Raw genomic sequence first — 70,649 nt, 5'->3', positions numbered from 1 at the left:
CATTTTACCTGACTTCTTTCACTCTCTCAAATCTTAAAAACTTGTCTTGCCTAGAGGGAGAAGGGTGAGGAATACCCTTTCTGGGAAGATTTACATTTCTAGCAGCCTGGGCTGTGCTAACTTGCTGAACCAGTAATTATGAGCTTATGAAAGCCAGGATGTGTACCTGACTAGTAACTGCTGCTGGCCTACTGTGTTCAGAGGAAGCAATCAACTTGCACAACAGGTATTTAGGTCCACCCTGAGACTACAGCACCTGTCACCACCTCCACACCAATCACAGAGTCCACTTGTAGGAAATTGAAGGGCTGTCCCCTTTCCTTGGGGATACTTACCTCTATAGGCTGGGTAAGTCTCTCTCTGCCAGAGCTTAGACAAACGTGATGTTTCCATCTGATAAAGATAAGCCCATGAAAGAGCAAACTCTGGGCCACAGTCCCCTTGGGAAAAGAAAAGGAAGAAGGGGAGGCACTAGTATATACGTAGGCAGCGGAGGAAGACGTCACTTTTAGAATAGTGAGACATTGTGAAAGATAGAGTTACAGCATCCTGAGGTATCGAGTGCATGTACATAGTCCTATCTGATGGGAAGAGCCCTCAGGCAGGGCTCATTCAGTCTCAGAAGGTTTCATTCAATATTATGCTTCATTGCTTTTTTTTTTAATGTTTGTTTATTTTTGAGAGAGAAAGAGAGAAAGCTGGGGAATGAAGTGGACACCTCCATCCGAAGCAGGCTCTGCACTGACGGCAGCAAGCCCCATGTGGGGCTCAAACTCATGAACCGAACCATGAGAGCCAAACCTGAGAGCTGAACCTGAGCCAAATTTGGACGCTCAACGGAGCCACCCATGTGGCCTGCTTTTCTTTTAAGTTTTTATTTTTAAGTAATCTCTACACCGGACGTGGGCTTGAACGTACAACCCTGAGATCAAGAGTCACGCACATTAAGACTGAGCCAGCCAGGGACCCCGATGCTTCCTATGCTTCCTTGCTTCTAAAGGGTAAATTTGGGCAACTCATTTACTCTATGTTGGTGGGGTGACCTAACTGATTAATTTACAACACCCAAGTCTCAGTGGCTCACCACAATAGAACTTGACATTCTCACTCACATGACAGGTCAGTACTGACGTTCGGTCGATGGCCTTCAGTTGATGGAGTGATTCAGGTACCCAGCACTGTCCATCTTGTGGCTCTGCTAATGGCTACAGGCTTTGAAATCATCTACGGGATCCCCTATATTCAGTCAGCAGACAGAGGAAGAGACAGGGAGCATGCAGAATTGTGTGGAAGGTTTACGGGCCAGGTCTGGAAATGGCATTCATCAATTTTGTCCATATTCCACGGTCCAGAATTCCATCACATGACCACATCTGACTGCAGGGGAGGCTGGGAAATGTAGTCAAGCTACGCATGCAAGAAGTAAAAGAAAATGGTCTGGTAAACAACCAGTCTCTGATGTATCTTCTCTGAAGTTTTGTTTCCAAACTTATTGGTAAGGGCAAGGGGCTTCTACATTATCATCTCCACAAGTTAGCATGAGTATAAAACAGATTATGAGAAAGCTTTACAAATGCAGAATGAATGAATATATATACATTGTAATTTTTTTCAGATTAATAGAAAAAACTTCATAAATATTGGCTCTATAACTCTATTGGACACATTAACAGTGCTCTGCTGTTGGAACAGATATCTTTAGGTTATATGACAAATATCTGAATGACTACGAAATTGATTTCAATGTGTGATGAAAACAAACTCTTCAATAAATCCAATCCTTAAAAAAAAATTATGGAATGTGCCCTTCCTGTCCCCTTTCCCTTTGATCCGGATGGAGGATTTAGCCAGCATGGCTAGTGTGGTCAGCAGAGTAGGGGCCAAGATTGGACTGAGCCAACTGGCATGTTTGGTGAATCTGGGCTAGAGAAGATGGCCTGTGTGGTTAGGAAATTGATTGCAAGTAGAGGAATTAAGAAAATAGATAATATATTGAAGATAATGGGCACCATATTTCTCAGGGTTAGTGAAAGGAGTTATGTTTATGGGAAAGGAATAAACCCCATGGTATTAGATCCGAATTGGGGTACCTTGTTTGAACTTGTGTTTTTAATATAAATAGATGTAGGTGTGTGTGTGTGTGTGTGTGTGTGTGTGTGTGTGTACACATATATATTTCTAGCTCTGTCTGCTATGAGGTCCTAGAAGCAAGGATAACCCAATAGCTACAAGCACACCAAGTACCAGATCTTGGCTTCTAAATATCATTTTCCACTAAAAAGAACCAGGACTGATCAGCCTGAGAGTACTAGATGAACCTGGAGCATCTTGTTATGCTATAAAGTAAGGAAGTGCTCAAAGAGTAATGGGAGCATGTCAGATCACACAGAATCCAGGGGGCCTGGGTGGCTTAGTCAGTTGAGCGTTGGACTCTTGCTTTTGGCTCAGGTCATTATCCATGGTTTGTGGGGTTGAGCCCTGCATCAGACTCTGCACTGACAATATACAGTCTGCTTGGGATTCTCTCTCTCCCTCTCTCTCTGCCCCTCCCCTGCTTGTGCTCTTTCTCTCTCTCTCTCAAAATAAACATTAAATTTAAAAAAAAAAATATACAGAATCTGTGGGCACCTGGGTAGCTCTGTAGGTTAAGTGTCTTACTCTTGATTTTGGCTCAAGTCATGATCCCAGGGTCTTGGGATTGAGCCCCATGTTGGGCTCTACACTGACAGCATGGAGCCTGCTTGGAATTCTCTCCCTTTCCCTGTCCCCTGCCTCAAAAAATAAGTAAACTTTAAAAAAATCCATCATGAATTCTCATTTTGGGTTACCTACATGGCTCAATTGGTTAAGCAACCTACTCTTGATTTTGGTTCAAGTCATGATCTCAGGGTTCGTGAGCCCTGTGTCAGGCTCTGTGCTGACAGGATGCTTAGGATTCTCTCTCTGCCCCCACCCCTGCACTTGTGCTCTCCCTTTCCCTCTTCCTCTCTCTCTCTCAAAATAAGTAAGTAAACGTTAGAAAATATACTGGGGCACCTGGGTGGCTCAGTCAGTTAATCTTCCAACTTCAGCTCATGTCATATCTCATGATCCGTGAGTTTGAGCCCCACATTGGCCTCTCTGCTGTCAGCACAGAGCTTTCTTCAGATCTTCTGTCTCCCTCTTTGCACCTCCCCTGTGCTCTTGCTCTCTCTCAAAAATAAATAAACATTCAAATACACATGCACACACACACACAGAATCCAGCTTGAAGGGGTACTACAGGCTAAATCTGGGACAATTAAGCTATCAAAATAAGTTTATTATTAGGTTGTAACTCACTGAATAGGAGCAGATGAGTTAGTATAGATACAAATAAATGGGAAGAAGGCAAGGCACTATCTTACATTAGAACGCCAACTGATAATGTTTTATTTCTTGCCAACTGATAAATTTGAACGGGGTCTTTGGATTAGATGGTAGTTTTGTATTGATCTTAGCTTCCTGGTTATAATGTACTGTAGTCAAGTGGGAGAATATCTTCGTTTTTAGGTAATACGCACGGAAGTGTTAAGAACTCATGGGGCACCATGCCTGCAACTCACTCTCAAGTGGGTCAGAAACTACACACATGCGTATGTGAAAGAGGGAGAGGGGAGAGGGGAAAGTGCAAAGGACGTACTCACGATGCAGCAAGTGTGGTAAGATTGAAACAGAAATCAGGGGACTCGGCGAAAGGTGTAGGGGAGTTTTTAGTACCGTTCTTGCAACTTTTCTGTAAGTTTGAAATTATTAAAAAAAGAAGTTAAAAGGCTCATAGACTATAGTTGTGTGTGGTATGCAGCAGGAGTATAATACACAGAACACGTGTGCCTGTGGTCTGAGGTGGGAGAGATACTTGGTGAGGGTTGGAAGCTCATGGGAGGTAAGAAGCAGGAAAGAGTCCCGGGAAGCAGACAGGAGTGGGAACAAATGACCCAGATTGTCACCTAGTAGTTGGGTGATCTGGGAAAAGGCCCTTCACCTTCCGAGCCTCAGAAAATACCATGTCCCACAATACCATGTGGCTTAAATAATAGTATATGTGACTGTCCTTTGAAATTCATAAAAGATGATCCCAAATATAATCATTAGTGATGTCTTCTTTCTCTCAGAAAACTACAGCTAATGAATGCAAAACTGTCCCTCTCTGACATCTCCTTCAGTTCTTCATCTGGTTACTAACAAAACGTTGTTATTCTCAAAAACATTACTTCTTTAGTAGTCTGAGGACTGAAGAGGCCTGGCACCTTGGAAGGGGTTCAGCTGCCGGCAAAGCCACCAGGGATTGCCATGATGCACGTGTCTGTGTCCGTGTGTGTCCACACACATCCCGGCAGCCTGGATTTGCGGCGCCTTCTCTGCAAGCAGAGAGACCCTGTGGGGACTGATGAATGCTGTTATAGATTCACAAACATCTGCTAGTGGGCCTGGGAAGTCCCTTCTAGAAGGAAAGCTCCTTCGCTTCTGTCACTCCTGACAAGAATGCATGTGCACGCGGTGTTACGATACAAACCATTCTCTGGCAGCTTAGGATTCCGAGTCCTGATGCAGCACGTTGCAGATGAGCTGACAGACAGCCGCGTGGGGTAATAAAAATCATCGCTCCTGTTTGTACACTTCCCACAGCCTCTGGCTGATATTCCCTCGCGTGGGCCTTAGAGTCACAGCAACTTGTGCAGCAAATTCCTCCCTGCATCTTCTCACAGGTCAGGAAAGGCCGATGGTCCGAGAGGCCAGGACTGGCCCCAGTCCACAGAGCTATTAAATGGCACCGATGGGACATCAAGCCAGGACTGTTTCCCATGACACTCTGACTGGAGATGGTCTGTCTCTGGCGCCTCTCTCACTCCCTTTTCATGACCCCTTTTCTGCCTCGAGGTGCTGCTTCCTGCTTGTCTGCTTCTCAGAGCTCTCTACAATGGTCCACAGCAAAGCACCCTATGCTAGATTCCTTTCTGTCTGGCCACTCCCTTCCCCCCACCACGGCCTCACTAGAACCACAAGGACTCAGTGTCTTTGCACCTGCTGCTTAAGGATGTCACTTCCTGTCTAGAGCCAAGAGAGAAGAGAATAAGGATGAGGCTGTCCTGCCAGTAGTTTTGGGCCTGCAGGACCTCCTCTAGTGCCCTCTCTGATTCCCAGGCCAGGTGCTGTGTCATCTTCCAGTCCATGTAGACATTTCCCTCCTCACAACACCAGCAGAAGGAGCAATACTTGATTTCTTCTAATTCATTCCAACCCTGTGAGTCACACTGCAGGAAGTTCAAGGAAGGCCATGTTATCACTAGGCTCCCTCTGCCCTAACACCTTTTGCACCCTGACAGACAGACAGATTAACATCAGACACAGCAGAGCCCCCAGCTGGTCTTGGCTTGATCCCTTGAATAGCAGCAGCTGCTGACCTGATGGAGGCTCATGGGAGAACGGGCTACTTCCGGGGGCAGTAATGTGACCAAGGAGCACTTTGATGGGCCCCAGGTCCCCTCTGTGTCCCGAGAGCCCTGAGAAAGAGGGTGCACTCTGGGTTTGTTAGAGATTGATTTGTTGGCTTTGTTTGGACATGCTGGATGGGTCAAGAGTGACCCACTAGATCTTCATCAATGGCTTTTGGGACTTAGAGCCAAACCCCTGCGGTGAAATGGACCCAACACATGGTTGGGAACACACTGAGAGTTGGCAAACCTGTCTTGCATCCTTGCGCAAATCACTTCTCCTCACGGGACACCGCTTCCTCATCTGTAACATAAGGAGTACATTTCAAAGGCCCTTTCTGCCCTTTCTGTACTTCTAGTTACTATTAGTCTGCTGGTTCTTCGGGGCTGGAGGGGAGCCAGCAGGGACCCAGGTCTGGAAATCCGACCTTCTGACTCTCACGCTCTATACTCACTGCCGATGCTGGAAACCAAGGCTGCGGTGGGAGGTTTGGGGAGCAGAGGGCACTGCCTGGTCTATGTTCAGCAGGGCAGGGAGACTGCCCAAGGATTCAGCATGTGGACCCACAGGACTTCCACCCATTGGTGCTGTTCCCCACGTGGGGCTGGGAGCAGGGTAGAGGCAGGGTGGAGGGGAGTCCGGCAGTCTTCACAGCTCTCCTGGTGAGTGAAGGCTCCACCAGTGGCCTGAGGACAGGTGCCTGAGAGACCTCGGGGTATGTTAGAACTGAGCGTAGAACAAACAAGAGAGGAACAGAGAGAAGAGGGCTGCTGGAGGGCAGTCAGCCTGGCGTAGAGCTTAAGGCATACTAGAGCTTCCTTCCCCGCTCTGCAGAATGGCTCAGGATGTTTTGGAGGTTTCTTCCAGCCTTGACACGTTATGACTCTGTGAATAAAAGGCTGCTCCCCTTCCCCCTGAACTCTCCTCTGACAGTGGGCCTCCTGGGGTCAGGCCCTGTGGGTAGTTTTCCTCCTGCTTGGGTGCCCCCCAGCGGACCTGCCCCCCAGGGCCAGGAAGAGAGAGAGAGTGGGAGAGAGAGAGAGCTATCACCTCTTTCCTCCCTCCTTCCACCATCGGAGCCCCCGAGGAGTAGAGCATCTCCTATCTCCCCACTCCAGAGGAAACCAAACCCTGTGGAACCCAGGGGCACAGAGTGGTGGGCCCAGGGCCAGCAGAGACAGCTGCCCGAGGTGTCATCTTGCTGGGGGTTGGGGGGTGGGGAGGAGCTGGACTTCGAAGGCCTCCTCTGAGACCAGCAGGGCAACCTGACCCTCTTTCCTGCCCTGCTAATGCCCCAAGAGAGAAGACTCGGAGAGTACCCGTGGGCCAAGGCAGGATCAGCCCGGCTCGGCACTCCTGGTCCCTCCCTCTGGGCTGGAAGGAGTTCAGCTTTTGTTTGAGAACTCCAAGGAGCTCAGCTCCTGGCAGCCCAGCCCCGGCGAGTGCCAGAGGAGGCAGCCACTGGGCTGCTTCCCCCACAGACAGACCGGGTATTGATCCTACTTGCGCACCCCCTCCCTCTCTTCACTTCATGGTGCAGCTAATGGTCTGGAAAAAACTGGCCAGCTGTTCCCCAGCTGTGACATAATGAGCTCGGGGACGATCAATGCCCGTTCCGGTGTCTAATTAGGCCAGGGAGCTGGCTGGGGTGAGAGTGTGGCCGGTTTCCGGAGGGCACCACTTCCACTCCAGTCCCCAGCTGCTGTCTGCTGGCAGCCACCTGGGCCCGCGCATCTGCGTCCTGGAGGGGCGGGGGGCGGTGCAGGGCCCGTGAGTGGCCCTGGGGAGTCTTCTGACCCAAAGCTCCTTCTCTAGCAGCAGCAGAAGGGATTCCATAACCATGTCAGGTGGGGGTGGATAGGCTGGTGGGGGAGAGCCTGGCCTGCATGGGGAGCTCCCAACTCCCAGCTTGCTGTCACACGCCAGTCTCTGTCTGGGCCTGGCCTTCGATTCCAACCCTGCCACCCCCCTGCCCCGAGACCCTGCCCAGGACCCCTCCCCACCACTGGTCCCAGATGCCTCACCCTGGGACTGTAAGGAAGAGGCTGGGAACAAGTTTGGCTCCTGGCCCGGCCTCCCTCTGCTATTTATACCCTCAGTCCAGGGAAGGATGGATCAGATTCTCAATGTGCTCACTGCAGAGGAGGAAGTGAGGGTGGAGAGAGAGATGGAAAGGGAAAGGTGTTCATTGAGGCAAAGAAACAGAGAGGTGGGCAACAGAGGCCCATGGTTGAAGAGGCTCTGGGACCTGGAGCATCCTAAGAACTGAGAATGAATTCTCGAGAGAGATCAAAGAAGGGAAGCTAATAAGAGACAGAAAAATGAGAAATGGGGCCACGAGGAAGAAAGTGAGGATGGGATACAAGAAGTTGGGCACACCCTGTGCCAGGTGGGGTCAGGTCCCAGGTGCCAGATCAGATTCCCCAGTGGGGTAGGTGCTGGCTAGTGTGTCCAGGGGCCTGGTGTGAAATTACAGGCATTGAGAGAATGGCTGGGGTCAGCGAGGTAAGGGAACAGGGCTCATGTGGAGCTGGGCAAGGACCTTCCCTAGAATCTGGGTTGTGGGCTCTGCTTTCTTGGGGTGAGGGGTGTGTGTGGCTGGGGAGCTGGAAGCAGAGGGCAGAGTGATGTGGGGGGTGGGGAGGGGAGGAAGCAATTGCTGGAGTGTCTGACGTGCAAAGACCAGAGAGGGAGGGAGTCTAGGCTTTCTGCAGTCTCCGCAGTAGGCAGCCCAATCTGGCCCTGACGCTTTTCGGGTAGCCTGGGCCTGGCAGGTGACCTCCTTCAGGCAGCCTCCAGCCTTCTTACTGTTCACACAGTCATATACAAGTCAGTCAGATGGAGGCCCTTGGAGGGGTCTTTCTAGGGCGCCCACAGACCCTGGGAGGCCCTTCCCGGGCCTCTTGCCAGTCCTAGCACTGCATTTCTTCCTGATTGTGATTCCCAGAGGCATGACCTGGTTTGCAGAGCCGAAGTGCCCACTGCTATTTCCTGCACCTGCCCTCTGCCCCCGGGGCCCTGAATCTTTCAAGCTGTCAGGGCCCTGGAGAGAGAAGCCACTCAAGGACAACTGCTGTCTCAGACTCAAACTCGAGAGCTGCAAAGACCTTAGAGACATCTACAAGCCTATCCCAAACCCTCATTCGAAACTGAGGCTCAGAGAAGTTAGGAGAGTAGCTCCAAGTGCACTGCTTACTTATGCAGATGCAGCCTCTGGACTCCAAATTCAGTGCTCCTTCCAGGAGCTTCTGTCCACCTCTTCCTCAGTACCTCCTAGGAGCAGGAGGGATTTTCTCTTGGAGTCTTGGCCCTCTTGCCTGAACCCCTCCCACCCCCCAGCAGAGACTGTGGGACATCAAAGAGGTGATAAGGTCAGGACTCAGGATAGCAAGCCTCTCAGGAGAGACAAAATGGGAGGGGATTTACTTCTAAGGTAGCAGCCTGTCCCCTGGAGACTTCCGTCTTTATGGCCAACACTGCCCTCTTGTGGCTATTGGTTATCATGGCAGCCTAGGGGAAGGTACCTCTTTTTGGCCCAGGTCCTCACTCTCCCAGGACCTCTGGCCCGTGTGGGGCTAATTTAGACCTTGGCCATCCAAGAGACCGAGCTTTCACCTACCATTCTCTAATAGGGTCCTCAGGCTGACCATCGCCACCCTCTGAGGGGCCACTTAGAAGCCATCTCTCTAAATCCCTGAGGAGCCCTGCTCTTCAAGGGGCATAGGAAATGAATTTAGGGAGGGTGCTGTGTTCAGGAATCCATGGGGAGGACTTTGTAGAAAAGGAGAATGTCTGGGAAAGAGGCCCATATCCCTGTGCCTAGCAGCATCCAGCCTGCAGAAGGAAGGATTAGGCTGCCTGAAGGTTCAGTGGGGCTGGTGGGATCAGGACCCCTCACTTAGATGGGGCTGACTCAAAAATGTAGATTAGGGGAGACACCCCCTGCCCCCAGCAGAGACCAGGCACTGCTTGTGTGCTCTGAAGAGCCCAAGTTGGGAAAGCCGGCCCAGCTCTTTGTTCTTTTTATTCTTTTTTTTTTTTAATTTGAAAGTAGTCATTTATTAACTGACCAGATTACAATAATAATCATGGTAGATACCTTAGTTCATTCTTCTAATAAGCCTATTGATCTGGTCTTCCCTGTTGCCAGCATCTCCACCTTCTTCTTCATTCCCCCTCGTGGAGAAGATAGCTTGAAGGGCCATAAAAAGTTGTTCGCTTCTTTGAAAAGTTTTCCAGCCGTGTAGATCTCATGAACCAGGTCCTCCATGCAGATGATGCCGTATTTACCAAGAGATCGAGCAATCAATGTGTTATCTGTCAGGGCAATTCGCTTCTTGTTGATTTTGCCATAACCACGCTTGTAGATCAATTCATTCACTGACTTCAGGTTTGGGTATCCCCAAGCTCTGTATGGTTGTCCACAATCTTTAGCATGTTAACTGAAGCCTTGTTGAGCTTAACAAAGGTGCCATTGAAGATGTGGCGAAGTCGAAGGAGCTGCACCACTGTCTGCACCTCTGGGCTCACACCATTGATACCTCTGATCCTGATGACAAACGCCGGTTTGGGTTCCGCGGACACGTAGAAGTTGCCAGCTTTTCTTGCCACAGGAGCCATTTGAGTCTCAGTTCTGCACATCTGCCTGCGTTCCTTGTGGTAATGCTTAGCCTTCTCATAAATAGGCTTCCTCCTTGCCTTCCGAAGCATCTTTTGGGTGAACTTTTTTCTCAGACGCTTGATCTTCAATTCTGCATAATTCCTTCGCTTTTTCTTAAGGGTTTCTGGCACAGCCGGAACCTTCCTTTTCTTCTATTCGACACCCTCCATGGTTCCAGCCGGAAAAGGAGGATCCCCAGCTCTTTGTTCTTAGGCCAGAGCAGAGGACCCAACTGTGGGCTGGCTGTCCAGCCCAGGAATGAGCGGCTGGGAGGTCCAGGGCTCTGTGTCCCTGCACATCAGGTTAGGCAGCTTCTTATGACACCACGAATCTAGAGGGGAGGATTTCCAGCCACCCAAATCATCTTACCACTCCACAATTTGCCTCCTCCACACGGCATGGACACACAGGTCACTCTGAGAGCCCCACCTGGGGGCATGAGTGTCACATGGTCTCATTCCTTTTTCTCTGATCTCCCTTTTCCTTTGAGTTGACTCTGTTGTGTGTTCGAAGACACTATGTCCTTGGTGACCTGTATGTTTTCCTCCTTCTGGGCCTGAATGACAAGGAAAATTCCCAGCCTTGATTTCACCCTCTCATTCTGGAACTTGTGAGTTCAGTAAATACTTATTGACTGACTCACTGAAAAGACAGGGGATGGCACATCTGAGGCCCTTCATTTCCCGGCTCAAGACGTTTTGGTGTGTCGGCTTTTCAGGCTGGCTTACCCACAGCCTGGCCAATCCACCTCTCCATTCTCACTTCTTCCCTTTATGCGGACTATTTTTCAGGCAAACTGAACAAGTCAGGGTGCCCTGCTGTTCCCTCAACTTCTCTGTCCTCGTGTTTTTCCTAGACCAGCTCCTTCCTCCTTGACTCTTCTCTTCCTTGACCTCCTTCATTTACTGCCAGGGAAAATCCAATGCTCCCCTTTAAGACCCATGCCACTTCCTTCATGAAGTCTGCCCAGATTTCCTGAGGGAGTGGTTCACTGGCTTTTTTTTTTTTTCCCCTTTAAGTCTCCACAGCACTCGGATTCTCTCTGGAGGTTTATAACCTGTATCACCCATCTTAGATTGTAAGCACCAGAAGGGCAAGTTTTGTTTTCATCATTATTATCATCATTTCTTCATTTTTCTTTCATCCTTGTCTCTCACCCCCTGCACAGAGATTTGCATAAAGTAGGTACTCAATAAGCACTTCTTGTATGGAGTGAAATGGAGCTTGCAGTTTGGGCTGTTGGGAGCTGAAGGGGGTGCTGAGGGGGTGCTCCAAAGCTTTGGGAGACTATAGGGTTGTGCTCAGAATGAGGAGGCCAGGACCTGTGTGGGGAAGTGAGTGGGGAGTTTAGGCATCCTTAAAACCTTGCTGGGGAGCACAGGGGGCTGGGCGGGGTTAAAGAAGGGCACCGGGTGTTAGGGGACCACAGGTTGATGCCAGCATCCAGTCTGATGGACCCCAACTGTCTGTATCCTTAATGACAGGCCAAAAACAAAAAGGGAGGTAGGAATCTGGAGGCTTGGATTTTGGTCTCCTTTCCTGGTCAGCTGAGTAGCCTTAGGCAAGTTACTTTCCCTCTCTGGGCCTATTCATCTGTAAAATAGGCACCTGGCCTCCTACAACTCTTTGAGTTCTGCCTTTCTGATTCCATGTCAAGGTTCTGAAGTAGAGGGGCACCTGGGTGGCTCAGTTGGTTGAGTGTCCGGCTTCGGCTCAGGTCATGATCTCACAGTTCATGGGTTCGAGCCTCACATCGGGCTCTGTGCTGACAGCTTAGAGCCTGGAGCCTGCTTCAGATTCTGTGTCTCCCTCTCTCTCTGACCCTCCCCTGCTCGTGCTGCCTCTCTCTGTCTCTCAAAAATAAAAAAGACATAAAAATTTTTTTTGAAGTAGAGGGGTGCTGATCAGTGGGGATCTGTATATGCAGCTCCCCCAACCCCCTGTCCCCACCCAGGTCTGAGTACCAGGAATGACCCTAACTAGGTCCTGAACAGTGTTTTCCAGAGAAGATGACAGAGCCCAAAGCAGTAGGCTGGCTCAGAGGATGTAAAGGTGGGTGACAATAGGAGACAGTGTACCCAGTCCAGAGCAGGCCAAGCACCCGGTTATCAGACCACAGGGAAGGGTTTCCAGATTTGCTATGTTTTCCTGTCCCTTCCTTGCCACATCCCCATACTCAGTAGACACAGATCTGAAATTTGAAGGCCGGCTGCTCAACTGTGTGGCTCTGAGAAGGTCACTTAATCTCTCTGAGCCTCAGTTTCCACTTTTATAAATGGAATTACTTGAACCTGACTCAGAAGATTGCTGTGGAACTCTGTGAAAGGGTCAATCCTGGGTTCCTGCCCCATCTCCCTTCCTGAGCCTGGAAAAGGGCAATTGATACAGATTGCTTCACAGGCCTGAGGGCAAATGGTGAATGGTGCTTTGTGGGTGCCCTGGGGGTGGGGTGGGGCTTTCAGGGGGTTGGCAGATGGTGGGGAGGTTGGATGGGAGGAACAGGGAGAGGGGCATTGCCCAAGCAATCCCTGACTGCTGAGGAAGACCCACCTCTCCTGTAGACCTACTTATTGTATAGTTATCTAGGACCCAGGGGCTGTCTGTAATTTTGCTTTGGGGGTCCAGGATTGAGCCCCGATTGATGGAAGAAGGGTGGGCCGGATGGGGAAGGCTCCTAGGTCTCCTAGCAGGCCTGGCCTGCACATGCACTGTGGGTGTTCCTGCCACTCTTTTCAGCCTGGTTCATCCAAGGCCCCCAGTTTCTAATCTGGTTGGGAAGGATTTATTTTTGGGTCCCTGTAACCTAGCAATGGGCTCACATGACCAGTAGCAGCTGCAGGCTGAATATACCGTTGGCTCCTGGCTCCTGGCAGGGGGTGTAGGCCAGACTGTGGGGGAATAAAGGGAATGGAAAGGCTCTCACCGCTGTTTTCCTCTTCAGCCCCTCAGCCTGGCCCCCAGATGCTGGGCATGGGGGTGGGTGCCTGGGGAGCACACATGGCCAGTGCTGCCACGGGGGATCCGGACAGCCTCGAGCTGCGGCACGGAGGTGCCAGCTGTGAGCCTGCTGTCTGTGTGGGGAGAGCTGGGTGTGCATGTGGATGGAGGGGGTTCAGAGAGGATGCAATGCTGGCCTCCTGGAGGGCAAGCTCGGGCTGGGGAGCAGGCGGTGGAACTGACAGTCCATGTTGTGGGATCTCAGGGACGCCCTTAGTGGATGCTGGAATCCCAGCATTCAGCTTCTTCCCTTTGTTCCCTGTTAAATTGTTAATATCCCTGGGAGAGGGAACACATTAGCTGCTATCAGCGTGAGTGGATTTATCAGCCTCTTTTCTGAGAGCAGGTTTCAACAGAGACAGAGAGAATGGAGGAGGGCAGTGGGAGCCACTAAGCAGGTGAGGAGCTCCTGAGAGGTGCTGTCGGCACGTAGAAGGCATTCAATAGATATTTATTGCGTAGGTAGATGGACGGATGAAAGGTAGACTTGATTTGCCTCCAGGTGTCCTCTTGAGGGAGCAGGAAAGGGCGGGGGGCGGGGGGGCAGGGAGGGTAGGGTGGACGTGACTCTATCAAGTCGTGCTGGTGGACAGGGTGGGTGGGACAGGGCCGCCCCGAGGAGCAAGTCTGGGATGGAGAAATCAGATCTCAGGACCAGGGACCTCACCACAATACCGAGGAGAGGGCTGCCGCTGCCCCAGTGTAACAGGAGCCCATTTCTGGGCATGCGTGCAGCATTGTGGGCCGTGGATTTCTGCTGTGGTTTGTGTGACCACCCATGTCTCCACCTTGGTCTTCCCCCATCCTCCACTGTGCTAAACTCTAAAAGGACGGAGTGGCAGGGTGCAAAGGCGGCAGGTAATGTCAATAGGTATTCCAAACGCTGATTTCCATCATTTAGTGAGATACAGTGTAAGAAATACCTCCCCAGGTCGGGCCCTCGAAAAGTCGGATTGCCACCGCCATCATCCTCACTGCTATTATTATTGTCATCAGCTGCCCCCAGACCAGAACAGGCAGTTTTCTCTCCCTCCCTCCAGACTCCCAAGCCAAAATGGTTTCCAGCAACTGAGAGGATGCCCCAGAGCCCACTGCCTCCTTGGAGCCACCTTTTCTAACACCTCTCTGGGAGGGGCCTCGGGGCCTGGAGACTTTGCCTGCTGGGCACCACACCAGTTGTTTGACTAGCCACGGTGACTGGACCAGCTCCCGCAAGCCTGAAAAGAAGGCTATGTTTGTACTGCAGGCTTCCTATCCCTCTTCGATAAGATAGGGGTGGAGGTGGGGTGTTAAGAATTTTTGCCCATTTTATAGATAGAAAAACTAAGGCACAGATGGTCAACTTACAAGCCAAGGTCTTACTGCCAACCAAGAGAGTAGAGCTCAGCTCGGACCAAGGTTTTCTTCCCAATCCAGTGCTCTTTCTATCATCCTTTTCTGATGAGCCTGAGTCTGCTGTGGTTCTCTCTCAATCCTTCAAAGGGACATTGGCTGGGCCCTGGCCAGAGACATGTGGGTGCTGATTAGGTTTTGCCTGATTGATCCTAGACGGTTTGACTGATCTCAGGCTGATCTTGCCAACGCGTCAGTACGGGGCTTAATAAAACTCATTTTGCTGTCTACAGGTTTACATTTGATGTTTTAGGTTGATGTCCCTGCACTAAGGTAGATGTAGTTTCGTTTTAGGCTGTTTCTTGAAAGGCAGTGGCCACTTCTATGGAATCAGCCCAGAGTCTCAGAGGGGGACATGGAGGAAAGAGTAAATGCTTTGGCTTCAAACAGACCTGGGTTCAAATATTGGCTTTGGAACTTCCTACAGGTATGATCTGGGGAAAGTCACTTAACCTCTGGCCCCCATTTCCTCATCCATAAAAGAAGGGGAATAAAGGCTGCCTCATAGAACTTGTGTGGGGATTGGAGGTGCTGTCTGTAAAGGACCTGGCACTTGTGAGAAAGGGTGGTGGGGATCCTGGAGATCACTGCTTCAGCCCTGGGATGGTTGGGGATGGGGTGGGGTGGGGCTCTTTGCAGTTGACCTGGAGCCTGGGGCAGCCAACTTGCCCTTTCTGGGTTTTCTGGGTAATTCAGTGTTTTTATGGCTCTGTGGGTTGGGTCTGGTAAACAATTCCAAAATTCTCTTTCTTCCCTTTGGAGACAAAAAGGAATTTCTGGATAGGCAAGTCTCAGGGCAGAGGGGTCTGGGGTGGGTTATCCTGTCTGCATTCCTGGTCTAGTCTCATGGCTCTGCCACGTGTGGCTTTAGATAATCTCTTCACCTCTCTGGGCCTCAGAAACATGCTTTGTCCTGTAGGATGTCTTAGAGCTCCACGGTATTAGAATCCTATCCTTGGGTGTCAGTCATATATCTAAGGGAAGTGATCGCTTCTTCATAGTGGGAAAGCATCTCACTTCCAAAGGCTTATCACATGGCCTTGGACCCTCCATGGATAATGTTTCCCAGCTCAGTCCAGTCCTACAAATCCAGACAAACCTGGAACCTTCCTGAGTCCCTGGTGCCTGCTCTATCTTCAGGGAGCAGTGTTGTGGCGGTATCACATGTGGTGGTGGCTCAGGGGGATGTTAGACCCTCCCCATCCCCATGGGTTCTCAGAGCCCACACCAAAGAAATTTGCAATCTGAGAAAACAACAGTGATGTGCTTGTTTGAGGGAGGAATTCAGGGTTAGGACAAGTTCTTTAGCTCGCCCTCAACACTGAATGTCACTCCTAAACTGATCCTTTGACATATTTGGCAGTGGCCAAAGAAGCCAGACCCTGGCACTCTGTACCCACACTGACTGGCCTGCTACAAGAGCATCTTGGTTCTAATGTCACCCAGAAGCATGCAATGTCAGGGCTGGCAGGAGCCTCGGGATCATCTATCCTATGTTCTCTTTGAACAGACAAGAAACCTAAGGCCGGAAATGGGAAGTGACTTGCCCAAGGTCATTAAGTGTCAGAGCCAGGCCTTAAATCTGGATATTCTATGAGCACTGGGTGTTATATGCAAGTGATGAATCACGGAATCTACTCCTGAAGCCAAGAGCACACTGTAGACGCTGTATGTTAGCTAACTTGACAATAAATTGTTTTTTTTTTTAAACCCTGATTTTCTGACGCTGACTACTCTTTATACTTCATCAAGCTGACCAGGAGTATCTCCCCTGCCTACGGTCACCATGCCCACTAGAGTTTTGAGTTGCCAGTCTAGCAACCTGAGAGACGTGAGGGGGATTGGAACCGCCCCTGGGTCTTCCCTGGAGGCACTGGAGCCTGGCACCTTGCTTCAGCAGGGTTCCAAGGGCTCCAAGGGGCTGGGTGGGAAGCAGGAGGCCATTAGGACCCAGAAGCTCGTGGAGCATCTTGCTCTGCCGGCTGCCTCTCACTGCTCACTGCAGTGGTTCAGGCTCCAGCAGCCTTGGAGAAGCATCAGCTGAGAGGAGCTATCACATGGGAGCCGGAGCTGCTCAGCAAAGGTAGGAGTTGCCGACTAGGCCGGGAATGGGGGCCAGTCCGACGGCCTGATGGTGAGAGCTGAGGTACTCTGCAGGAGGGTAGCTCTGTGTCCCAGGGACCAGCCCACCCAGGCCAGCCTACCTTATAGGGGGCAGTTTTGTCAAGGGATGGGCTCCCAGGTAACTCAAAGGCAGTATCTGGGTGTGGGCATATCTGAAGCCTAGAGATGGGGGTTGGTCTCCTGCCAGCAGGAGTACCCACAACCCACAGGCAGACAGGGCTCCCCATCTGTCTTGCTCTGTGTCCTAAGATGGGTACCACACATCCTAGGAATGGGGCCCTTGGCATCTACGCTGACGGATAACTCTGTGTCCTGGGTGTGGGCAACTCCACTGGGGAGAGGTGTGGTCGCACCCTGGAAATCTCCCCTGGCTTAGGAGGGGGCATGCTCTTGTCTGAAGAAAGGCTGGGCTCAGGTCCTTGGGATGGAAGCTCTGTATTTGGGAAACAGGTGCATGCGAATCCCAGCGACACCTCTGTGGCCTTGGGCTCGGCACTTATGCACATCTTGGATCCTGAAACAAGGATATTTGTAACTTGACCGTGCCCTTGCTGGGGGACCAGACTTTGGCCCCTATGGTGGCAAAGCCTGCCAGATACTGAGAGGTCCTGAGGGTAAGGGAGGGCTTGCTGGAAGGAAGCAGTGGGAAGACGGGAGCATGTGAGGAGGCATGATGATGTGAGCTAGGGGTGGAGTGAGGCTCTCTGGGCTTCCCCTCTGACACCGTCATGCACAACCCCCCACCCTAACTCTCCTGTCCATCAGTGAGAGAGGTGCTGGGGAGCAGGAATGTTGGCTCATCTCTTAGGAGGCAAATTGAAATCCTGGTATTTGGGAGTCCGTGTGGAGATACCGGCAAGGCCGAGGGGGCTTTGGCAATGGGAAGTGTCCAATGCCTTCTTGCCTAGGGCTCTATCATGGCTGCACAGTACCCCCTCTATCCCTTGTCTCCACGTGGAAACCAGGTCTGCCTCCCTCAATCTGGGACCCTGGGTGCATCTTGCTGGCAGAGTCTTGGTGCCAGTGCAGACATGGAAGCCTGTCCTTTAGCTCCCAGGGCCTCAGCGCCACATCTTCTGGGCCCTACTCCCAGGTGGAAGGGACGAGGAAGTCCCTGGCCTGGAGAGTAAGGGACAAGGATACCTCCCCTAGCGCTGCTCTCTGCATTTTTTCTGGTAGACTGTCTTGTGGGAGGCTGATATCTCCACTTTTGGGCCCTCTCTTCACCCTCTCTGTAGAGCCTGAGCCTATGTGGCCATTTTAATTGTGAAATGAGCTTTCTGTTATCCCCGGGGAAAGGCATATCTCTAGGCAATTGTCCAAAGTTAGGGCTGCCCCAAGTCCAGGAGCCCAGGTTACCCTTTCCAGAGCAGAGTCCCCTGGCTGGCACAAAGTTATCTACTAAGTGTACTTGGAGCATGTACCAAGGGGCAGGGATTTAACAGATAAGTTTGAGTTTGATAGAATTCACAAAGCTATACTGAGTACTTATTGCATGCATTACTGCAAGGTTGGTGATAATGCCAAAACCCAAGGGTGGTTGTTAGGCTGTAACTATGGAGAGGGAACGGGGCCCATCTGCCTTCCATGGTCTAGTTTATTGCAGTCAGAGAAATGATGTTGTTTTTTTTTTTAAGTTTATTTATTTTGAGAGAGAGAGAGAGAGAGAGAGAGAGAGAGAGAGAGAGAGAGAGAAAAGCAGGGAAAGGGCACAGAGAGGGAGGGAGGGAGAATCCCAGGCAGGCTCTGGACCATTAGTGCAGAGCCTGATGCAGGGCTTGAACTTACAAACTGCGAGATCATGCCCTGACCCAAAGTTGCGACTGAGACACCCAGATGCCACATGATGGGTTTTTAACTCATAGCCCAGGAACTCACAGAGTCATTAAGTGTTGTCAGATATGGGAATTTTGGAGGTTGTCTTCTTCAACCTTCCCATTTTACAGATGAAGAAACCATAATCCAGGACACTTGTGACTTGTCTATGGACAGCCCATCAGACTTGGCATGTCCATAGTTTGCCTCTAATTTGCAAACCTTCACACATTATACTGAGAGACTGTAAGAATAGGATATGGAAATTAAAATAATTTATAATTGCATTATTATTTCAATTATATGCAAACTTAATATGAATAATGGGACACATAAAACATTTGACCTGTCCTTTGATCAGGAGAAATGAGGGATGCTGAGACCCCAAACTTCTTCCTCTCCCAATTTCTTCCAGTTGTCGTCTCTGCTTTATGCAGAGATCACAATCGCAGGGACCTACCCTCTTTCACCTCTGCCCCCTCTCAGAAACCTACTCCTCCCTCCTTACTCTGGACTCTGCTAACAGTCCAGGACCAGGAGGACTCTGGGCCAGAGATCAGAGATCTGGGACCTGAGGGGTGTGAGGTTAGGAGCATTTCCTCTCCTGTCTGCAGGGGCACAGTGGCCTTGAGAAGCTACGGAGTGGGTGAGAAAGGGCAGCTTTCAAGTGACTTGTGCCCTTCTGGCTTTGGGGGCAGGGGAGGCTGGTTGAGCCAACATCCAAGTTTCCTTCCAGCTGGGACATTGTTTTCAATGTTTCTTCTCAACACTCCCCCAAATGGCAACTCTTTGTCTTGGGGGTGGTGGTGTTAAAGCAGACTAAAGAAAGGTCCTTCCCCCTTTCAGGTGATCTCTTCCTAATGATAGACCCAGAACACTGACAGACATTTTTAGAGATGGTTCAAATTCAACAACTATTCATTGAATGCCTACTGCATTCCAGCCACTGTGGGGGGCAGTGTCTAGTGGGCTAGAATTCTGGCCCTGGAGCCCGAGCACTGGGGCTCTGGGTACATACCAAGACCTTGCCACCTTTGGTAAGTTATTTACCCTCTCTAGGCTGTTTCATCAATTGCAAAGTGGGGATAAGAACAAAATCTACCGCATAGGTTGTGTGAGGATTAAAATGAGTTTATTTACATACAATGCTTAGAACAGGGTTTGGCATGTGGAAAGCACTATATAAAGGTTATGCTTTATTGGTAGTATTGTTAAGAAGTCTCACAGGATCCTCCAAACAGTTGTGAAGTAGATATTATTCCCTTCATTTTACAGATGTGTTTGTCAGGAAACGGAAGTTCACAAGAGTCCCAGAATTAGTGATTCCCAGACCTGGGACTGGAAACCAGATCCTGTGTCCCTTCTACTCCCCAGCAGCTCCTGCCATTTGGAGAGACAAGACATCAGGAAATTTACATAAGCAACTTTAAAGCTGGGGCCTGACCCTGGAGCTCAGTGGGACCCTGGGAGAGGGAGACAGAGGATTTAGACTCTCTGGATGATAGTGCCTGAGAGGGGAGAAGGGTATGGAGAACAGAGGAAAGGAAAAGAAAAAAGGAGCCTGAGACCACTCAGAAGGTGGAGTGTTGAGTGAGTGAGGCTCTGGCATCTCTCACGTCCCCTGCTTCTTCGAGTTCGCCAAGGTGGACCAGAGCCACCACCTGCCAGAAAGGAGAGACCCAGCTTCTGAGCCCTCAGTTCCCTATGCACAGTCTGGCCTGGGAGGCTGGCGATAAGAGCCTGCCCAGGAGGCCCCAGCAGGAGGTGCCCTCCCTCTCCATCCCCACACACTAAATTGGGAAGTCTGGGCCTGGGCTGGCCATCCCAGGGTCACTGGACTAGGATGGGGGATGGGCCTGTGACAGGAGGTGCCCTGGGTGTCCTCTTCCGGCCCCATGGAGTCCTCTCCCATCCCCCAGTCATCAGGGAACTCTTCCACTCTGGGGAGGGTCCCTCAAACGCCAGGTCCCTCTACTGCCAGTGGGGTCCCAGAGGTGGGGCTGCGGGACGTGGCCTCAGAATCCGTGGCCCTGTTCTTCATGCTCCTGCTGGACTTGATCGCTGTGGCTGGCAACGCCGCCGTGATGGCCGTCATTGCCAAGACACCGGCCCTTCGCAAATTCGTCTTCGTCTTCCACCTGTGCCTGGTGGACCTGTTGGCCGCCCTGACCCTCATGCCCCTGGCCATGCTCTCCAGCTCTGCCCTCTTTGACCATGACCTCTTCGGGGAGGTCGCCTGCCGCCTCTACTTGTTCTTGAGTGTGTGCTTCGTTAGCCTGGCCATCCTCTCGGTGTCGGCGATCAACGTGGAGCGCTACTATTACGTCGTCCACCCCATGCGCTATGAGGTGCGCATGACGCTGGGGCTGGTGGCCTCTGTGCTGGTGGGGGTGTGGGTGAAAGCCTTGGCCATGGCTTCTGTGCCAGTTTTGGGAAGGGTCTCCCGGGACGAGGGAGCTCCCAGCATCCCCCCAGGCTGCTCACTCCAATGGAGCCGCAGTGCCTACTGCCAGCTTTTCGTGGTAGTCTTTGCTGTCCTTTACTTCCTGCTGCCTCTGCTCCTCATCCTTGTGGTTTACTGCAGCATGTTCCGAGTAGCCCGAGTGGCTGCCATGCAGCACGGACCGCTGCCCACGTGGATGGAGACGCCCCGGCAACGCTCCGAGTCTCTCAGCAGCCGCTCCACTATGGTCACCAGCTCAGGGGCCCCCCAGACCACCCCGCACCGGACGTTCGGGGGAGGGAAGGCTGCAGTGGTCCTCCTGGCTGTGGGGGGCCAGTTCCTGCTCTGTTGGTTGCCCTACTTTTCCTTCCACCTCTACGTGGCCCTGAGTGCTCAGCCCATTTCGACTGGGCAGGTGGAGAATGTGGTGACGTGGATCGGCTACTTCTGCTTCACTTCCAACCCCTTCTTTTATGGATGTCTCAACCGGCAAATCCGGGGGGAGCTCAGCAAGCAGTTTGTCTGCTTCTTCAAGTCGGCTCCGGAGGAGGAGCTGCGGCTACCCAGCCGCGAGGGCTCCATTGAGGAAAACTTCCTGCAGTTCCTTCAGGGTACTGGCTGTCCCGCCGAGTCCTGGGTTTCCCGGCCCATACCCAGCCCCAAGCAGGAGCGACCAGCTGTGGACTTTCGAATTCCAGGCCAGATAGCTGAGGAGACCTCGGAGTTCCTGGAGCAACAACTCACCAGCGACATCATCATGTCGGACAGCTACCTCCAGCCGGCCCCCTCGCCTCGACTGGAATCCTGACGGGCTCCTGGACATTTGGAGGGAGACAGGGCTGGGGCTGCTGATGACTGAAGGAATGTCTTGTGGGATCACCTTTTCCCGGCTAGCAGGGGCTGGGGCTTGGGTCTCTGCACACAGCTTTTGCTTAGTTTTTCTGGGTCAGGAACAATGCCAACAGGATGAACGTGTGGCAGAAGCCTTGGACATGGCTATGATCCTTGACTCCTGGGGGAGGGAACCTGGTGAGATGGTAATGAGAATAAACAGTCACAAAGGTGAGATAATGCCTTTCAACCAGTGAACTTAAGCACACCTCAGGAAGCAGGGAAACTCTCTAAGGGTAGGAGTTGGAGGATATAGAGCACCAGGCCAGGTTTGGAGTTATCCTGGCGATCCTTTAGGATATTTCACTTTCCAGGGTAATTGTCCAGGGCAGTAACTGCACCCAGGCAAGGTAAGAAAATGACCTGTGTCTTCTCCTTTCCTTGCTAGGTTTAAAAAGAACGAACTAAAGTACAGCTAAATGTTTTCATTTGAGTTAATGGATCTTTTTCTAGTTTAGACCTGAGGGCCAGCTGGATATATATGTATTCCTTTCCTGAGTTTGGCCAGAAGCAAGGGGAAATAGCAGTCCGGGTACAGGGAGGAGAAGGCAGGAAAGCTGACTGCAGCTCTCTCCCACCCTTGAGGAACAGCCCTTCTATTCTTCTGTCTCTCCCCTGCACAAGGGAGATCAAGCTTGGGGCTTAATCTCAGCAAAGGCAAGGATACGGCAGGATGGCTCTTTCTCCCCATTTTTTAGAATGAAGAAGTGGAAAGATTGGGAGTTGGGTGGCTGAAGGTGGGTGGGGGTTAGCAGTTGAGTGGCTAAGATGGTAGGATACAGAAAGGCCAGATAATCACCTTGACCCAAAAAAACTGTAAATCTTTTTTTTTCCTTTCTAGGATTGGCCTCCCTGATCTCTCTCCTCAAGGCAGTGACCCACCTCCAGCCCCTTGGACAATCGTACAAGAGACTAAGGTTGGGAATGGGAAGGGTGGGGTTTCCACGGTCCATTAAATGCCTCCCTACTCCCATTCATCGCTCTCAAAATTAGTTTCAGTAACAAAGACTCAAATCTCTCTCCTACCTGCAGTCCTGGGTTGGAGAGAGGGCGTGAGAATTGGGTTCAGCTGTTCACTGATTGAGACCATAGGAACTTGTAGGTTGGTATTGGTGGTGGTATTTTCAAAGGAGGGGGAGTAGTTACAAATTGAACAGGACACCCATCTGGGACTACCTGTCCATCCACTTCCCTCTGTTGAATCAAGTGACATTAAAGGATTGAGGCAGGACCAGAGGGTGGTTTGATCTGTATTTGAACAAATTTCTGGCTCGTTGAACATTAAAGGGTAAGATGGGCTGGTGGGAGTGGAATAGCCTCCCCCTTTGAACGGCCAATAAATAATTTTTAATATAAAAAGTTATACTGATACAACATTTCCTATTTCAGTCCAATTCAGTACATAATAGTTGAATACCCAGTATTCGCTGGGACCCACAGAGTCACTGCCTTTGAGGAGTTCATAGTCTAATTTGATCAGGCACCTTGTATTTTTACAGAGCATTTATATCTGGTAAAGCACTAAAGAATTTTGAGAAATATATTAAAGAATATATTGGAGTTCAGTCCATCGCAGCAAAATACTTACATGGAAACTTCCTGTGGACTGTGGAAAGTGTGAGGGTTGTAAATGAAACCCTAGTTGAGGGAAATAATTTATTTACTGAAACTGAGTAATCTCCCTTTAGATCTAGGAAAATTTACAAGTGTCTGTCTTCCTACTACCAGACTTAACTCTAGTCTAAGACCCATTATACTGAGGAAATCCTTTAGGTAATATATATACCAAGGAGAATCTTTTGTGATTGAAAAACAAGTTCTCCTTGTTATCCTTCCTTTTAAGATAAACCCATTAAGGGAGGAACCTCATTTCTAGATAACAGGAAAAAACCTCTTCTTCAAACATCATTGATCAGCTAGTAGGCCCTAAGCATTGCCAGCAGATGGCACTGTGAGTCCAGTGGAAACAGGAAAGGTCCATGTTGGGAGGGGGCGACTGTGGGGAGAGGGAATGGGGAGAGGGAGGACAGGAAACATTGCCTGGCAGCCATTTTGTTAATTTATTTTGCCTTTTCCTTTGACTTTACCCTCCAACCCTTCCTTCGCATATATCAAAAGAGAAAATTTTAAGTACAAGGATATCTCTAATTCAGGCTGAAATTTCCTGACACTGTGATCTCACTGGCATTTATTACAGAATTTGACATATGCTGGTTCATTTGCCATTTATTTTTCCCTGTCTGAGTGGATCATAAAGGAAATAAAAATTTCTCTTCTATTATGCTGAGAATTCTCCCAAAAATTTCTGCCATGACCACCTTCCAGTTGTTTTCTAGTCACCAGGATGGCTTGGTAAAGTTTGCTATGTAATCAATCCCTGGCTGTTCAAGCCGCTCCTGGACCAAATTTGACTTCTCTAGCCTGCTCCAGAATCAGCAGGTTGACACAACCTCCCCGGCAGTTGCTTTTCCTGCACCCCGATGGTGTTGGGGTGACCCTCAACCCTAAATGAAAACCTGTCATCAGGTCTCTCCAAGTAACACCTTCTAGTGGCATGGTAGAAAAGGGGTGAATTTGGAGGCAGACATCTACTTACTCACTGTGTGAACTTGGGAAAGATGCTTAATTTCTCTGAGCCTATTTCTTCATCTGTAAAAATGGGGGTAACATCACCTACCTCACAGGGTTGTTGTGAGGATTAAAAGAGATGACCATGTGGAAGCACCTAGCCATACCTGGCAAATAGGTACTCAATAAATATTGGTTTTTCTTCCCTTTCCTCTTGCCCTATTCCCCCATAAGTATTGATTATGGGAAAGCCATCCTTTTTATTCTCACAGTCATTTGGGAGTGAGTAGAAGGCTTTTCAAACTTTGAGAAACTGGCATTACTAAATTATAGTGGATGAGGCTGTTCATTGTGGCTCTCAGGAAATCCCCCCATAGAGATCTTTCTGTTGGGGCCTTATGTTCTAAGGCTTAAATTCTATTAAGGAAATAGTTTTTAATCCCAGGGGAAGGTTTGGGGACTATAAGAGTTCTTCTCCTCTCTAGAATGTATGAGGCTATTTGTGCAGCTATTTGGCAGTAAGGGTGATTTGGAGCCACTTTCACGGTAGTACCCAGAATTAGGAGTGAAAGGACTAAGTCTCCGGCTTTTATAGTGGATTTATTTTTAGGTGATCAGAGAGCCGAGAGACAAATCCACTAGAACTTCCCTTTGTGTGTGATACTACAACAGGAAATTTTAGTAGGAGATTCGCAGGATGCACTGGTTTGTTTTGGGGTATGGCCCTGAGGCTAACGAATTTTGGTAGAAGTCCGAAGCCCCTTAACGCAGGATCATCTATCAGCGCTAAAACTGGTTTATACTGGAGAAAGGCGGCATGGAAATTTTTTGGAGGAACTACACGCTTACCTTTCAGGTAACAGGATATCTTAGCGATTTCAAGTGGCCTTTTGCCAACTTAGTCGCTTGGCAACTCGTAGCTAACGGCACAAGGACCAAGGTACATTTTGAGAGCAGGAAGGGGGGTGGGCGAAAGGAGAGCAGAAAGGGATCGCTAAGATCCCAGGCACCGTCGGTCTTACAGATCTCAGATGTGAAGCGTGGCCGGGCCCCAGGCTCTGCAGTTTGTTCCCATCCTGTAGTCGGGCTGAGACAACCCTGGCAGAGAAAGTGTCCTACACCTGGGAAGGGGCTCCGGGTCTCCTCAGTCAGAGATCAAAGGGGCTTTCTGGCCAGTGAGAAATTCCCAGCAGAAATTCCGGCGCGGGCTGTGGACTCTTATTGGGACCGTCCCCGCCTCCGATCCAAAACCTGCCGTGTGACCTTAGGAGGGTGCCGCGAACGGGAGAAGCCAGTACCTGGCTTTCCTACATTTATCCAAATCAGGCAGCCGAAAAGGAGAAGAGGCACTAAGGTCCAGGGCGTACCGGGAGCTCGATCAGACCTGGCTACTCCGCGGAAAATCCGCTCTGCCTCACCCGCCCTCTCCCCGTACTTCCGCTTTCCGATGCTCCTCCTCTACCCCAGCTGGACGGGTTTGAGCAGTAACCGCCGCGGGGCGTTGCCGGAAGTGTCGTAACGCCGGATATCCGGTTTCTTCGGGCGCCCAGGGAGCTGACGGAGAGGGCCGCCGCCCAGCAGTAGACGCTGTCTCAGCGAGCCGAGCGGCAGTCTCCGCGGTGTGTGAGTGAGCCCGGGCTCTGTCCCCTCTCCCGCCGCCGCCATGGGCTGCACGTTGAGCGCCGAAGACAAGGCGGCGGTGGAGCGGAGCAAGATGATCGACCGCAACTTGCGGGAGGACGGGGAGAAAGCGGCCAAGGAAGTGAAGCTGCTGCTACTCGGTGAGCGGCCGAGGGCGGGGCTGGCCGGGTGAACGGGAGGGCCTAGGCACTGGGGAGCCTTGAGGAGGGTCTAGCTCGGCCCCCGGAAAGGAGCCCGAAGGGATCTGGAGGCGTGACGGCCGTGGGGCGGGGTGTTTGGTGGCTGAAGCTATGGAGGGCGTGATGAGGGGGTGGGGCTTGGAGTTGTAGGAATTAGGCTGGAGGGAGGGTGTGACTCCTTGCTGGAATTGCGTTTAGTGAAGAGAGCTTGGAGAGTGGGGCAGTAGGACATTGAGACCTGTGTTAGGAATATGGGAAAGGCTCATAAAGGAAGGGCTGATCTTAGGGAAGGTTTTGCAGAGGGTTGGAGTGTGTTCTTAGCAACAAGGACGTGATAGAGCTTGTTGGGCTTGTAGAATGGCTTATGAGTTAGGAGCATGGTGATAACTTTGACAGGATGCGGTTGGGGTGCTTGAATGATTAAAAAGAGGGGCAGGGACAGAGTGGTCACATAAGGACCCTTTCATTGATTAGCGAGTGGACATTTTGAACTGTTGGTAGGGTGAGGGAACCTTGGATTATCCAGGAACGTGAAGATGTGTGGTTGAGAAAAAATGGTAAATTCTCAGATATAAAGGAAGAGGCCTTGGGTACAGAGGCTGTCTATATTTTTCCACCCATTTTTACTCTCTTAACGTTTTATAACTCCTTCCTTTGTTATTATAAAGGGGGAGGTGGTGTGAGCTGAGGAAATTTAAGGACTGGCTTGTTTGAGGTTTGTGGCACAAGATACAGTGGACAGTAGATTACATACTTGGGAGTTGCTGAATAGTTGCTAGGGATGACGTGCAGCGGGAATGGAGTTATCTTAGGATAAATTATGGAATTGGACACACTGTAAAAACTGTGACAAACTTCTGGTGAACTGTGTTATCTTTTTTGGTTTCTTCAAACTAAAAATATTGGCTTCAGAAAATTATTGTTTATTTTACTAACATTCGTTTTGAGCAGTTTGTAGGTATAGTGGGACGCATTTTGCTCAGCATGATTAGTTTAAACATTTGGGAGACTGGCTTCTAGAGACTCAGTAAATCATGTACCCTGGCATTAGCTTACCGATAAGCCACAATTCCTTTACTATTAATATTTTCTCCAAATCTTTTAGAGAAGAGTAAGTAGGAGCAATGGTTTCTGTAAGCAATAGAACTTTTTAAAACAATTGATTTTTGAGAAGCAGCAGTCACTTTACGAGAATTGCCAGATTTTCATGGTGTAAAACTCCAGAGGATAGAATGCACTCATAACCCAAGACATATTTTGTACTCTAGGATGTGCTGGGTGCCCGTGATAGTCTCTTGATGTTAATGTATTTAATGGTGTAGATTTCAGAGGCCCTGGGAACAGCTGTTTGGATCTAGGGGGAAAGTAATGCATTGGAGCCTGAGTTTTTGGTTTGACTATCTGACCTTTCATAACACATGAATTCAAACTGTAGTTCTAGACTGCCACTTTCTGTAGAACAGGTACTTTGTACGGATGAGCATTGTCCGTGGCACATAGTAGGTGCTCTTTAAATATTTGCTCTTAACTAGCATGAACCAGCTAATGTTGGACATTGCTCTTTGGGCTTTTTTAGATGTTTATAAATCATTATACTCAAGGCATTAATGTTGTCCATATTGATTGATTGGTTATGAAATTAAAGGTCTATTTATAAGTTTTGATTTACATTGGCCATCAGAGATCCCCTTAGGACATTAGCCTAGAGTAATACAGTTGTTAACTGTGAGGCTTTCTTCCAGAGGCAGGATTTGGCAGGCAGAATTTAGGCAAGCAAATGTCTGGAAAAATCTTTGTTCAGAACTTTATAAATAGTGCATTTAATTAAAAACAACATTAAATACATGATGACTTAGGGAACTTCAAAAGCAGTAAGTAAAAATCAAAGTACTAAAACATTTGCTTTTAATTTTTTATCAATCTCATTGTTTTAAGTAAGATTTTTTTTTATATTCTTGAGCAAGTTAAATCAACAAATTTAAATAGGTTGCAGACACAGATGCTCTTGCTTGAACCATATCATTATGCACAGAAGTTAAAGTTATCTCTTTTCTGTCAGCAGAATGCACTCATCACAGTATGCAGATACCTTTATTTTTTATTTTTAGTTTTTGCTGTAGAATACCTCTTGATGTAGTCATTTTTACTTCATCACTGTGAAACTGTCAAACTTAATCTAAGTTGAGATATATTTACTTAACCTTTGTATCTCCTGGCACATAATATGTGTTCTTATTGTATTTTCTACTTGGAGGGATGCAGTTTAGAGTAGTGATTAACAACCAGGGCTATGAACTCAAATTGTTTCAAATCCTGATTCCCATTTCCCAGCTGTAACCTTGGGAAAGTTACTTACTCAATCTCTCTGCCTCTGTTTCCTCATCTTTGAAATGGAGAAAATAGAGCTACTTCATAGTGCTGCTGTGAGGATTAACTATAATAATAATGTAAAGTGAAACAGTCTGGCACATAGGATTAGCTCAGTGAATACTAGCTATTATTTATTATTTATTTTTAAAAGCTTTTTTAGAGGGAGCATGAGTGTGGAAGAGAGGCAGCGGGAGAGATCATCTCAAGATGATCAGCCTGGAGCCCACCAATGTGGGCCTTGTATCCCTGGAACTGAAATCATGACCTGGCCAAGATCAAGAGTCAGATGCTTAACCAACTGAGCCACCCAGGCACCCTTAGCTATTATTGTTATTATTAAATAAAAAAGAATGTTACAGGTTATAGATGCTGTAGAAATTCAAATTAAGAAGCTGGTGTGGGCCGAATTAGGAATACTTCAGTGGAAGTACTTACTTCAGTGAAAGGAATACTTCAATGTTAAAATTTTTTCTTTACCTTTGATTTGAATTTGCTTTAGGTGTGTTATTGGGAAGATCTTGATAATGCCAAATTAATCATAATATTCGGTGGGAAGACAAAATTATGTTATGCAAAGCTTACATATGCAGAGTACAGTGCATAGGATGGCACAAAAGTGTGCTGTTTGTAAATTTTTTAAATAATTTTGAAACTTTAAATCATTTTCATAACTTTAAAATTTTACAACAGTTGAAATGATATTTGAACATTTTTAGTATGATTTCCGCTGCAAACTTTGGAAACATGGCAGATGAAAATACTTTATGTGGAAGGCTTATGCCAATTAGTATTTAATATCATCTATAATACTTTGTATCTTATTTTTCATGTTGTAATTTTATGATCTAAAGAAAATATACATTCTTTTCACCAAGCCCCTCCACCTTATCTTAGTAAGCTTACAAATACCATTTTTAGTGTGGCATCATGTCAAAAAAGTTGGGAAGCATTAGTATAAGAATGGATAAGAACACTGCTTCCCGTCACTCCGAACTGAATTCAGCCCTCACTTTCATTTCCTAGTTGTGAGACCCAGAGCGTATAACTTAACCGTGTGAATCTTGTTTTCCACATATAAGAGGTGGGGATGATGATGCCTGTTTCATAATACGCAGTAAGGTAATATATGTAAAATGCTTAGTAAACAAGTATTCAGTATTGGTAACTTCTGTTTTTTATGATAATGTCTGTGAAAGATTATCATTTTAGCTACTTCTTTCAAGGGTGTTTCAGACAGGTAATTTGATTTTTTTCAAATAATATGCTCTTTTCAGAGGTCTTCAAGAAATTTTAATAAGTAACACTCTTGTGGTAAAAGGAATTAAGTATTATCATGTAGTTTTGTAAGTTATTGAATGATACTTGTATTATCTTTAGGTTTTTATTTCTTGATAGTTCCCTTAGCAGATCTTGAGAAAATAGTATTATACCAAATGAGATTAATACTTTGTTCTTTAGGATTTTGCTGGGGGTGGTATGGCAAAAATTAAATTGCATGCAGAGTATTGGAATCCTCTAATTCACTTAAACCTTATGCAATTTATTATTCACATTTAAATACCTGCATTCACTGGCTAAATATGCTTATTATTGAAAATAAGTGGGTTTTTGATGATTAGAGATTTATAATACTGAACTTCTCCTTTAATTTAGCTTACACTACTTAATTTGAATTTCCATAGCACCTATAATCTGTAGCATTCATTTTGCCTTAATAATAACAGTAATACTTCTATTGTTTCATTAAATTCTCATAGGATAATGTTCTTTATAATGTTTGCCATTTTTTTGGCATGAGATTCATAGACCATTATTACGTTTCTTGTGAGGATGCATCTTATGTCTGGACCAAAAAAAAAAAAAAAAAGAAAGAAACTGGCATAAAATATAGGAAGTCACATTTCAAAAATAGGTTAGTTTTTTTATTAGCACTTTTTTGTGTCTCTTGTGTCTTTTATTTAAATGCATTTATCACTTCTTCAGTCTGAAAATATGGTCCTTTCAGGAATTACAATATTGTAATCTTCCCAAAGTATGCTAATTCTGAAGTATGTACAGAGATAATCATAAGAGTGGGGTCTTAGTACTTAAGAGATTTGACAAGGCATGTAACTTTTGAATCATTGCTGCAACTACCCATGCTGCCTTCTTACATTTAGTTTAGTTTTTATTGGAGAATGGGGCTTGTCAGGGAAAGTGAGGAGGAAAAGATACTGTAAGTACTTAGGAACTAGAATATTAGCAGTAAAGTTCAAAAAATAGAAATATGGGTCTCATAAGAAGTGTATAGAGCAGTAGACACTAAATTGGTTCAGATAACTGAAGTTTGTTTTAAAACTTGTTTTCTAGTCAGAAGAAAGTAGACTAGCACTAATAAGATAGTTCTCCCATGTAGTGTAGGGTTAAAGAACAAAGATACTGGAAATTGGGGATTCACTGTAATCTCTGAGCTTCATTTTCCTTTTTCTGTACAGTGAGGTCCAATCACAAGGTTTCTTGTCTGTGATGTTAAAATTATCAGCCAGATGAAACATTTTAGCAAGTTATAAAGAGGGCTGTTTTTGTTGTTATTTCTCTTATTCTTGAGTTTGAAATTAGTTTAACATAATAAAGCTGTTTAGGAAGATAGTTAAAATGGCATAAATTCATAAAGTGCCCGCATTGTAAATTTTCAAGAGAAAATAAGGAAAAGCATTGTGATGATTGATTTCCCTTCCAATTTTAATTGTCTTCATTTTGGTAAAATTCTTTTTCAGTGTTTAGCAAGTTAGAGTTATCTTTAAGGCTTTATCTGCCTGGGCTATTCTGTTACCTGCTTGGCAGTCATCTGTATCATATTGTGATTCAAGCTGCTTGAACTGAGGAACACTGTGTTAGGATCACTGTTTAATTGTCCCAGTTTTTATACAGCGCTCTATGTAAATGAAATATCCTATTTTTTATGTCTTCCTGTTATTAAGTTGTAACAGAAATGAATATATCTAATACGAACCAAACAAAGAGCCAGAAAGACCAAATTTGTTTGACTTGTACCTAATAGCGTGGTGATCTTAGAAATAAGCTTCAGGAGGCTATAGTCTTTACACATAGATTTCTTTTGATTTTCAAGTTAGAAGATACTTAAAAGTTTAAGAGATTTGTTAAGGGCTAGTGGAGACGTTAGTGTGCTCATTGTTCTGTTACTGTTTTGCTGTTATGGGCCTCTTTTTGTCACCAAGTCTAATTCACAAATGGGTAAATGTTTTTAATATTTATACAAAAAGACTGAGTTTTTTGGATGGTGTTAATGTTTTGTATCTCAAAAAATTTTTGTTGCTTAACTTTGAAGTAGATACTCAAAATTTTTTTAGTTGCTCATATAAATCTACAGCTGTACAGTCAAAGGTAGCTCACCATGATTAAAAACATACACTCTGTATTTAAATTGTGCTTGTGTCTTTTACTTATGTGGTCTGCTATTAACACTTATTACTCTCATGATGTAGGGACCACTTAAATCAGACTTTTTTTTTTTGATGTTTGTTTATTTTTGAGAGAGAGAGAGTGTACTCGAGTGAGCAGGGGAGGGGCAGAGAGAGAAGGAGACAGAGGATCTGAAGCAGGCTCTGCTCTGATAGCGGGCTTGAACTCACGAATGTGGGGCTCAAACTCAGAGAGATTGAGATCACTCACTCTAATGTGATCTGAGCTGAAGACAGCTACTAAAGTGACTGAGCCACCCAGCTGCCCCTAAATCATACTTTTTAAAAATTAATTAGCAAGGTAGCTTGATTCTTTTTATCTTATAATTTCTTGTAATGGCTGGATTTAAAACATTTATTTTAATGTTTGTTTATTTTTGAGAGAGAGAGCGCGAGAGCGAGCATGAGTGGGGTAGGGTCAGAGACAGATGGAGACACAGAATCTGAAGCAGGCTCTAGGCTCTGAGCTATCAGCGCAGAGCCCAGCACGGGGCTCATCCCCTCAATCCTTGAGATCATGATCTGGGCCAAAGTCAGACGCTCAACTGACTGAGCCACCTAGGCGCCGCCCCAGTGGTTGGATTTTAAAATTAAATAGTATTCCATTGAACTCTAAGAACTTACTATGGCAGTGTTATACTGTATTTGGATTTCTGTTTTAGTCATATATTGATATCCCTAGTTTTTATATTTTTTAATTAAATACGTAGTGTCATATGGAAATGGATTTTGCCCAGGACCTTGGAAATTATGTTTTATGGGTTACTGTAAATTACAGAAGGATTATTTTAAAGTGACACACTTTTGATAGAACATTTCCCCCTCTATTTCCTGAAGATAGAACATCAGAATCATTAACTTCAAAACAGGGTTCTGTTTGATGTAATGATACAATCACTGTCATGATTTTCACAGATAATGTAGTTCTGATGTATGTGTTAGGATAGTGCAGTCCTGAACTTTCCATGGAAGTTATTTCAATGTTAGAGTATTTTTGAAAATAAACATTGAATTATTTCAGTTTATTATTAAAAAAATTTTTTTAATGTTTTTTAAATTTATTTTTGAGAGACCGAGACAGTGCAAGTGAGCAGGGGAGGGTGAGAGAGAGAGGGAGACACAGAATCCGAAGCTATTAGCATAGCACCTGCCGGGGCTCAAACCCATGAATCGTGAGATCATGACCTGAGCCAAAGCTGGTGGATGCTTAACCGACTGAGCCACCCAGGCGCCCCAAATTATTTCAGTTTAAAGATACCAGTCTCTTAGGCCATTTTTCAACATTCCTAAATCCACATATAATTTTGTTTCATATCGGGTTGTAAAAAAACGAATGTTCTTCTCTTCCTTCCTCTGCTTCTGAGAAGTGTGTTTCTTATCCTTTTATTTACTTTTTTATTGTGGTTGTTACTAAAATCCGCATTCACGTCCTCATTAATATTTGTACTTTTTTTTGGTAAATTTTCATTTCCTTTACTACTCATGAGGTTGTGCAGCCTTTCTTAGATTTGTGGTCATTCGTTTTCTTGAATGAATTTTTCCTTTGTCCATTTTTTTATTGGATGGCTTGCTTTTCTCATTGATTTGTAGTCATTTCTTATATATTTTAGATCACCTGCTTTTTTGTTCATTATAGGTATTGCAGATTTTTCATTCCCAATTTGTGACTAGTGTTTACTTTCTGTTGATTTTTCATGTTTTTTCCAGAAGTTATTAATTTTAATATGTGTATTTTTTTTGAATTTTTCTAGACGACTTAAACGTTTTTTTAATAAACTTTTTCTTTTGGAATAATGTCATGTTTTATTAAAAAATTTTTTTCGGGCGGCGCCTAGGTGGCTCAGTCTGTTAAGTGTCCGTCTTCGGTTCAGGTCATGATCTCACAGTACTTGGGTTCGAGCCCTGAGTCAGGCTCTGTGCTGACAGCTCAGAGCCTGGAGTCTGCTTCAGATTCTGTGTCTCCCCTTCTCTCTGTCCCTCCTCTGTTTGCACTGTCTCTCTGTGTCTTTCAAAAATAAAAAACATTAAAAAAACCCCAAAACCCCTTTTTTTTGTTGTTTATTTTTGAGAGAGTGTGAGCCTGGGAAGGCCAGAGAGCGAGTGAGACACAGAATCTGAAGCAGGCTCCAGGCTCTGAACTGTCAGCACCGAGCCTGACTCTGGGCTCAAATTCAAGGACTGAGAGATCATGATCTGAACTGAAGTCAAATATTTAACCGATTGAGCCACCCAGATGCCCCAGAATAATGTCTCATTTATAGGAAAGTTGCAGAGGTAGTAACTAGAGTTCCTGTATACTCTTTACCTAGTTCCCCTTAATATTCACATCTTAGATACCTGTGGTATGTTGGTCAACAATGCACAGTATTGGCACACAGTAGTGCACAGTATTGGTGCATTAATGTTAACTACATACTTTTTTGGATTACATCAGTTTTTCCACTCATGCTCTTTTTCTGCTCCAGGATCTAATCTAGGACACTGCATGTATTTAGTCAAGGCTGCTTTTTATTGAACTTTTTGGTTTTCAGTGTTGCAGTGTCCAGAGGAGACTCATTTATGAACTTACTTTTAATTAGGTATCTCAGATCATATTTTATGTGCACAGGTACTTTTTTAGATAAATGAGAAACAGAACTCTTAAGCAGTTAAAGTTGCGGAGATATACAAGTAAACCATAGTAATGTATGTGAAATGTGGTTACAGAAGGAGTAACCAATTTGGGGAGGAGGAGAAAGAAACACGCGAGGGAAGTCTTCTTTAGAGGAGGTGACATTTGAGATGAACCTTGAAGGATAAATAGGAGCTTTTAAGGCAAAGACTAGAAGGAAGTGCATTCACGTAGAGCGGAGTAGTATGTACAAAGACTCAGAAACATGAGTGAGCAACTAGATAGATCTGCCTGGGACGAAGGGTTGGTGTAGGAGGAGTGTGGGAGATAAGGCTGGAAAGGTGTGCAAGAGATTTGGAGAATGTTGCTTTTAAATTTTAAGAGTCTCATGCTCTACCGACTGAGCTAGCCGGGCGCTGCTTTTAAATTTTAATAGCTGTCTTTTAAGCCATATTTTTATTTTATAGATAGAGGTAAATATAGATATAATTTTGAGGGAAATCATCTAGGGACTTTGCCTTCTCCTCCTCCTCCTTGTTAACTGCCTTTTTTGCCATTCCACTGCTATTCATGCTGTAACAAAAGGTTAGTAAAAGTAAATATGTATATGAACTCCAAACTTTTGAGTTTTGACTTTCAGCATTGGTGAACATTTATATGGTAAAGGGAATCCTTGTGATCTGACAACTCAGTTCATAATATTTGGTATGTATGAATTTTTAAAATGTGGCACTTACATTTGATTAAATAGATGTGTAGGAAACTGCCATGTGCTGCCATCAATGTTTAGACTTAAGTAGGAGATGATTCTAACACTTCTAAATGTAAAATTTTGGGATATGTGGGTTTTAATGAATGGATGTGGTATTCCAGTTAACTTTGGAGGACATCACTACATATAAAAAATTATTTAGGACAAAAATGAGTATTTTACATTTCTGTCTTACAAGAAAATTTTAAGGCAGAGCTAGAAAGAAATACACTTTTGCAAAAATAGTCTTCAGTCATGTCATATGTACATACCATATAATTTAGCATCAGCACCAAAATGACTATTTGTTGCTCTGCTTTTAAAGAAATAAAAGGAAATTTACTCACATAGGTCCAAAATCAGAACGTTGAGACAGAGGATAATCCTCCCTCCTTGCTTACAAATGACTGCTCCCTTAAGCATTCTTTTTATATTCCACAAAAGTAGATTGATTGGCCAGCTGCCCAAAGGGGACACATGATCTGTAGTAACACTCGAGTTACCATTTTCATATTCCCAAGTGATAACATTTTGGAGAGAGCTACATGGCTAAGTGAGCTGCCTCTCACTGCCCCTTCCCCCCACCCCTCTTAATCTAGGATTTCACACATTGTGATCTTGTAGTTTAGGGTGACTTTTTCTGTATCCTCTAGTGCAGATTCCTTCGATAATCTGATTGGTCCTACTCATCTTTTGGAGCTAGGTCACACAGGGTGTAGGCCCTTTGTCAGCCTGTGTCCGGGTGATTCCTACGTGATCCAATCACAGAGAGGGGACTGGCTCAGGCCTTGCAGGCAATTGCCTACTGAGGAAGCAAGGTAGGGATATCCCTAGGGGCAGGTGCATATTCTGAAATTATGTCTAACATGTCAGTTTAGTTTTGTCAAAAACTTCTTAAGTGTGCTTTAACCCTTTTCGGTTGTTTGTATGTGATTGCTTCCTAGAAAAATCTTTGGTTATTGGTATGTGATTGCTTCCTAGAAAAAATCTTTCCCAGAAGGGACCTATCATCTCTGTCCCAATCACAATTTACTGTCATCTTTTACCTTTAAGATATTCATTCATTCATTCACTGAACAAATATTTGATACTATGTTTCATGCGCTCTTTTAGGTGTTGGGACACAGGATGTTCAGGACAGATAGCAGTTATTTCACTGAAGTAGATGGTGGGTGCAAGGGAGCTGGGATAGTGTTTGAGAGTAAGGTTTCGGGGGAAGTAAGAAGAATAGAAGGCTTGTGAGTGAGTCCAGATTTATTGTCAGGTATAGTTGTGGGGTGAGAGTTGAAGGCCTAGCCAGGCATGGGTGTGGGGCTTTGTAAAGATAGCAGAGGAATGGAAATCTTCTGTTAACTGCCCACATTGAAAATTCCATCCATTGCAGCTGGCATTTACAAAATGTGATTAGGCAACTACTGAATCTCACAGAAACTCAAGCCATTCATCCCACACCTATTATGTGCCTACTCTGTCCTAGATGCGGGGGGAGGGTAGAAACACAAAAAGAAGGTACTGTTTTGTGCTTTCTAGGAGTGTGTTTTTGAGTTTAGGATTAATGGAGTCCTAAACATGTACAAACCCAAGCAATTACAATAGTTTGACCAAGTATTAGTGTTAATGTGTTTGACCCTAAGCTGTAGGGCCACATTGAGCCTTGTCCAGTGTCCTTAAGGGAGATGTATAAGGATGTGGAAGGGTTTTCAGATCCTACTAGAGTTTCATTACCATTTTAATCAAAATCAAGAAAACCAATTAACAGTTTATGAAAAGCAAGGAGATTAGGAGTTGGAAAGACAATCAAATAATTTTTTTTAGAGTAGCCAGACCTGGCTAAAGATAAGGAGGTGAAGTGGCTGGGAAGGATAGTTTTGGACTGAGTTTTGGAAATTAACCTTTGGGACTCATGCCGAAAGGGCAGAATCTGTGTCAGCCATTGGAGTGGGATTAAGAACTCTGTGGAGAGGGAATGGAGAAGGCTTCAGCAAAGAGCTGAAGTTTGAGTTGAGTAAGGTTTTCAAGGGAGTTCATGCTTAGAGGCATGGCATACTTGGAGGGACAGTGGGCTGGGCGAAGTGATTATTCTGATATTTTAGGTTATGGAAACTTGCTAATTTCACAAGAAAAAGAGATCTAACTTTTCCATGAGACCATACATTCCTTTTTGTATTTGAAGTGTCAGTGTCAACCAGTTCCAGACACATTCAAGAGACGTGTTTGTTTAAAAAAAAAAAAAAAAAGAATGAGTAGCAATCTTTATTTGCTCCATAATCTTTTTCCCATCTGTAATTCTGCTAACCTTTTACTGGTTCGGGAGCAACTGGTTTTTGCATTAAGTGTGGCACGTTCAAAAGCATTTTGAATGAAATGTCATTTTTAACCTTAATCTGAATTTTCACTTTGTTAGTTACTTATGCCTGTCAATAAAGAGAAATCAGTGGGAGCAGTAGATAAGTTTATTACTGGAAATAGCATCGACTGTGCTGCTGTGATCTTTAGTTAGAGGTATTCATATTTTTTGTTTTTGTTTTGTTTTTTAAAGAATAGCAGTCTAACTTGAATATTCTGTTAGCTCGAGACTGTGTAATTATAGAATACCCTCAAGCACAAATATAGAAGGTCAGGTGCCAGATAACTCTTCCTTCCTTACATTGGTGCACTCTAATTCTTTCTACTCTTTGTTTAGTCTTGATCAAGAGTGGGTGATTGGAGAGCATGCTGATCACTGTATTATGGCAGCTACTTTGAATGGTTGGTTAATAGGAAGATGTGGGTCTATGGTTAGATTTGAAGTCTGTGTGTCAGAAGTAGATTTTTTTAAAATACTTTTTCTTTTATGTATTTATTTTTTAAATAGTTTATTGTCAAATTGGTTTCCATATGACACCCAGTGCTCTTCCCCACAAGTGTCCTCCTTCATTACCACCACCTACCTTCTCCCTCCCCCTCCCCCTTCAACCTTCGGTTCCCTTTTCAGTATTCACTAGTCTCTCAGGTTTTGTGTTCCTCTCTTTCCCCAACTCTCTTTCCCTCTTCCCCTCCCCGTGGTCCTCCATTAGGTTTCTCCTGTTCTCCTGCTAGACCTATGAATGCAAACATATGGTATCTGTCCTTTTCCACCTGACTTATTTCACAGAAGTAGAATTTTAATCTGCTTTTAGCATTATAATAATTGTAGTCATAGAATGTTAGAGTGCAATCTAGGCCAAAGCCCTTCACATTTTATATATAAGGAGACAGACATTGTGAAGTTAAGTGACTTGCCCAAGGTCAGACAGCTAGTCATTATAGAGCTAGAACTAAAATCTACTCTTCCACTGAATTTATTACTACATGGTATCATGGACAAAAAATATCTATTTAAGTGAAGTTAGAAAAGTCAAATAGATTTGCTGGTCAAGCTTTCACCCTACCATGGGAGGAAGGCTGTCTATGTACGATCTAATCATATGCTCCCATGTGTCTGATAAGGGGTGGAGGGGAGGGCATGAGTGGGCTGTAGAAAGACCAAGAAGAGTATCTTGGTCTAGCACTGGCTGGAGGGTTGTCTAAAAGTAGTTCCATATTGGGACTTAGCTCTGCAGACCTCTAGAAAGGGGGCCACACCCTACCTAAAATGCTGAACTTCCAGAAGTTCAGGATTTCTCCACAGAAACAAGTATTTAAAAGGAAAAGGAAATGTTTCAGTTGCCACTGGAATAACCACTAGTACCCACGATAATGGTACAAGACATTGAGGAACATTCAAGGAAAAGATGTAAGAAGTGCAGATGGGTGAGAAGTGTGGGAGAAGAGGTAGTTAGGAGCATCTAGGGGCTGAAGATATATTTCAAGAAGAGAGTGTTTTTGTTCCTCATGGTAGGGTGGAGAAAATGATTAATGCTTTGACATAGTTTGCTGTGGCATTTAGGTTCTAAGTTGTGGTTTTAGTGTGTGAATCCAGACTCCAGCTGGGGTTTTATTATTGTGAAACAGCTGCTAAGCAGTTATACCATTTCTGCTGGGATTTTGAACCAACATACAATATCTAGGGAGTTTTTATTTATTTTTTTAAATTAAATTTAAAAAGTTTTTTAATGTTTTTATTTATTATTGAGAGACAGAAAGAGACAGAGGATGAGCATGGGGGGGGCGGGGGGGGGACACAGAATTTAAAAGAGGCTCCAGGCTCTGAGCTGTCAGCACAGAGCCTGTCATGGGGCTCCAACTCACAAACTGTGTGTGAGATCCTGACCTGAGCGAAGTCAGACACTTAACCGACTGCACCACCCAGGCACCTCCAGGGAGTTTTTATTAAACTTTTGGGGACTTAATATTACTTGGTAGTATTCCAAACTGTGAAAACAGCATTAATGAGTAATAGCTGGTTAACATTTATTGAATATCTGCTATGTGCCAGGTACTGTCTGAGCATGTCCTGTTGACCCTTGTTTTACAGATTAGGAAATTCATTGTGCCTGAAGGCACAGAAATATAAAAGAGTGTAATATACTCCTGTACCTTCCTTGGACTGGCTTTAAGTTTTCTTTTAATCAAAATGAAAGAGAACAAAGAGAAGACATTGAGTGACAGTGTTTTTTGAGTATCAGCCATCTTTTAGGGCTAATTTCTTTAAAAAAAACAAACAAACCTTTTTTTAAAGTTTATTTATTTTGAAATCAAGAGAGGAGGAAGGGCAGAGAGAGAGAGAGAGAGAGAGAATCCCAAGCAGGTCCTATGCTGCCAGTACAGAGCCCAGTGCGGGGCCCAAACCCACTAACTGTGAGATCATGACCTGAGCCAAAGTTGGACGCCCAACCTGCTGAGCCACGCAGGCACCCACCCTATGGTTAATTTTTAAAAATCAGTGCATATGTAAATTGAATGTATTTACTTATGTTAGCAGTTCACTGGCTTTTAAAAAGTTTTGCAAAGACATTATCACATTCTCTCATTTTTCATACCCACAATGTAATGTATGTTATAGGAAGAAATAGGGAAACATGTGATGGTGTCTTCTCTCCAGGAGCTCCTTAAAAATGAAATGTAGGCTGTATTTAGGGAAATATAATGATTTTACAGTAGAGTATGTACTGGTGAATTGTTTTCATCTGATCTTGTTCTGTTTGTTTATGAGATGATTTTCTAAATTAATTCTACCCCTTTATCCTCTGCAGATTGCCTTCCTTTTATTGTGAATAAGACCATCTAATTTGGCTCCTTTTCTGCTTTTTCTCTCAAAAATCTCCATAGTTCCCTCCCTCATCCTTTCTTCCTCTTTATAGGAGATGTCCTTCAGATATGTGTTGTTTTAAGGATGAGTCTTCTAAGTCGAAGTGATTCCATTCCCTCCTGTCTCTAGGGCCTTTCAGGCTTTTCTCCCCTATGTATATTACCCCTGACCATTTCCATCACTCCTGCCTACAAAGTCTTCTTTGCTTCCTCCCTCTCCAAGCTATATCTTTGCAGTTCCTTTGTATCTATTCCATTCTTTGTTTCCTTAATGTTATTACTCTGGTAGACTGAAGATGGGAAAATGAATATCTCACTAAATTTGTGAATTTTTAAAATTTTATTTATTTATTTTGAGAGACAGAGAGAATGAGAGGGGGGCAGATGGGTAGGCTCTGTGCTGACAGTGGAGAGCCTGATGTGGGGCTTGAATGCATGAACCATGAGATCGTCACCTGAGCTGAAGTGAAATGGTTAACCGACTGAGCCACCCAAGTGTCCTAATTTTGTGATGAATTTTAAAGGAAGCTGGATTAAAAAAAATGTAAATAAAATAAGGGAAGTTTGAAACATCATATAATACATATTGGGGGAGAGAGATGAGACAGGGGCAGTAGTGTTGGGGAGGCCTCAGGTACGATGTTATTAGAGAGGAATCTTACTACCAAAGCAATGGAGTACAGGAGGATTGAGGTAAAAACTAAGAGTTCAGACCTAATAAGAAAGGGTTATAGAACATGTTAGAAGAATTTAAAGAGTTTTTAATGCCATTTGGAAATGATAAGAAAGAAGAGCTTTGAGCTGGAAGTTTGAGAAATTTCAGCAGTAACATCCAGTAGCTCACTGTCAGGCTCAGCCCTGTGAGGAGGAGAAAGGATTAATTTGAGAAAGGCCTAAGAAGAGAGATTTTGTTACAGCTTGATGTAAGGAGAGAAGAGTGAGTGGGTTCCAGATGATTCTTAGATTTCGTACTTGGAAGAAAGGTAAGATGGTGGCACTTTTCTTGCTGATCTAGAAGCTGAATGAGTCAAAGACTTGGTATAAAGTAATTCTTTAGTTGCACAAAATGCCCTGGAACACCCAATAAAATACATCTTCTGTTTAGTTCTGTGGTCAGTAAGAGGTGCCTTTAACTGGAACTGGATGCCTACTAAAAGCTTGGGTGAAAATATGTAGTGTGATAATAAAGAGGAGGACAAACTGACATTTTATCAGGCAATCTTGGAAACAGGAGAGAAGCAGGGCAACATACTTTTTTAAAATCATCACCTTTCGGGAGGGCCTGGGTGGCTCAGTCTGTTAAGCGTCTGACACTTAGTTTTGACTCAGGTCACAGTCTCACGGTTTGAGTTCAAGCCCCCCATTTGGCTCTGTGCTGGCAGTGTGGAGTCGGCTTGGGATTCTCTCTCTCCTCTTTCTTTGCTCCTCCCCTACTCTTGCTGTCTCTGTCTCTCTCAGAAATAAAATAAAGCTTTAAAAAATAAAATAATTACTTTCATAGGGTGGGACTTAATGAGATGGGTAGAGATTGTTTCTGAGAATAATAGGCTCATTGATTATTTCATTCAATCCAACATAAGTGATAGATATCCTGTTTTCAATATGTAAAAAATGTATGCACATAACCATTAATTTCTCCTTTTTCTAGTTACTTTACTAGCTGTTGCTAACATGAGATCATCTGGGAATTCTGTGTTTTAAACTAGTATTTAAAATGTAGCTGGTATGCTTCCCCAGAATTGAATCACTTTTTTAAAATTTTTAACTTTTTAAGGTTCATTTCTTTATGTTGAGAGAGACGGAGAGAGTGCAGGCAGGGGAAGGGCAGGGAGAGGGAGAATCCCAGGCTTTTACGTGAGAGCTCGAACTCCCAAAACCATGAGATCATGACCTGAGGCAAAATAAGAGTTGGATGCTTGACTGACTGAGCCACATAGGTGCTCCAGGGTTTTCTTTTTTTCTTTTTTCCCTTTTTTGGATATCCATGGGAGAAAGCACTTTCTTCTAACCATGTCATTAAAAAATTCTTTATGTGTTATATGAATATTTAGTGCTACCCCTAAGTATCGGTTAAATGATAAGAGCAGAGATAAAGTCAGACAGAGATGTCCTTTTATTTATTTTTTTTAAGTTTTTCTTTAATGCTTTTTTCTTTATTTTTGAGAGACAGAGAGAGACAGGGAAGGGTCAGAGAGAGAGGGAGACATAGAATCCAAAGCAGGCTCCAGGCTCTGAGCTAGCTGTCAGCACAGAGCCTGACACAGGGCTCGAACCCAAGAACCGTGAGATCATGACCTGAGCCAAAGCTGGACGCTTAACCAACTGGCCATCCAGGCGCCCCAGAAATGTCCTTTTTGAGTATGTAAAAATGTAATTCCTGGAATTTTCAAATTATTTGAATTTTGTTTTAACTGACAGTTTTGGTTGATAGTGTTGAGAAATATTTAGTAAAGGATCGTGCTTTTTAAGCATTAGTAATTTATCTGTTGAACAATATTTATTTCCCTACCCAATTTATGTCATGCTCAGTTTTAGGCCTGGGGAATACAGAGATGACTAAACCTTCATGGGGTTTATAGTTTAGTGAGATAAGAAATGAACAAATCTGTGGGGCGCCTGGGTGGCTCAGTCAGTTAAACCTCCAGCTTCGCTCAGGTCATGATCTCACAGTTCGTGGGTTAGAGCCCTGCGTCAGACTCTGTGTTGACAGCTAGCTCAGAGCTTGGAGCCTGCTTTGGATGCTGAATCTCCCTCTCTCTCCGACCCTCCCCTGCTCCCGCTGTCTGTCTCTCAAAAATAAATAAAAAACCATTTAAAAAATTAAAAAATAAAGAAATGAACAAATCTGTGATGGGAAGAAATGATAAGTGCTTTGAAAAAATACAACCTAGAGTAAGGAGAGAGTGTGATGGGGTGGGGACTATTTAGATAGATTAGTCAGGGAAGGCTGTTCTGAGGGAAGAAGCTCTTGCAGAGACCTTCCAGGCAGAGGGAATAGTAGATGGCAGAGAGCATGAGTCAGGATCTAGCTCATTGAGGACCAGTTTGGTATGTTGGAAGGAAAGCAAGAAAGCTGGTCTGACAAGAGCAGAGAGAACAAAATGGAGAATGATAGGAATTGAGGGTAAAGTGGTAGGCAGGCACCAGAGCATGGTTTACCTTATTGCCTATGGATTTTTTTAAAAATTAAAGTTATTTATTTATTTACTTAGAGAGACAGAGACAGTGTGAGTTGGGGAGGAACAGAGAGAGAATCCCAAGCAGGCTCTGCAATGCCAGTGTGGAGCTTGATGTGGGGCTTGAACTCACAAAACCGTGAGATCATGACCTGAGCTGAAACCAGGAATCAGACACTCAACAGACTGAGCCACCCAGGTGCCCCTACGCATGGATTTTATTTTGAGTGTATAGTTGACCTTTGAATAACAATGGCATAGGGGTACCAATACCCCCACCTCACCTTGCCTGCTGGAAAACCTGCATATAACTTTTTGACTCCCCCATAACTTAACTACTAATAGCATACTATTTTTAAAAATTAATTAGTTTATTTATTTTGAGAGGGAGCAGGAGCAGGGGAGGGAGAGAGAGAGAGGGAGACAGAGAATCCCAAGCAGGCTCTGCACTGTCAGCACAGAGCCCGATGTGGGACTTGAACTCACAGTCCCTGAGATCATGACCTGAGCCGAAACCAAGAGCCCCATACTCAATTGACCAAGCCACCCAGGCATTCTTTAATAACCTACTGGGTTTTTTTAAACTTTTTTTTTTAATGTTTTTTATTTATTTTTGAGAGACAGAGAGAGACTGCGTGAGCAGGGGAGGGTCAGAGAGAGAGGGAGACACAGAATCCAAAGCAGGCTCCAGGCTCTGAGCTAATTGTCAGCACAGAGCCCGATGCAGGGCTTGAACCCACGAACTGTGAGATCATGACCTGAACTGAAGCTGGATGCTTAACTGACTGAGCCACCCAGGCGACCCCCTAATAACCTACTGTTGACTGAAAGTCTTACTGATAACAAATAACACATTTTGTATGTTATGTGTATTATAAGCTGTATTCTTAAAATAAAATAGAGAAAAATTATTAAAATATTACAGTACTATATTACATTTATCAAAAAAAATTGTGTATAAATGGACCTGTGTAGTCCAAACCTGTGTTAGTTAAGGGTCACCTGTAATTGGAGACCATAGGAGTTTTGGGGCAGATTTATGACATAATTTGATTTACATATTGAAAGTTCATTCCAGCTACTGAGTGGAAAACTGACCATAGGAAAGGCGAGGTCTCAAGCATTGGGCCATTTAGAAAGCTTTTACAGTGATCCAGACTTGTGGTTTCCAAGATGCTTATGATGGAAGAAGAAACTGTTACAACTATATTTATATTTATTTTTCAAAAATTCAGCTTTCCTCATGTTTGGTATACTTGTTGGTACTGGCACCCACATTGCATCTGTATATTAGTTACGTGTGTCCTACCATTTTTGGCCTGAGCAGCTGGGTGAGTGCTGGTATTTAGTAAGATGAGAACAGGGTGGAGCAGGGTTTGTTTGGGGATAAGGGTAAGAAAACAGGAACTCACTTTGAGGCATTTTAAGTTTGAGGTGCCTGTTCACAATCTAATGAGATTTTTCAGGTAGGTGGTTTATATATATGACTGGAGCCAAGGTTAGAGGTATGAATTTGGACATCATTAGCATAGAAGCAGTATCCAACAACTGGAGCCAAATTGTGTGAATACAGATTTCAGCTTTGCACTTACTGGCTTTAACTGCGGACAAGTTAACTTGGCATCTCTCTGCTTCATTTACCCCATCTATAAAATGGAGAAAATAAGTGTCTGCCTTACTGGGTTATTGTGAGGATTAAATGAGTTAATAAAAGCCAAGTGCTTAGAACAGCACCTGGCACGCAGTACACACTAGATACTATTACTATCAGTTTACGAACGGTGTTTAAGACCAGAGGATTAGATGAGATGACCTAGAGAATGAATGTAGGTGGAGACAAGGGCCCAAGGAAGGAGTGCTGAAACACTACAACCTTTGACTCGGAGACCAGAGAGAGAAGACTGAGGAGTGGGGTAGGGGTCAAACCAGGAGGATATGGGGTCTGGAAGCCTACCTAGTGAAGAAAATATTTCAAGGGGAGAAGCCATCATTGGACAAATTCTGCGCAAGAGGTTGAGTAAGATGAAGACCTAGAATTGACTGTTGGGTTTGTTAAAATGGAAGCTGTTAGAGATCATGAGAAGTGGTTTCAGTAGAATGGATATGAGCATCTGGTTGGTGTGGCTTAGGGAGAGAATTGGAGGTACAGAACTGGAGAACACGAGTATAGACAACTCAGGGAGACAGAAAATGGAATAGTAGTTAGAGGAATATGTGCAGAGTCAAGGAAAGGCTGGAGTGGGTGTGTGTGTTGATTTAAAATGGAAGGTAGTACAGCAAGTTTGTATGCTGATGAGAGTCCTTGTGGGAAGAGAAAACTTCTCATGTGAGTGACATGGATTAATTGCAGTAGCCAAGAGTGTCAGTAGGTAAAATCAGGTGGTTTGGGGCATTAGCAGAGACCATTCATCCACTGATGGAGGTAGAGAATATTAGTAGGGGTACAGATAGATTGTTGGATTTGGTTATGAGCTAGTTTCTTGAGGGCTTTAATTTTTCCAACAAAAGAGAGGAAATATCATCAGCAGAGAGTCAGAAGTGGGAACGAGTTGTAAGGTTTGAGAGAGAAAGAGGAGGTGGTATGACATAGGCATCTTGGAAGGTGGGAGAATTGACTAGGGAAATGCAGGTGAAACATCAAGTTCAGAGGATTCATCTGACATTGGTGATCATTAAAGTGATTCCAGCTACCTGTGTTCATTTTCTATATCATGATGTTCCACGTAGAGGATGAGTTTTTAGAGGTGTTTATGTCGCCGTATCTCCTTGAGCATGCCTACTTTACACAAATGAAAACAAGTAGGTCCTGGGATTACTTTCAGCGAATTATATTTGGTAGCTGAGTTATGCTAAGAAAATAAAAAACTCTAATAGGAAAGTTTAGTAGTTTTTTATTTTTTATGTTTATTTTGAGAGAGAGAGAGACAGAGCACGAATGGGAGAGAGGGGGAGACACAGAATCTGAAGCAACTCTAGGCTCCAAGCTGTTAGCTCTAATAGAGCCTGACGCAGTGTTCGAACCCAGAAGCTGGGAGATCGTACCCTGAGTGGAAGTCAGACATTTAACTGACTGAGCCACTCAGGTGCCCCAGTTTAGTAGTTTTTCTTGATAGAAAGCCTCACCTGAATTTTTTCGAGGATCTGTGGTTTCCATTAGTCTAGAATTATCACTCATGTTGATTTCATACTTTGTGTTCAATTACAAGTGAATTCAAAGTCTGGTTTTCTTTTCTTTCAGGTGCTGGAGAATCTGGTAAAAGCACCATCGTGAAACAGATGAAGTAAGCTGGAACATAGTCTTTTGTAAAACTACGCTTCCTCATATTGCATGGTAGTCTGTAGTATCTTTTTATTTTATGTCTGTGTTAATGATCTGTGGTTTTCTTTTTAAAGAATCATTCATGAGGATGGTTATTCAGAAGAAGAATGTAAACAGTATAAAGTAGTCGTCTACAGCAATACCATACAGTCCATCATTGCAATCATAAGAGCCATGGGACGGCTAAAGATCGACTTTGGGGAAGCTGCCAGAGCAGTAAGTGTTTCTCATTTCCTCTTCACTTGCTCCCTTTGAGTAGATGCAGTTAGGCAAAATTTGCTTCATGTTTTAGGGGAATGAATTTAAGCAGCAAGATAAGATGTAGCAAAGTACTGTGTGCTCGTTTGAGAAGTATTAGCAATTTGGTTTAGAAGATAGTAGATTACCACCACAAAGAGGAGTCAAGGAAATGGGATTCGGTGGCTATACTTTATGTTTCTGTGATAACTCTTTTATTCATTTGCTCCTTATATAGCATTGTTTACTTTTAATTCATAGTAGTAAATGCCAGTAAGTTGAAGTAATCTAAAAAAGGTGCTTCTGCCTTCTGATGGATAAAGATAGACAAAATCAGTCTCCCAAAATAAACTTGATAGGGACATGAACACTAAGTCAAAATTTGAGGGGAAATTTTTAGGTATTCATAGTAATCTATCCCTATACTACATCGGACCACAGCTATAGAATTGGATTATACGAGGTCTTGGGATAATAATTGCACATGTCAGATGTTCAAAAGTTATGTTGACTGACTATAATACTTAGTGCACCGTGTAATTCTTGTTTGTCAGTTAGGATGTTTGATGCAGGAAGGAGAGGGCCAAAATGAAGGTAGGAGATCTTTTGTTTCCCCAGCTATAGCCTAAGAGAAGGCTTATAATGTATAGAATAATTTCCTAGACCTACGGGAGCCATTGGCTGTGTTCAGTGTCATTCTTATGCGCTGTGGACAATAAAAGGAGGCTCTGCTTTTCCAATGTCTGTGAGGTAGCTTAGAAATGCTTACCTACTCTCAGCTTATCAATTAATACGTTATTAATCCAAATTAATACTAATAAGTAAGTGGGGAAATTGTTGATGGGAAAAATTACAAAAGGATGGTTATAATTGGATGGTATTTGGCTAGGAATCTTGGAAATGGAATAAGGGAAGAGGAGCCAGGGAAACGGTTGTAAAATGATTGGAGAGAAGATAGCAAAAGAGGGGATGAGGAAATCATGTGAGGTGTGACTTTTATGTTCTTGTGAGAAGGTGCCATGTCACAAAATTAAAGCCTTTATTTCTCTAAGCCTCTGAGAGGGCAAAATATGATAGTGAATGCAATGTAAACGAAGCTTTGTCTTACTTCTTTTCATCCCCTTTCACCACCTGCTTTTCTTTCCTTCTCCTTTCTTTCCTCTTCTTCCCAGCTCTCTCCAGTGTTATTTTTTTCCTCCCTTTTCTCATTCCTTCCTTTCTGTTGTGTTTTATCTGGTAACTGGTCAGTATTTAGTCCCTACCCTCTCTTTATTGGCTTTTATTCCATCTCAGTTATTTACTCCCTCTCTTCATTTCTTCCTTTATCTATCACTGTCTGTCCTTTAATCATCCTTCCTCTTTACTTTCCATTGTCAAATTAGTTGTTATAATGTTTGGATCCTCACACTGCTTTGTCACCAGATACAGTTGACATTTTCTGTCTTAGTCTTATTGTGCTGCTGTAACAAAATACCACAGACTGCGTAGCTTATAAACAACACACATTTATCATAAAGCACACACTTCTGGAGGCTGGAGGTCTGAGATCAGAGTGCCAGCCAATGTGGTCGGGCGAGGGCCCTTCTCAGTTGCAGACTTTTAACTGTGTCCTCTCACATGGCAGAAGAAGGGAGCTCCCTTTAATAAGGACACTCATCCCGTTCGTGGGGCCTCCACCCTTGTGATCAAAGTCCCTCCTGAAGGCCCCAACTCCTAATTCTATGACATTGGGCATTAGGATTTCAACACATGAATTTTGATGGGACACAGACATTCAGACCATAGTTTAAATGACTTTCATTTCTTTCCTTTGTCAGATCTGTGTCATTAATCTTTGGGTCCTAACACTCCTGTGTCACCAGATGCAGTTGACATTTCATTCCTGTTAGGCCACCTGAATCACCTAGCTTTCCAGCATCCATCCATCCTAATCTACAACGCTACCTGATTTTTTAAGTTTCTCTTATTGCCTCCATATGTAAGGGTTTATATTTATAATTTCTCACTTATCCTTGTCCATTTCTTAAGGTCGGTTAGAGAGCGAATGGACAAGAATAGAGCTGGATGAGGGGTTGGTTGCTTTTTCAAATTTGCTTAAGGGTGGAGATACAAAGTTCATTGCAAAGAGAAGCCTCCTTTAAAAATTTTATTTGGCTCAGTCGGGTAAGCCTCCGACTTCAGCTCAGGTTATGATCTCACATTTGTGGGTTTGAGCCCCGCGTCAGGCTCTGTGCTGACAGCTAGCTCAGAGCCTGGAGCCTGCTTCAGATTCTGTGTCTCCCTCTCTCTCTGACCCTTCCCTGTTCACGCTGTCTCTCTCTCTCTCAAAAATAAATAAAACATTTTTTAAAAATTTAAAAAATAATAAAAAATTTAAAAAATGTGAGATTTGAGGTGGGGAAAGCATCCCATGAGACCTGGTTTATTTATTTAAGATTAAGATTTTATTTTTTTTCTTAAGTAATCTCTGCACCCAGTGTGGGGCTTGAACTCACAACTCCAGGATCAAGAATTGCACGGTCTACTGATGGAGCCAGCCAGGCACTCCACAAGTTCTTCTTCCTTTTCTTTCTCTTTCTTTCTGTCTTTCTGTCTGTCTTTCTTTCTGTCTTTCTGTCTGTCTTTCTTTCTGTCTTTCTGTCTTTCTTTCTTTCTTTGATGGAGACCTGGGTTTATTTGTAAACTTCTGACAAGTGTGGGTAGAATAAAGCAAAAAGAAGCAGAGTTCTCACAGCCCTTTTCTGTCTTCTCTACAGCTTACATATTTTAGGTTTAAGAGCCATAACTACTTATAAAGCTCTCTCTTTGACTCATGAGTTTTGATCAAATCTCTTTGTAACTTTCTTTTCCTCTTGCTTTTTTTTTTCCCTTTTTCTCTTATTTAGAGGATTATTATTCCTTGGGAAATTTAGCAACTGAATTTTTCTCTGAGGGATTTATTCACCTCTGGTGTTGCAGACTTCTTATATATCTGTTTCCTCTTCTTCCTGTTCTTCTGTCTGAGTTGAAGGGGGAAGAAGAGAACACTTTTTCCTTAAACGCAATTAATGTTTTACTCACTCTGACATGTTTAGGCTTTACCTCTTACATGTTAGTTTATTCATTTCTATTTTTATTGTAGGCTTCCTTTCACAGAATGGGAATATGTTCTATGTGCCCATCTCACAGACCAGTTTTTTCCTTCAAAAATCATGAATAATCAGGGTAATTTGTAGGGCAGTCAGAAGAGATCTTTTCAGGGCATGGTGGTATGTGGTAGGGGTACTGAAATAATTCCTCAGCTTAGCTCTGCACTTCTAACTATAATGGAGTGGATAGGGGAAATGACTTCACTGCCCTGCCTGGAAAGGTCTCTTTAATAATACCTCTCTTAAAATAATGTAACATACAGTGTGTGTGTGTGTGTGTGTGTGTGTGTGTGTGTGTGTGTGTGTGTGTGTGTGTTTTAACGTTTATTTTTGAGAGTGAGCAAGCAGGTAAGGGGCAGAGAAAGAGGAAGACAGAAGATCCGAAGAAGACTCTGTGCTGACAGCAGAGAGCTGTATGTGGGGCTTGAACTCACAGATCATGAGATCATATTCTGATCTGAAGTCAGATGCTTAACTGCTGAGCCACCCAGGCGGCCCTGTGTGTGTGTTTGTTTTAAATAACTCTTGTCAAGTCTTTAAGAAATGGAGAATCAAATTTGTCTCTCTTTTCTTACTTGCTTTTTTCAGGATGATGCCCGGCAGTTGTTTGTTTTGGCCGGCAGTGCTGAAGAAGGAGTCATGACTCCAGAACTAGCTGGAGTGATTAAACGGTTATGGCGAGATGGTGGGGTGCAAGCTTGCTTCAGCAGATCCAGGGAGTATCAGCTTAATGATTCTGCTTCATAGTAAGTAGTTTTTCCCTGAGAAACCATAACGGGAAACAATTTGGTGACCCTAAGAAAGTTCACTGTCCTTTATGAAACACGTAAGTAACAGGCATTGTTAGAAGTCTGTAGTATCCCTTGTAAAGATGATTTCAGTTTAGTATTCTATAGCCCGTGGTCATTTTGTCTGACTTGGAGAAAAATGTTTCCTTTTGAAATGTAAATGAGAGAATTGGCATGATGAAAAGAAGGTCTATGGTCGTTTATAATAAGTAAGTGAAATAGGAGAGAAATCTTTTGCAGCTGGATCTGGGATCTCTTCCAACGCAGTAAGTTCCCTCCTCATCAGGACTTTGCCAGCGAGTGAGGGAAGTTAGAGTTGTGATATCCCCTTTTATGTATCCAACTCTGGCTGGGCTGCACTATGGATCTCTCTGGTACTAGTCACCACTTACAAATCTTTTGCCAGATCACAAAAGTAGACTTTGTACAGAGAGAGAATGTTGAGTCTTGGAAGGAAGTCAAAGCATCTATTTGTCAAAGAAATTCTCTTAGATGTTACATTGTTTTAGAGAATTTGTAATTAATGCTTGTGCTAGGCTATTACATGCTATCCTGTGTTGCTTCTTTTATAATATGTTTATTTATAAGACCTATATTCAGAATGTATTTTTTAATGTGCATTTTGGGGGCTTGGTAAATTCTTGGTACCTGTTTGTATTTCTATACTAATTGAAGGCACTTCTGACCATTAAGGTATTTTCTCAAATAATCTATTTTCCTATTCTTTGTACTAGTTTGTTATAGAAAGAAGTTAAATTAAAAAATTTTAATGCTTATTTGTTTTTGAGAGAGTGAGAGAGAGAGACAGTATGAGCGAAAAGAAGGGGCAGAGAGAGAGGGAGACACAGAATCCAAAGCACAGAGCTGTCAGCACAGAGCTCAACATGGGGCTCAAACTCATGACCATGAGATCATGACCTGAGCCGAAGTTGGATGCTTAACCAACTGAGCCACCCAGTCACCCTGAAAGAAGTTAAATTATATTTGAAAAACTTAGGTTATTCTTTAAATGAAAACTTAACTTTAGAAACAAAGATCTTTTAATATTTTTTAGTTGCAAATGTTGGTAGTATCAATAATTCTCCCAGTAGTCATGAAAGCTGGATTGTAATCATTACTTTTTTCTTAGCATACTTCATTAAGCTTTGAATCCTCTAACTACACCAGACAACATGTGATTTATAGAGTTTTTTCCCCCCCCTGATTTTTGGTTGAGGCTTGACTGATTCCTAACATTAATGGTAGTACTTAGTTTTGTAGAAGCTTGTTAATGATTCAGTTATAATGGTACCACCTGTTCTTTGGTTTTCTAGCCAAAAAGTTAAAACAAAAATTTTTTTAGTGTTTATTTTTATTTGAGAGAGAGACAGCATGTGAGCAGGGGAGGGGCAGAGAGAGAGAGAGAGAATGAATATTCCAGGCAAACTCCAGGCTCTGCACTGACAGCAGCAAGCCTGACACTGACTCCGACTCCGGCCTCAAACTTATGAGCCACGTGTGAGATCATGACCTGAGGTGAAGTCTGCTGCTTAACCAGCTGAGCCACCCACACGTCCTTAGTCAAAAAGTCTTTAGAAATCCTGAAAATTTTAATTTAGCTTTGAAGCAGTCTTTTAATTATTTTCGCTGAATACTTACAACTTGTTTTCGGACTTAGATTTTTAAGAAAACGACCAGTTTTCTGTTTCATGTATGAAAACAAGAAATATTGAATGTAGTTCTCATTTAATTTTAGTAATGTAGACACCAATTCTCTAATGTCCTATCAAGTGTCAGAGCCTACAAATGGCCCATTAACTGTAAATGTCTGAGGGCTTTTGTTTTGGTTTGTTTTTTGTGCTGTGCAATGCGCAGTTGATTCAGTATTTTGTATTAAATTTCAGGAATTTTTCTTTAATAAGAATAACATCCCCATATTTGTTTTTAATTGGCTCTCACAGTTTATAATTTTGGTAGAATTAAAACCACTTTTGTGTGGTATATATAGAACCTACTTTAATTGTCTTATGCCGGGTTCACATTTTTTCTCATCGTTTCTGTGATACTGCAGGTCTGATTTTATTCTACCACTTTAGTGACAAGTTCAGAATCCACTTTTGGTAAGGAACTAGTTTATAGTTTAGTCTGTTGACTTGCTGTGCACATGGTTGGCTTCACCAGGTAAAAATAAATTTGTTTTTATTTAGTTACCTAAATGATTTGGATAGAATATCCCAAACCAACTACATTCCAACTCAGCAAGACGTCCTGCGGACCAGAGTGAAGACCACAGGCATCGTGGAGACGCATTTCACCTTCAAAGACCTATACTTCAAGTAAGTCATTAATTAGTCTTTTTGCTAGATGTGCCAAAGACAGATAGCTTTCCTTTAGTTAATGTCTCTTAAGCAGGGTAAAATTTCTCTAGGCAATATTCTTTGGTTTAAAAACCTACCATCCTATTCATCAGCCAGTATTTGAATATTTTCCCAGATTGGGGGCCCAAACCTTTCTTCTTTGTCCGGATAGCATCAAATGTTTTTGTCTGTTTGGAGGAATTTAAATTCAAAATTAAATTGTAAATATCAATAAAAGTAATCATACGGTTATCGGTTTATTTTATTTTTAATTTTATTCTTTTCAGCTCCTTTTTTGTTGGCATCGTCAAAACAGGTATTGAATGTTTATTGTTTAGAAAGGTAGCAACAATACTAGGGCTAGAAAACTAGTGTTTTGGTTTAGTAGTGTGGCTTTGTTCGGCCATTTTGATATTAAAATAGAAATGCTTTACTCCCCCATGTCCACCTTTCCTTACTAGAGTGCATTTCCCTTTAAGTTAAATGGAATGGAGCTGACACTGTCCTGGCTCTTGGACCGATTTGTGCACGGTATCATGCACAACTGAGTTCTTAATGTATAGAATGGAAACTTGACCTGGAGATAGAGGTATTTTGGGGAAGTATGATGACACAGAAAAAGTGGTTTTAGAAAGAGAAAATTCTGGAATATGAATACAAAGGACTTTCTCATTAGTGTTAGTCATTCTAAAATAGGCTTTAGCTTATCTGTGTGTTAATGGTCTTTTGTAAATATTACAACTGTCTTTTTGGTTCCCACTTTCTTCTTTTGTGACCTTTGAGATTAGGAGTAAGTTTTCCCCTTCAATATATGATATTCTTTCCAGTTGCCTCATTATGCTTGTATGTAGACTGTGATACCACTGTCACACGCAAATGTAACTTCTAGCTTGGAGCTTCTGTTTTCTTTTCTCTGAAAACATTTGCTTTGTGGATTTTACAAATCCACACAAAGTTTAGGTGTTACTAGGTACCAGTGGAGGTCTTGAAATCTTAATAAACCAAAACAGGTTTGAAACATGGTGCAATAAAATAGCAGTTCAGCTGAATATTTGTAGGATAGGAGAGTACTTGTCTTTAGCACTGATGAATTTATCTAAGAGTAGGGAAGACCATATGGATTTATCACCCGTGAAACCATAAGAATGAGATGTCTTTTGTGTACAGTGAGGTCGCAATCAATTTATAATTAAATGTGGTGAACTCTTATTTAGTGCAAGAAACATCCTTGTTGATGTCATGGATTGATCTTTAGTTGGGTAAATCCTGTTAGTCTTCTTATGTCAGGATCAGTAGCCAGATCTAGTTAAGGTGCCGTACCCACTTAATTGTTGACATGTAGGTATCTTGTTATGAAGTACTATCACTTCTTCCTTTTCCTCTTCTCTCTAGGCAAAACCACTATCCATTCATTCAAATATTTATTGAGCACCTACTATATGCAAGGCATTGTGTAATTGCTTACTTGCCTCTCAGTTATGAGGTAATGTTTATAAAATGTTCATCTGTTAGTAAATTAATTATATTGTAAATGTTAATATGTGCTAAAAGCCCACCTTGGGATTCTACCAGTTTTATGGACTTTGTAGAAGAAAGTGCAGGGGTAAACTGAAATTATTGGTGTACCAGAGCGTGTCTCCCCTTGAGAGAGTTTTATGGTGATATATATGATGTCTGCTTTCCTCACACCTATATGACCCTGTATCAAAAGCAGCTTGTGATTGCATCATTCTAGGTGTTATGACCAAAGGCCGAAAAAAGAATGGTGCTAAGTCAACCAAAGGAAAAGGCTGAGTCATGAAGAGATAATGTGACTCTTCTCTTTCAAACGTATTTTGAGAAATTACTCAGTGATGTCTTATTTCTCTCAGAAAAGTCTTTCGAAATAGACCCCGAGTCACCACTGTCGATCTTGACATACTAAACCTGCCTGCATTCTCCTCAGACGCTGGTACCAGCTAACAGACTAAGCATTGCAGGTGTTCCTCTTACTGTATGTGGGGGATGAGGACACTATGGGCAGAAGTACAGCAGTTGAGCCATGATATTAAGTAAGGCCCCAAAAGGGAGTGATGGACTAAAAGTCATTTGGAGTGGAACATAAAGTGTGTCAACAGTTGAGTTAGGTTCAGATGAGACGTAGCGTTCAGAAATACTGGCTCAGTTTGGTTCTTAGATATTGGGTTCTTAGAGTTCTACCATAAAATATAATTTACCTTTTTCACAATCTCTAAAATATTTTTACCTTAAAATAAGGAAAATATATCTCAACTAAACCTCAGCTTTAAAAAAGAAAGACATTTTTTTAAAAAGTAAGGAAAACAAACTTTTTGGGGGCAGAATGCAAGTTGGAGATTTCTGTTTTTTCATTGTTTTCTTCAACTAAAGAAGTAAACCATTTTGAGAGGAAGAGTAGTATTGTGGCTCAGAGCCGGGGTGCTGGAGGTAGAGAGCATGGGTTCAGAACCCCAGGCCCCATTCGTTAGCAGTGTGCCCTTGAGCAGATTACCTAACGTATCTGTGCACTGGAGATAATGGTAGTACCTAACAGGAGTGTTGTAAAGGTCAAATGAGTTAATGTATGAAAGATGTTTAGGATTGTGTCTGGCACCATGATAAATGGTAAATATTAGTTATTATTCTTGCTGTTATCTTAAGTTGTATTATTCAGTTCTTTTTTCTTGTCTTTTTTCCCCTTCTTTAATCCATTTCAGTGCGTATTCTGCTGATTTTTGAAATATAATTTTACCTGGTACAAGCTTTGATAGAGAGGAGACTCAGCTAGTTACCTACAATGAGAATTTTGATTATTCCTAGATTTTATTTGCTCGTGTTATTCTTCTTTTACCTTTGACCACAGATTATGAGTTTGATACATTTTATCTGCTGCTTGTCTTTTCTGTTATAAATGGTGTTTTCAACATGCAATAGTGGGAGGTTCCCTAACCCTTTCAGTTTAGGGAGAGGTGTGTTTGTGACCTTGCTGAATTTGTACTTTCTTTCCCTTTACTTCAGGATGTTTGATGTAGGTGGCCAGAGATCAGAACGCAAAAAGTGGATTCACTGTTTTGAGGGAGTGACAGCAATTATCTTCTGTGTGGCCCTCAGTGATTATGACCTTGTTCTGGCTGAGGATGAGGAGATGGTATGTTGGATCTTCTGGTAAAAAGCCTGTCTAATGCAGCCAGGGAATGGAAAATAACTTAGGAAGATTCAGAGGATCCATTTGCTCATTGAACCAGAACTTGATTGCTTAATTTTTTTCCTTGTCAGTGAGTTTAGAATTTTAAAATACTGATCCATGCTCTATTAATTCTTAAAAGCTATGACAGCACACTGAGTATACATGCAGGATTAAGTCCTCTTGGTAGCCAGTCTTCTTCCCACCTCCCAACCTCCAGGAATTACAAAAATGAGGACTGATGTAGCTTTTGAGTTATCAGCTTTTGGTTTATTTCCATGAATGCCATTTAGTGCTTTTAAAACTTGTGAGTCTCTTTTTTCATTAACAGTTAATCTACTTTTACTTTCTGCTACTGACATCCTTTTTCTCCTCCTCAGAACCGAATGCATGAAAGCATGAAACTGTTTGACAGCATTTGTAACAACAAATGGTTTACGGATACTTCAATCATTCTCTTCCTCAACAAGAAAGACCTTTTTGAGGAAAAAATAAAGAGGAGCCCACTAACTATCTGTTATCCAGAATACACGGGTAAGGGGTCATGACCGGTTTTGCTGGAGGGTCACATCTTGGGTCAGCACTTTGGTGGCACTCCTCCCTCTGCCCTTTATTTTAACAGGGCATGTGTAACCTTATGGAGAGTGTTCACTGGTCATGGTGTTAATTTTGAGCATGTGATTAAGACCAGTTAAGGCTAAAGTGCTGTTCCCAACATAACTGAGTTTACTGTGTTTATTTTATATTTCTGTCTTTCTCACTTTTTGAGGAAAATAGAGAAAGATAAGAATCAAAGTTTGGTGTAAGTATGTTAAAAAAAATACAGGGATAAGATGTAATCACTGCACTCAGGACACAGTGGTTGTAGAGAAAGGGACACACATAAAGAATTTCGTCATAGTATGAAATGTTCATTAACAGAAGACGTGGTGACTGCTGTGGGTTCAGTGTCCTCTTTTTCTGGAGGACATGACACTTGGAGTGAGATAAAGAGAGGATGAATTAGAAATCATCAGGTAGACTGAGGAAGAAAAGCATTTTAGGAAAAAGGAATAGCCTCTAGGGAAATAATGGAATGAAAAACAAAAAACATGGTACATTTTGGAACCTAGATGACATTTGGTATTGCCAGAGCTTAAGGTGGTGAAAGGGAGTTGTTGGAGTGATGGGCAGGGGTGCTCATGGAGGGCTTTGTATTTCATACGAGATAGGGGCAAGCTGTCAAACCATTTTGATTCAGGTACATGATATAAGAGAAACTGTGCTTTATTTATATTTTTAAATTTTTTAAAATGTTTGTTTATTTTTGAGAGAGAGAGAGAGAGAGAGCGAGCAGGAGGGGAGGAGCAGAGAGGGAGCGAGACACAGAATCTGAAGCAGGCTCCAGGCTCTGAGCTGTCAGCCCAGAGCCTGACGCAGGGTTCAAACCCGTGAACTGCGATCTCATGACCTGAGCCGAAGTCAGGCACTTAACCAACTGAGCCACCCAGGCGCCCCAGAGAAACTGTGCCTTAGAAAGATGGTACAGGAGAGCCTGGGTGGCTCTGTTGGTTAAGCATCTGACTTCAACTCAGGTCATGATTTCATGGTTTGTGGGTTTGAGCCTCTCATTGGGCTCTGTGCTGACAGCTCAGAGCTTGGAGCCTGCTTCGGATTCTGTGTCTCCCTCTTTCTCTTCCCCTTTTCCACTTGTGCTCTGTCTTTCTGTATCTCTCAAGAATAAATAAATGTTAAAAAAAATTTTTTTTTAAGTACCTGATTATATAATGAAGCAAATGGGGCAAAAAGATAACTTTTCTGTAAGTGTGAAATCATATCAAAATTAAAAGCTTCAAAAGTGGGGCCTGGGTGGCTCAGTTGGTTAAGTGCCAACTATAGCTCAGGTCATGATTTCACATCCATGAGTTCGAGCCCCACATCGGCTCTGTGCTGACAGCTCAGAGCCTGGAGCATGCTTCAGATTCTCAGGCTCCCTCTCTCTGCCCATCCCCTGCCCGTGCCCGTCCATGTGCTCTCTTTCTCACTCTTTCTCTCTCAAAAGTAAATAAACATTAAAAAATTTGTTTTAATTTAAAAAGAGTAAAGTGGAAAAAATATTAAAAAAGAAAGATACAATAAATGGCAATAAAGATAGATAGTAGAGGAGTTGAGTTAGTAAGGAGTCCCTTAGATGCAAATAAAAACTTTAGGTGAAGATACAGGGATATATCATCATAGAAGCCAAGGGCAGGAATGCAGACAGACATATCTTAAGAATGCATTTAGAGCTAGGAAATAGGAAAGCACCAGGGATGCTGGAAGCACTACTTCCCCTATCTCTTCTCTCCTTCTGTGTATCTTCTTTATTTTTCTCTCCTTACCAACTTTCTGTGCTACTCAGCTTATCCAATATAAGATGGCCCTTCCTTGGTCCCTCTCCATATTTAGGTATGTACGTATGTTTTTTTATTTTGAGGGAGAGAGACAGAAAGAGAGAGAAAGAGGGATACCAAGAAGGCTCCATGCTCAGTGGGGAGCCAGTGTGGGGCTTGATCCCACCACCACCACCACCACCAGATCATGAGCCAGTTTCAGGAGTTGGACACTTAACCAACTGAACCACCCAGGCGCCCTTCTCTCCTGCATTTAAAACATCAGGCTACGGGCACACAACTGGCTCAGTCAGTAGAGCATGTGACTTTTGATCTCAAGGTTGTAGGTTTGACCCCATGCTGTGAGATTATTCAAAAATAAAATCTTTTAAAAAAAGTTTTTATTTTTAATAAAAGACCAGGCTAAACTGATAGTGGTTGGCCCCAGGTTCAGATTCCTAGGAGAGAGATTTTGGCCAAGGTTAAGTCAGGTAAAAACACAGCCCAGTCAATGTCAGAGACACAAACATGAATGCCAGGGCTGCACCACTATAACCTTTAGATCAGAATTTGGTATTTTCAGGGAAGGAGAACTTTTCTTTAGCTGAGCAGACACTGTAAGTGCTTTCTGTAAAGAATGGAAGAGTGTAGCTAGGGTAAGGAAGCAGGAAGAGTCAAAGGTACTCCGAGTTCTGTCTTGATTGGCTGCTGGTGCTGTGATCTCTGATATTTAGGAATGTGTATTTTGATGTACCTGCAGAACATCCAGGTGGAGGTATCTAACAGGCAGTTTGACATGTGGCCTTGGAGCTGCGGGAGAGATTGGGTGTTAGGTATATTGATTTGAGATCATGTATAAATACAACATGGAAATGGATGAGATGACATGGGTGATGATATAGAGACCATGGCTAGGAGAAGAGCGACTTTCAGACCCTTTTGGCAGGAGAGAAAGAAAGGTTTGTTTTGAGTACAAAGAGGAGAAGCAGGAGAGCCAAAGTATCAAAAGCTTAAGAGTTTAAGAAGTGAGCGGTGGTCAACAATGTTGTGTGCAGACAAAAAAAAAAGGTACACATTGAAAAATGGCCTCTGGAGTTAGCAGTCCAGGAGATTGTGAGTGTTACTGAGAGCAGTGCTGGCAAGAGGAGAGCCAGGCCATTGAGTTACTGAGTGGGAAGTGGAGAGATGAAGATAGGCATAGCCTACTCTTGAGCAGCTTGGATTACAGGGGAAGGGAAGATTAAGAATGTTCTCAAAAGGGGCGCCTAGGTGGCTCAGTCGGTTAAGCGTCTGACTTTGGCTCAGGTCATAAACTCACAGTTTGTGGGCTCAAGTCCCGCATTGGGCTCTGTGCTGACAGCTAGCTCAGAGCCTGGAGCCTGCTTCAGACTCTGTGTCTCCCTCTCTCTCTGACCCTCTCCTGCTCAGGCTGTCTCTCTGTCTCTCTCTCTCTCAAAAATAAATAAAACATTTAAAAAAGAGAAAAAAGAAAATGTTCTTGTAAGCTTAGGGGTAAGATTTTATCGAAGAAGAAAAGTTGTAAAAATTGGATGTAATTGATGGACCAAGATTTGTAAGCAGGTGGGAAAGGAAGGAACCAAGGAATTCCATACAATGGAATTATTATTATTATTATAATTATTACTGTTATTATTAATCAGCCATAAAAAGGAATGAAGTATTGATACATGCTACAGCTTATATGAACCTCATAAACATTATGCCAAGTGAAGGAAACCAAACACAAAAGGTCACATTTGTGTGATTTTTTTTTTTTTTATCTGATAGACCCCCAAATAGGCAATTCCATAGAGACAGAAAGCAGATTGGTTGGTGGTTACCAGGAGATGGGGTGGGTACTGAGGGGAGATGAGGAATGATTACTTACTGGAAATGGTGTGTTTTTCTGGATTGGTGTAGATGTGAGAGAGGTGGCGGTTGCATAGCGTTGTGAGTACATTAAATGCTACTATATCGTGCGCTTCAGAATGTGTTCTTGTATGTTATATAAATTTCACCTCAACTTAAGAGAGTCTAGGTAGAGCAGTTAAATTTTGACCCGGAAGGGAGACCTCTGTAAGACCAAAGGTACAAATAAGTGGAGATACAGGTAACTTTTTAAGTGAGGTGGTGGGCTAAAAAGTTGAGATGTAGCGTAAGCTCCCTGGCCTTTGTTTTCTCCAGGAATTTGGAAATGTAGTCAGAATCGGGGCAGTGGTGAGAGGGGAGTGGAAAAGTAGCCAGGTTTTTAGGTGGAGAGAATGTTAAGTGGAAGGATGATAGTGGTCTAGCTGAAAATCTTCCACATAGCAGAGAGCCCTCAATATCATATCCTTTTGGGGGGCGGGGGCGTGAACTTCCAAGCCTGTCTTGTACTGGCTTCGTTCTTCTTAAGAAGTCTCACAGTCCTCATTTCCCAAGTTTCAGTGTCTGTTCTACCAGACAGAATCCGCTTTTCAGTCCCTTCTCTAATTGGCGGAAGTTCTGCAGATCTCAAGAAACCTATTTGCAAGCACCTACCAGGCTCTCTTCCCTTCTTTCTTTAAATATTCTGTTTAAAGAACAGTCCTTTCTTGTTGGTATTTGTTGCCATGCCTAATGTCACTTAATTTCACAAATGTGATTTGTGGAAAACAGCCTCTGGTTTACAAGAATAAACTATTGCGTTTTCTTTGTTGACGTTTTCCGGTTCTGTAGTCAGTTTCTAGGGCTATTCTAAAGGCTCCCAGTTAGACAAGATGGTGTAGAAGCCTGTGGTTAAGAGTTTTAGTAACAAATGTTGAAAATAAGGTTTACTTTTGAGCCCCCCCTTTTTAAAAAATAACAGCTTAATTGAGATAAATTAATAATTTATATGCCACAAAAACACATTTTAAAGTGTATAATTTCAGGCCTATTTCCCTTTTTCATGTACTAGTTTACCTTTCATTAAATTATTGCCGTGAGGCTCTGAAGCTAAGCTCCCTTAAAACTGATGTTGATTTTAAAAAGAAGCACGACTATGTCTTTTGAATTGTTTATTTCAAGATCACTCCAAGGAGCTCTCTAACCTTTTCAACAGTTGTGTCCTAGCAACGCATCTTCCTACTTCCCTAGTTTCCTTTTATACGTTCTCAGTGTTTTAGCTGAAAAATCTAAATGAAAGGGGAAAAAGAAAAAGGTTTGTTTTCCTAGATCTTTCCCTGTGATGATTTTGTTTGACTTAGAGTCTGCTGTCAAGAAAGCCTAATGATTATACAAAAACCTAATGATGATAGGATTAAAGTAATCTGTCTATATTCATTTGGGTTATATTCCCTCTCTTCATACATTAGTGGTGATGGCCTGACTTAGTTGAGTTCAGGCAGCTGTTATAATTTAAACTGAGAATATTGGGTGTCTGCTTCAGGTTCCAATACTTACGAAGAAGCAGCTGCTTATATTCAGTGCCAGTTTGAAGATCTGAACAGAAGAAAAGACACGAAGGAGATCTATACCCACTTCACCTGTGCCACAGACACCAAGAATGTGCAGTTTGTTTTTGATGCCGTTACAGATGTCATCATTAAAAACAACTTAAAGGAATGTGGACTTTACTGAAGAGGTTGGAGAGTAATGAAAGGTAAAACTTGAAGCAGTTTAGCCACAGTGCTCTAGTGATGTCTCTGGGCTTTGTAAACTGTTCTAATTAAGAATGTTCTTCTTTTCTAGTTATTACAGTGTGGAGTGTTGAGACCAGACTTCTTTTGCTGTCCCATTGGGCAGCTGCAAGCATGGACGGGACCAGGGAGAGGCAGCGGCATGCAGACTCGTAGCGCTCTGTAGCACAATCTTCGGTATTAGGGAACTCGTAATTGACATGAGATGCTAAAGTCAGACATTGGAATTGGAACAACTGTAAAGTATGATTTGATCATCAAGGCATCACTTGGATTTCATAATCTCAAATGTTTAGGGCCGATGCGAAGTTGAGGTGCTGCATTCCGGAACTTTAATATGTAGCTTATTCTTTTTTTTTTCCTTCTTAACAAACCACCACTAGTTCATTTTTAAAGGTTTTTTTTTTTTCATCAAGAGAATAACGTTACTAAATTTTGTTTCTTTGTTTGCAAAAGAATCTTTATTAAAACACAATCTTAACTATGCACACAATATGACCAGATCATCTTGGAAATATTCCTCTTAGTAGGAACCCTTTGTTTTTAACGTTTGGTATGGTCAGAACATAATATTTCCATAATTACCTAATTCTTTATGGTTATTGGGGCTATGATTATAGCTTTTTTGTAAGAAATTTATGTTACTATCCTATTCAAAATACCTTTATGGTTTTTAAATGGTAATTACATTGGAGATCTGTAATAAGATTCTTGCTTTCTAACTTTTGTTTAAGTTTAGGGTTTAAGGTTAACGTGGTTTATGCTGATTATCAAATTACTAGGTGAATGCTGATGTCGGATGTAAAGCTAGCTTCTTGGATACGGGCACACCCAGGGCAGCTGTCAATTAGAAATGCAAATTGCAAAATTCCAGACAGAAACCATGACTTTGCTGCTACATATTTACTAAATTGACCACTTTGGTTCTTGCCTGTTTGTCTCAGTCATAGGGAGTTCTGTAAAAGATGCCCCTTGTTTTCCATCTTCCATGGCCTTTTCTGTTGGGAAACCTCTAAAGTGTATTAATAGTGCATGCTTTTACTTTGTAAACGTGGTGCCAAATCCCTGTTTGCCATTGTTTTTATTGTAGCAATGTTAATTGTAGTAATCCTTAGTCAGTACCTTCTTTTGCTGAAACTCTTGCATTTTGGGACTTTTTCCACTATGTTGTATGTACAGATTTTAATCTGTTATAGTTGGCAGCAGTATTAAAATGGTGAGTAAAGAGTCCAGGTTTGTTCCTGTTTGTAATTAGTCCTTTCTGGAAATATTTTCTTCTGTTTCTTTTTGTTCCTGTTGAATGTGCTTTGGCCTTTGTCTGAGAATGGGTTTAGGTAGAGGGTTCCCTGAAGGTCTAGTCTTTTGGTGTTTACTAAATTGTTTTATTTTGGGCTGACTGAGGGTCTTATGTCGTGTCTGTGTCAGTAACATGCAGTCATAATCCATTTTCCAGGTTTACATTTTGGTTGTGTGGAGAGCTTTATTCACCTCAGTCTGCAGGTCCTTGTGTATAATGTACAGCAAATGTCCTTAAATATTGAATGGGCCTTTGGGGGAAGGCAAATGAAGAGAATGCATCGTGAGCATTCCAGATCAGCAGTTTGAGCAGTGCCTTTTGGGGTCCAGTCTTTTTGGACCGGATTCTATGTCATCTTTTGATGTGACCTATTATTAGTTAAAAAACAAACAAACAAGAATGACGGTCACTGGGGCTGATTCAGAAAGCAAGCCACAGCAGTTCAGTGCCTTTATTGGAATTGTTTTTCTTACTCTTTTTGGAAAAGTATAATTATGCAGGTCAGCTGTAACTGTATTACCTAAATAGTTTTTTTAGGGCTGGGAAAACTGGAGCTAAGAGAAAGGAAACGATCAGCTTCGATTGGTGATTAGCTTATGCCCACAACTTAGATAGGATTGATGGTTCCTGTTCATTTTGAATATATCTTTTCCTAACTGTTTTTTTGTGTTCTGGGATCATCTGAAAATGAGAACTGGTGGAATATTGTTTTAACTGTGGTCTTTCTATAGTCAGGGCTAATGGGATGGTGGTGATGATAATCCAAAATAACAAGTAATCTAAATAAGTTAGTTTTATTTTGAAATGCACCTTGTATTTTCGTTTGAATACATCTATCTGGTATGTTCATTTTTTAGCTTTTCTATTAATGAAAAATAGTAATTCTCCAATTTTTTCCCCCATGCCATTTACACTTTTCTTTATTTACATGAAGATCACCCCCTACCCTACCATCCCAAGTAACTTACCTAAATGCACATTCCTGGAGGACGAAGGGACACAATGCAAGTCATTGGTGTTCAAATAAGCTTTAAGTCAAAATCTCCTGGATCCATTTCAGAGATTGACTCTTAGCTGGTGGGCCTAGTGATCTATAATTTTACAAAGGTGATTCTTATCAGCTTTGCAAACCACTGTTGTGTTTGAAATAAAAGACCTTTTCTGATAGTAGAGCCAGCGTGTGGGGGTGAAACATCATGTGTACTGGCCTGGAAAAAAAAGGATTGATATTTGTAATCAAAGAAACTAAAAGTTGCCTCGTGTCTTTTCTGTGGAAAATGCTGAAGGTTTGTGATGGACTGCAATTCAGTATTCATGTGGCCAGGCTTTGGACCATCTGAGAAACCAGCACATCTATGAAAATTAAATTTTAATGAATAGAGAACAGTAAATAGTCCCTAGTAGAAAGGACTGGGACAACAACTTTACTTCGTTGGCAGTCACATCTTTACCTGATTAAAACCTTGGGCTGTAGAAATGCCTTTCATTAGGCTCTATTGAAAGAGGATGTATTCTTCTCAAAGGCCAGAGTTCCCCAACCTTATAATCTCAGCCTTGCAGCAGGTTTCACTTACTGGCATGAAAATTCCAAGAACTTTTACAGTTATTCATAAGCGGATCTTGGGATGACATTTCATCTTGGACAGTTGAAATTCTGAATCTCTAGTTCAGTGTATTGTTTTATTTCTATTTCCAATGACGGATTGTTATTTTTTTATAAGGTGCTACATTCTAAGAATAGATGGACCAAATTTGAAAAACTATTTTCTTGCCTTGTTTCTTATTCTTTTATGTGTTCTATTTGTGTTTTATTGCATGCACATTTTGGAGCATTTGAAAATAACTGCTGGTTCTTATAATTCATATGCCCACCCTGTATTCTTATATCCTGGCCACTGTTCAATTTGTAGCTGTGACTTTCTTTGGACATGGCTTGTCTAGCCTGACTAGTTGTTCATATATTTATACATTTGTTTAGCATAGTTCTGGAGTATCCTGGTGCACAGCTTGCTGCTGTATTGGCAGTTCCATTGAAGGTAAAGTTAGTATTTCATTCCAATAAAAAAACCTCCCTTAGGGTGATTCCCCCCCTCCAGGTGTTCAGATATTTATTTGAGAGGGAGAGCGCATGCGCATGCACTTATGTAAGGGTCAGAGAGAGAAAAACCCAAGTAGGCTCCACGTGTTAGCGCAGAGCCCAGTGCAGGGCTCCATCTCATGAGTAGGACAGGACGCTTAACCAACTGAGCCACCCAGGCCTCCCTCCCCTTCCAGATATTCAAAAAAACCACAGTCTTTACTCATTTAAATATACCAAAAACAGCACTAGTTTTTTTCCACTCTTACTACTTATGAAATCTCTCAGATCTTATACTGACTCAAAAATTTTTTTTAAATATATTTTTGAGAGAGAGAGAGAGAGACAGAGCACGAGTCAGGGAGGGGCGGAGACAGAGGGAGACATAGAATCTGAAACAGCACCGGGCTCTGAGCTGTCAGTACAGAGCCTTACGTGGGGCTTGAACCCACAAACCATGAGATCACAACACAAGCTGAGGTCAGACACTCAACCAACTGAGCCACCCAGGTGCTGCTCTTACACTGACTTTAAGAACAAAGTTATTTCAGTTTCCTAGTACTGCCAGGTCATTCTTAAGGCTTCCACAGGACAGGTCGGAGATCTGACCTAGACCATCCACACGCAGCTCTTCACATAGCTTTACGACTGTCTGTCTAAGCGCAAGAGAAAACCAGGCTTAGAGGCCTGAAATTGAAAGTTGATCTTGTTAGCAGCTATCAGGAAGTAAAAGATTTAGGTGAGGCACTAGGGAATGAACTTCCTGGATGGTCAAGATCGTTACTCCTTTACCTTTAAGTTTTAATCTCCCACCTCTATTTTCTCATAACTTACATGAGTTACTTCTGCTACGAGAACATACTGCAGAACAAGTCAGGACAGGACACCTTTTCTGATGCTATGTCAGGCTTACATACCTGGCTCGACTCAAGTCTTCTTAGGAATAAGAGATAATAAAGAAGGTTATATGGCGGTAGATAGCTGAGGTGCAGGGTTAACATATACAGATTGCCTGGCCAAACTCTACTAAATTAAGATGTCAGAGACAGGTCTTGGGAACATGTATTTTTAAGTACATTTCCAAGGTGGTTCTGATGAAGTAACCTGGGCCAACATTTGGGGATAACTGAATAGGACCTAATGTTAAACCACACAAATAGTAGACAGATAACCTTAAAATCACTAGTAAACGACTCAGGTATTTTTTATTTGCCAACAAATCAGAAGCACCTTTTGTACATGGCTTAGAGTGCTGTCCACCAAAAAAAATTAGTATGAGAACTGTTGAAAGAACATTCCTACACTTTTGATACAGAGTATTTAATTTTTATACAAAATTAAGGCAAAACACTTGAAGTTTCCAAACATTGGTTTCATTTATTTTACTGCATTTATTCAGTGAAAATGGAAAGATACCTCAGAGTAAAGATAAGATCCTGTGACAGAGGTCTAGCTATATATATGTAAAATGAATATTCATTCACAGTTGGTAGAGAAAGAGCAAAGCTAGCTAGCTCCAAATTGTAGACTGGAAAGCCCTTTTGAAACAAGGCTAGGGAAAGGATAGAGAAGGGGAGTGTTTGAGGAGCCAATAGAAAACTATGTTTGCTGCTAACCCGTGTTCTCGTCCTGAAATCTTGTGAGAATCAACAAGGTAGCGGAAATAATCCATTATTAGCAAGTACACTGTGGGGATACACCATCTCAGGGTATTAGCATTCAGATGTAAGATCTTTGACAGCTGGAATATTCTCTACAATGTGGTTTGTCTCCTATCCTCTACTGTGCACCCCCTCACCCCCCGCCTCTTGCCCCCATACTCCTTTCAGTTATCCAAACATTTTTACCTAGAGGCTTGTTTAAATGTAAGAGAGGTTCCCAGCAGACATATCAATCACAGGAAATTACCTGTTCTTTCTATTCTTTCTAACTGTTCATCTTTGCTCATGGACGGTAAAGGTCTTGAGACCGCTCAGAATCTAATGGACAGTTGTTTGTCACCCTGGGTTCTGGTCTTTTCCCTTCTTCTAACTAGCTATGAAATCTGTCTTAACATCCCTCATCTTGTTACTTAAAGGTGAACTAAATTATTCGTGCTGGCTACAATGTTCTATAATCCTGAAGCAATTGAAATAACACCTTTATTTTTATTTTTTAAGTTTATTTTTAATGTTTGTTTATTTTTGAGACAGAGGGAGACAGAGCATGAGAGGGGGAGGGGCAGAGAGTGAGGGAGACACAGAATCCGAAACAGGTTCTGAGCTGTCAGCACAGAGCCCAGCACGGAGCTCAAACCCACAAACTGAGATCATGACCTGAGCTGAAGTCAGACACTTAACCGACTGCACCACCCAGGTGCCTCTGAAATAACATATTTAAAAGCGCTTTGTAAATATTCTTTATGATACTCAAGATTATACTGTACTGTAAAACAAGTAGTCTTGTAAGGCAGTCCCAACAGATGTATTCATTGTGGCTGGCCGTCTTTTCTCAGCGTTACTTGTCCCATATTCATTTTGAACGCCTGAAATGAAGTTCAACTGTAAATGGCTCAAAAGTTTGTGAAGCCGGGTAACAACAAAGGTCTTTGTTTTGTGTTTAAATCCAGTTCTTTATATCCGTTAGTAGTGCTTGCTTTTTCATGGCCAGAAGGCAGAAAAGGTCCCTTCTGCCGTCCGCACTGTGTCTGACCTCACGGAAATGTCTTAATGCTTTTACCTAGCAGGATCACCAGAGGCTCTGGCACACTTGCAGTCCCTGGGCCAACACTGAAGTCCTGCTGGAATCTGTGCTTGGGGGGCTGTGCCGGGTAGAGAGGGCAGTGGGAGGTAAGAGTTCTTCACCCTTCACCACCTTCTCCACCCAGCATGGCCAGCACACTTTGGTCTACGGCACATCTCCAATTATAGCGTGGTCTTTGAATGCTGTTATTTCTTTCCTTGGGGATGGGGCTACCCTGATTTGGATTATCTGGGGGACACGTAAGTGAATTATTTTTTTTTTTATCAGAGTAGGAAGTGTTACAAGTAAATGTGTCTTTATATTGCTTTTAAGACTGAATTTTTGTGCTGCTTTTATCCACAGAACGTAAAAGCACATTTCCAATGATATTCTTTCCATTATTTTTTTCTTGTGGTAAACTCTACATAACCTAAACTCTACCATCTTAATCATTTTTAAGTACATACATAGTTCAGTGGCACTAAGCACATTCACATTGTTGTGCAAACCATCTCCACTGTCCATCTCCAGAACTTTTTTCATCTTTCCAAACTGAAACTCTGTACCCATTAAACACTACTCTCCATTCCCCTCTCCTCCCAGCCCCTGGGAATAGAAGTGGAATCATACAGTATTTTTCCTTTTGTGTTCATTGTGTATTTTTGTAAAAAAAAAAAAAGAAAAAGAAAAGCAATTGTCATCAGCTCTTCAAGAAGTGGAGCCTACTTCGCATTTGGCTTACTGTCACCAGTGTCTAAACGCGCTACAAGGGAACTGCATTAAGATCTCTGCCCTCTAAGTATGCGAACAGGAAATTAATCACACCTTCAACGAGCAAACTTAAAGCTGTTTATGTTTTTGTTATTTTATGCTAATTTCACATTCCACTTTGAGACTATTCAGTGTGGTGATGATTTTGTTAAATATGATTTAGAGATGGCATAATTTAAAAATAACCAAGAATTTGGTTGGGAATGCGAAAAGCTTAGGGAAATGAGAAAATTGACTTTGACTTTATAGTAGTGTGTGGTGGGCTTTCAGTAGCATGGAACATATATAGAACACTGGCTTGGGATTCAGGAGACTTATTTTGGAGTTCTAGTTTTGCTACTTTATAGCAGTTTGATCTTGATGAAGACACTCCTTCTCCCTGGGCCTCAGTTTCTTATCTATAAATGCTAGTGATGGGCCTGGACTATTTTAAAATTCCTTCTAGCTTTACCATTTTAAGAATTAAGGTTACATTACAGTTCATGAAAATCGGGTCGAATTGTTTCTGACCTACCTTGTTAGAAAAAAGAATTTCTGATGATAAGAAAATTTAACATTATAGTGTACATTTAAAAGGAAGCAAAAGAAGACAGGTAAAGACGGCAGAGTGGGTCTAGTACCCGAAGACGAGGGCCACTGGCTATTTCCACGCTTGGACTATAAGGCTGGTTTTATATGAACATCCATAACCAAGAAGCCTGGGGTAGGTTTTTATAGTTCGGCCTCTAACCAGGTCCTGCTTAGAGTCAAAGATCAAGAAGAAGATAATAAAAGAAGCAGACAATCTAGTACAATTTGTGGGGAGATGGGGCTACCCTATCTGAAGATGAGATAAGGGAGATAAATTAGATTTGGGGCCTAAATAGACAAGAGCTTAGCTGGAGTAAGGATTCCTCACCTGGGGCTTCAGGGCTCCAGAGATAGAACTTTATTCCTAGTATGTTGGTTTCCCTTGTAATTTTATGCATTTTTAAATATCCTGAGAAGAGGTCCATAGATTTCATCAGACTGTTGGAGGGAGCCATCATGCATAAAAAGGCTCATAAAGCCTGTATTTGGAGTTA

General features: G+C 43.1%; 2 protein-coding genes, 1 long non-coding RNA gene and 1 pseudogene across 5 annotated transcripts; 2 read left to right on the top strand and 2 right to left on the bottom strand.

Moving 5' to 3' along the window:
• Positions 1-9,539: 9,539 nt before the first annotated feature.
• On the bottom strand, positions 9,540-10,284 carry LOC115299433 (annotated as a pseudogene).
• A 6,231-nt stretch (positions 10,285-16,515) lies between these two features.
• Positions 16,516-23,777, top strand: GPR61 (G protein-coupled receptor 61). Of its 3 annotated transcripts, none has more exons than XR_003911531.1 (3): positions 16,516-16,586; positions 19,718-21,947; positions 22,618-23,777. XR_003911531.1 is itself a non-coding variant. In XM_029946159.1 (2 exons), exon 2 carries the CDS (start codon positions 20,338-20,340, stop codon positions 21,691-21,693), a length of 1,356 nt encoding a protein of 451 aa, XP_029802019.1. In that variant the 5' UTR covers positions 16,516-16,586; positions 19,718-20,337; the 3' UTR covers positions 21,694-22,603. The 3 variants fall into 3 exon arrangements, 1 of the variants encoding a protein (XP_029802019.1); XR_003911530.1 differs by having other exon boundaries at positions 19,718-22,126; XM_029946159.1 differs by lacking the exon at positions 22,618-23,777 and having other exon boundaries at positions 19,718-22,603.
• On the bottom strand, positions 19,553-25,624 carry LOC115297941. Its single transcript, XR_003911532.1, has 2 exons — positions 25,194-25,624; positions 19,553-21,911 (listed from the first exon to the last, which is right to left on the bottom strand). It is a non-coding gene; the product is annotated as an uncharacterized LOC115297941 (long non-coding RNA).
• A 242-nt stretch (positions 25,625-25,866) lies between these two features.
• On the top strand, positions 25,867-65,779 carry GNAI3 (G protein subunit alpha i3). The gene is made up of 9 exons (XM_029946160.1): positions 25,867-26,125; positions 46,980-47,022; positions 47,135-47,276; positions 51,014-51,171; positions 53,400-53,528; positions 56,565-56,694; positions 57,111-57,264; positions 62,470-62,682; positions 62,772-65,779. Exons 1-8 carry the CDS (start codon positions 26,008-26,010, stop codon positions 62,658-62,660), a joined length of 1,065 nt encoding a protein of 354 aa, XP_029802020.1. The 5' UTR covers positions 25,867-26,007; the 3' UTR covers positions 62,661-62,682; positions 62,772-65,779.
• The last annotated feature ends 4,870 nt before the right edge of the window (positions 65,780-70,649 follow it).

The sequence above is a fragment of the Suricata suricatta genome, chromosome 8, assembly GCF_006229205.1.
Source record: "Suricata suricatta isolate VVHF042 chromosome 8, meerkat_22Aug2017_6uvM2_HiC, whole genome shotgun sequence".
NCBI lineage: Eukaryota > Metazoa > Chordata > Mammalia > Carnivora > Herpestidae > Suricata > Suricata suricatta.
The sequence above is the reverse complement of the archived record's forward strand: the minus strand, read 5'-3'. Positions and strand labels throughout refer to the sequence as shown.

What these genes read in the sequence shown, in the direction of transcription:
- GPR61 (XM_029946159.1), top strand. Translation starts at nt 20,338, where the DNA reads ATGGAGTCCTCTCCCATCCCCCAGTCATCAGGGAACTCTTCCACTCTG.
- GNAI3 (XM_029946160.1), top strand. Translation starts at nt 26,008, where the DNA reads ATGGGCTGCACGTTGAGCGCCGAAGACAAGGCGGCGGTGGAGCGGAGC. An exon ending in CTTAATGATTCTGCTTCATA is followed by an intron (nt 51,172 to 53,399) that starts GTAAGTAGTTTT and finishes GTTTTTATTTAG; the next exon opens with TTACCTAAATGATTTGGATA. An exon ending in TTCAAAGACCTATACTTCAA is followed by an intron (nt 53,529 to 56,564) that starts GTAAGTCATTAA and finishes CCTTTACTTCAG; the next exon opens with GATGTTTGATGTAGGTGGCC.